The sequence below is a fragment of the Setaria viridis genome, chromosome 3, assembly GCF_005286985.2.
Source record: "Setaria viridis chromosome 3, Setaria_viridis_v4.0, whole genome shotgun sequence".
Classification (NCBI taxonomy): Eukaryota; Viridiplantae; Streptophyta; class Magnoliopsida; order Poales; family Poaceae; genus Setaria; species Setaria viridis.
The window spans coordinates 32,003,117-32,075,205 of record NC_048265.2 but is presented as its reverse complement, the minus strand read 5'-3'; the positions used below and the strand labels follow the sequence as shown (position 1 = coordinate 32,075,205).

Sequence of the window (72,089 nt, the reverse complement as noted above, 5' to 3'; positions counted from 1 at the left end):
AGGTGGGGCTGGGAGCGTACCCTTTTATCCCGGGTCCCGTCACCAACCGGGATAAAAGGCCCCCCCTTTTATCCCGGTTGGTGACGGGACCCGGGACAAAAGGGTGCCCCCGCCAAGTGGGCTGGGAGCGTACCCTTTTATCCCGGGTGCCACCACCAACCGGGATAAAGGGGGGGGGCCTTTTATCCCGGTTGCAGTTGGCAACCGGGATAAAAGGGTACGTTCGGGCGGGAGACGAAACGTACCCTTTTATCCCGGTTGCAGGCAACCGGGATAAAAGGGGGGCCTTTTGTCCCGGTTGCTGTTAACACCCGAGACAAAAGGTCTTTTTTCCTATTTTTCTTCTCCCGCATGTTTTTTGGAAATGGATTTTATTTTATCTTTTCACTGCATTTCAGGATGAAAAACAAAACCTTCACAGATTTTGTACATGCAAAAATATATTTAATTAACGAGTAAATTGACAATAAGTATGAATTAATCATTAATTCTATACCAGTTCATTTAGCGTGTAAAATATTTATTTTACTGCATTGCTGTGATCAAGAAATTATTCAATTAAATTATTTCAATGCGCAGAAAAATCCATGTTAGTATGTGGTTAACAATGTTCATGTTTATCTAAAAAATCTTCACCTAACAAATTTAATAACACGTGAAATCATACATAGGGTAAATTAAAAATTGTATCAATTAATACACAAAGGTCATGTACATTTAACGCATTACAATACAACGTTGTAAAATTTCTTCTTCACGAAAGTTCCTTGATCATGATCGCGGTGTAAGTACGGAGCCTCTTCTTTGGATAGCAGGATGCTTGGATCAACTTCAACGGCGAATGGAGGCATGCCATCAAACTGATCATAATCATCTGATTGGTCTGTTTTATCCTTGACTCCCACGATTTTTCTTTTACCTGGAAGAACTATGTGGCACTTTGGCTCCCATGTCTCTTCTGGATTCCTCTTGGGTTTGCTGCACATGTCCTTCACATAGAACACCTAATGCACATCATTGGCAAGTACGAATGGGTCATCACTGTATCCAGTCTTGCTCAGATCTACTATTGTCATTCCGTACTGATCTTTGGTGACGGCAGTTAGCTTCACCCAATTGCAAAGAAATAGAGGGATGTACAGCGGTCCGTATTCGAGTTCCCATATCTCCTGTATGAAACCATAATACGACTCCTTGCTATTATTTCTGTCCATGGCATCTATGCGGACACCACTATTCTGGTTCGTGCTTTTCTGGTCCTGGGCTCTCGTGTAAAATGTGTAACCATTTATCTCATAGCCTTGGAATTTGACGATTGTGGTAGCAGGTCCCCTGGCTAACCAGGCAAGCTGTGGGTGAATCTCAGAGTTACCCATAAGTTGTTGGCGCAACCAGGAGGGAAAAGTTTCCATGTGATGACGGGTAAGCCAAGCATCAGATTTGGTCGGGTTTTTGGAAGCTACCATCTGCCTGTACTGCTCGATATACGGAGACACAAAGGATGACTGTTGTAGAACAGTGTAGTGTGCCTTGTCGAACAAATCAGTATCATTGCTCAAACTTGATTTCCTTCCAAGGGTGCCCATTCCTCGGAGCCTCCCCTCGTGGCGTGAAGTTGGAACCCCAATCGAGTCAATTGAATCAATAAAATCAACACAAAACTCGATCACCTCCTCTGTTCCATATCCCTTAGCGATGCTTCCTTCTGGACGGGCACGATTAAGAACATAGTTTTTTAGGACTGCCATGAACCTCTCGAAAGGCCACATATTGTGCAGGTATAAAGGTCCGAGAATACCAATCTCTTTTACTAGGTGAACCAGTAAGTGCGTCATAATATTGAAGAAGGATGGTGGAAATAACAACTCAAAACTGGCAAGACATTGCACCACATCGTTCTGTAGCTTTGATAGCTTGGATGGATCGATTGCCTTCTGTGAAATCACATTGAGAAACGCGCATAGCTTTACGAGCGGCAACCGGACATTTTCTGGTAGAACACCCCTCAGTGCAACCGGAAGCAACTGGGTCATCAACATGTGGCAGTCATGAGCCTTGAGATTTGTAAACTTCTTTTGTTTCATATTTATTATTCCCTTTATATTCGAGGAGTACCCAGACGGGACCTTCAAACTATTCAAGCATTCAAACATGCTATCCTTCTCTTCCTTGTTGAGAGTGTAACTGGCAGGACGTAAGTAGTGTTGTCCATTATCTCTCTTTTCCGGATGTAGGTCATCTCGTTGCCCCATGGCTTTCAGGTCCTGTCGTGCTTCCAATGTATCTTTTGAGGTTCCATAAACACCCATGAAGCCTAGCACGTTCACGCAAAGATTCTTCGTCAGGTGCATCACGTCTATTGCGTTGCGAACCTCTAGGATTTCCCAATAAGGTAGCTCCCAAAATATTGACTTTTTCTTCCACATGGGTGCATGTCCGTTATCATCGTTCGGAACAGGTTGGCTACCAAGTCCCTTTCCGAAGACTACATTTACATCCTTCATCATCTCGAACACACGCTTTCCATTACGGTGTGCAGGTTTTTTACGATGGTATGGCGCCCCTTTGAAATGCATCCCGCTCTTTCTCAGCTGGTGGTGAGCAGGGAGAAATCGACGATGACCCATATAGATGACCTTCTTACAGTGCTTCAAGTACATGCTGTCTGTGTCGTCTAAACAGTGGGTGCATGCCCGATATCCCTTATTTGTCTGTCCTGAAAGGTTACTCAATGCAGGCCAATCGTTGATGGTTACGAACAACAGTGCTCGTAGATTAAAGATCTCTTGTCTATCCTCATCCCACACACGTACACCTTCTTCCTTCCAGAGATGTAAAAGGTCATCAACCAACGGCCTTAGGTACACGTCAATGTCGTTGCCGGGTTGTTTTGGGCCTTGGATAAGCGCCGGCATCATAATAAACTTCCGCTTCATGCCCAGCCAAGGAGGAAGGTTGAACATATAAAGGGTCACAGGCCAAGTACTATGGCCACTACTCAACTCACCGAATGGATTGAATCCATCAGTGCTTAAACCAAACCTTATGTTCCTTGCTTCACTTTCGAAGTCTGGGAATGTTCTATCAATTGATCTCCACTGTGCCCTATCTGAGGGGTGTCTCAGCATCTCATCTTCCTTACGGTCTTCTTTGTGCCATCGCATCAACTTAGCATCCGCCTTGTTCCTGAACAAGCGCTTCAAGCGTGGTATTATAGGGAAATACCACATCACCTTCGCGGGAACTCTCTTCTTGGGAGACTGCCCCTCGACATCACCAGGATCATCTCGCCTGATCTTATACCACAGGGCTTCGCAGACGGGACAAACATCCAATTTCTCGTATTCATCACCACGATAGAGGATACAGTCATTAGGGCATGCGTGTATCTTCTGAACATCCAATCCGAGAGGGCAAATAATCTGTTTAGCTTCATATGTTGTGGATGGTAATTCATTATTCTCGGGGAGAATCTTCTTGACAATGTTCAACATCCCCTGAAATGCCTTATCGGACACACCATTTTTTGCCTTCCATTACACAAATTCTAGTGTCGTACCTAGTTTTTTATGGCCCTGCTGGCAACCTGGGTACAACAATTTTTCGTGATCATCTATCATGCGCTGCAACTTTGCTGCTTCCTTCTCAGTTTCGCAATCTTTGTATGCATCTCGTATCACCTGACCAAGGTCATCAGTAGGGCCATTTTCTGCAAACTCATCTTCATCAGCCTCGCCCATTGTAGTACCTGCAAAAGTTTGGCCTGCAACCCAGTCCGGAATGGTGTCATCTTCCTCCTCCTCCTCGTCATCTTCCATTACAACCCCTAGTTCACCGTGCTTGGTCCAAACCAAATAGTTAGGCATGAAACCGTATTTAAACAAGTGGCTGTGAATAGTCCCCCAGGAATCCTTTGAATACTCCTTCCTGTTATTGCATTGGAAGCATGGACAACATACGAACCCATTCTCTGGCTTGTTCGCTTTTGCCACTTTGAGAAAATAATGCAAGCCATCAATAAACGCCTTGCTCCGCCTGTCTGCATTATACATCCATTGCCGGTCCATCTGCATCGTATTACGCATGAAAATGGATTACACTTGACAATGGATTACGCGTGAAAATCGATTAAAGATCCAAACAACATGGTACAATACAACAACATGAAGATCCAAATACACATATTTAAATTAAAGTCCCAAACAACATGATACAATACAACAAGCCATCCACTGGTTATTATCAAGGAGGACTTTAAGCATCCTTGGACGGTGAGGACGAAGGTTCCGCTGACCCAACCTCATCCTTAGGTTTATTTGTGCCGCCTGAAATGGTAGTACTAAGTGGACGTAAAACACCCAGGACTGAGGGTGGAGCATAACGACCACCAAAAGGAGGTTCCTGACCCGCAGCAACAGCTTCTTCATGACGTTGCTGCAAATAACGAAGCATTGCTTTTTCCAGCGCGCTCTTTTTCTTCAGCTTATGCTGAGGGCCAACTATGATTGGAACCTTGCCATAATAGGAACCACGATCGCCTCCACCATCGTCACTTCCTCCAGTAGCAGAAGCTATCTATGTACAAAAATTATTATCTTAACACTGCATAAGTTGTTCAACTTGAAGACCGTGATCATCTCGCGAGGATGTCCTCAACTGGGCGGCACCGCACTTCATCATGAAAGAGGTTAGATGCTACAGAAAAGGGGACACGGTCACGATGTCCGTATCCACTCTTTCTCGTAGAATCGAACCTCCTTCTTGACATACGTTGCTGCTCGGCGGAAAACATCCTCGGAGAGATGAACACGGTATGCAAGTTCAACAAGTAGCAGAAGTCATCTATGTACAAAAATTCTTTCCTTACCACTACAGAAGTTGTTGAACTTGAAGACCGTGTTCATTTCGCGAGGATGTCCTCAGCTGGGCGGCACCGCACTTCGTCATGAAAGAGGTTAGATGCTACGGAAAAGGGGACACGGTCACGATGTCCGTATCCACTCTTTCTCGTAGAATCGAACCTCCTTCTTGACATACGTTGCTACTCGGCAGAGAACATCGTAGCAGAAATGAATACAGTATGCAAGTTCAACAAGTATGGATTTAAAAAACCATATTGAACTTGATAAGATAAACCGTCTAGACAAGGTAGCATCATTTTTAAACCACTGCAATAATGCATACTATATATGACACATCAATCTCCCTCACATTCTAGCTCAAAATACCTCTCCATTTTTCTACTTCATCATCACATTGTAGCAAATAATCTTTCCATCTCCAAAGCATAAATCAAAGCATAACACGAGGATGAAGTAGCAAACCTTCGCAACACTTGTGTTGGCCGAGTGAAATTCCCACGAAAATGAGGGAAAAAACTTCGGGCAGCACCTTCCTTGCTTGCTTCGGCACCACTGGAGAGTAGGTGAAGCTCAGCTCTCTCTGTCAATGTGCTGGACTGGCTTGGGCTGGAGGAGGAAGAAAGTCCTCTGTCTTGGCCGTATATAATGGGGATGAGTTTTTATCCCGGTTAAAAACTCCAACCGAGACAAAAAGGAACACCTTTTGTCCCGGTTGGAAGTTTAGTCCCGGTTGGAGGATCCAACCGGGATAAAAGGTGAACTCTTTTATCCCGGTTGGAGGCACCAACCAGGACTAACCTTTTTATCCCGGTTGGTGCCTCCAACTGGGATAAAAGGGTTCACCTTTTATCCCGGTTGGATCCTCCAACCGGGATAAAAGGGTCCCACCACCGACGCCCCCCAGCTAGCCGTTGCAACCGGGACTAAAGGGGGGCCTTTAGTCCCGGTTGCAATTACCAACCGGGAGTAAATCTCCCCTCCAATTTTGCCTACCGTGGCGCACCCCCTTTTGTCCCGGGCCAACTTTAAACCGGGACAAAAGGGGGCGGATCGAAAGCCAATTCTCTACTAGTGATCCTAATTCAAGTATTCTGCATGAATTTCACATACCATATAAACATACGGATCCAAGAGGCCGCCAGTGCCTGCACGCCGCAAGCCACCTTCCTGCTTCAACAGCCTGCAAATTTGCATGCCATAAAGCAAGCAGATACGAAGATTTAGGAAGCAATCAGGTAACGATTTCAAAACCGCTTCAAATGGGAGTTGGAGGTAGAGTCCTGCTCACCAGCGTATCGCCTTGCTTGTCCCGAAATGTTGCCGACGGCGGCGCAGATGTCGTTCTCCCTGGCCGGCCCAGCTTGCGACCGTGAAAACCACTGCATGATTGCTTCCTCCCTCCTTGGCGCCTTCTCACCACCCCCACCTCCGCCGCCGCTCGCCTGTGGAGGCCAGCAGCATCTCCCCGATGTGGCCGTGGAGCCCGCGGACGCGGCGGCCATGACGATGCTCCCCTCGCTGGCCACCGCGCTGCTCCTCTCGCTCTGGTCCTCTTAGTTGTCGACCTCGATCCACACTCCCTTCCGCTTCTTCTCTGCCCCACTATGGAACAGCGCGCCTGTGGCCTCGGCGAACATCTAGAAGCAACGAGAAGAGCCATCAATGCGAAACTTCAGAAGAAACGGCCTGCAATCGCGTGCTGGTAAGTAATCGAGGAACCGGATTCCCCACCTTCGGATTGATGCGGTGGAGGGAGGCGACGACGGAAAGCACGTGGAGGGGGTCAACGGGGCGGCCGCGTGGCGCTGAGTCGGAGACGCACGACCTCGCCGACGCACCGGAGTAGGAAGAGGAGGAGGAGGAGCTCAAGTAACAGGAGAACTCATCGCTGCAATGGGAGAAGCGCGCCGCAATGGAGGGTCGATTAAATATCGGGGCGCCGCCTGAGAGGCCGCCTGATCCGCCGGCTCCAGCTGCTAGCGCCCGGGGGGGAGGAGGAGGGAGGACCGGGGCCACAGGGACAGTCCTGCGCCGGTGATGAAGCCCAGTCGAGGAGTCGGCGGCCACCAGTGTCGCCGCCGGAGCCTTCTGCTTGCGCCGGCGGCCACCCGAGAGGAGAATATGACGGGTTGGAGGAGGCGGACGGCGGCGCGTGCTTGGAGGCAATGGCGGGATCGATGGCGGAGGCGAGGCAGCAGCGAGGAGAAGACGACGGGTTGGAGGAGGCAGACGGCGGCATCATATGAGCTGGGGAGGCGTCTTGGGCTCGATCGGAGGGACATGGATGGTAGCGGATCTGCGTGGGAGATGAGGGACGGCTTGGAGGCATACAAAGAATCAACGGTGTAAGCGTTGAGCGTGGATGGGCGCAAGGTCAGCGGATGACAATAATTAGACGCGGCGCGGGATGAAGAAGCGGAGGATGGCCCTGTTTGTATACGCTTTTCTGGAACTTGCTTATCTGGCAAGCAAGCTTATCTGATAAGCCTGCTGTATGGAGAATCTGTTGTCTGAATAAGCAGGGTGTTTGGCAATCCTGATTATTTTGTGTCGATTGTCTGTCCTGGTTGGTAAATTAATCTGAATACCCCTAAGGCTGATAATAGCTCATTTTTATTGTGAATCTGAGGAGAAGACATTTCTAATACTTTTGGAGTTTGTTAAATAGAAATTACATTACAATAATACAAAATTCATATGATAGCAAATACTTTACAATATATCCTATAGTTTTTGAATACAGGGCTCAATTGACTGCTAGATTATTGAGCACCAACATGCCCAAGCTGCCAGGGGCCAAGCCAGGCGGTGGGGGCTAAGCTCGGCGGCGGGGGCCAAGCCGCAAGGGGCCAACCCGGCGGCGGCCAAGCTTGGCGACGGTCGTGGGAGGCGCGGGGGCGGCGGCGGTGGACGGGAACCGAGCGGCGGCGGTGGGAGCCGGCGATGGGATCAGGTGGCGGACGGGATCGGGCGGCGGACGGGAGCCAGCGGGAGGTGCGGGAGCGGCGGCGGCGGACGGAAACTGAGCGGCGGCAGCGGGATCTGCAGGCTGCGGGAGCCGGTGATGGGACCGGGCGGCGGACCGGACCGAGCGGCGGACGGGAGCCGCGGGAGCGGCGGCGGCGGACGGGACCGAGCAGCGGCGGCGGGAGCCGACGACGGGAGCTGGCGGCGGACCGGATCGGGCGGCGGACGGGAGCCGGCGGCGGTCACGGGAGGCGCGGGAGCGGCGACGGCGGACGGGACCGAGCGGCGGCGGCGGGATCTGTAGGCGGCGGGAGCCGGTGACGGGAGCTAGCGGCGGACCGGACCTGGCGGCGGACGGAGCCGGCGGTGGTCGCGGGAGGCGCGGGGGCGGACGGGTGGTGGCGTCGGTGGGTGAGGGTAGCGGGGGAAAAATCGGTCGCTTGCCCCAGAAGCGCCTCCCGGCCTGCATACAGAATAAGCCGGTCTTCAGTTGTTTCCCAGCTTGTGAAGTAAGCGGCTTACGTAGCAAGCGGGAAATAATCAAAGCGTTTGGGTAGGCTTATGGCTTATTTCTACCGATAAGCGGGAAATAAGCGGATACAAACAGGACCCATACTCGACGTACGAAGTTTTGTCTTGGTTTTAGTTTTTTAGGATCAGAGATCTTACGACCTACGCAGTTGTCAACGGCTACGTATAATTTTAATTTACTGGTTGGCTTAAACTTTTTAAAGCTTAGCTTTCTTTCATTCAAACTAAAAAAATAATTGCCTTCTATATATAGGTTCCTACATGTAGATCTCGTTTAGATCCACCGGCCAATATTTACCTAGTTAAATTTAGTTGGTATAGATCCATATAGGCGCTAATTAAGCAGCTAATGCACTCCTAGCTAATGGAAAACCAACTATCCAACTACTCAGAGAGAGAATCTATACGAAGCAGCTAATTAGCTGGTTGAATCTATCTAATACCAACTAATTAAGCTAAAAGACCAAATTGCCACTAGCTATCTAATGAAATGACCCGGTCCAATTAAAGAAGGTAATCATGATCAAATATTCTCAAGAACCAGCAATTAGCTGGTAGATCCAAACAACCCAAGCTAAAAATTAGTTAGATACTCTTTAGCTAGCCAATAAAAAATGAGCCTGTTCGCTTCAGCTTATAAGCCGGCTGAAAAGCTGAAACGGCTGATTTGTTATGAGAGGAAAACACTGTTTGGTGGCTGATAAGCCGACTGAATAAGCTGAAGCGAACAGGCTGAATGTTAGATATTAGCTAGCTAAACTTTAGTTTGGGTGGATCCAAATTGGGCCGTCGTGTCCTATAAGGATGGAAACAAATCGAATGCGCATGGAATCGGCTCCGGGTAGCATTTTTCTTACCATACTTTAATTCAAATTTCAATATGAATTAGAATATTCTCAAATAAAAATACAAAATGGATAGCTTGAATTTGAATTAGTATTAGAATATTTACTCAATTTGGAAGATAGAATGTATTCATTTGCTTTATCGATGATGCTCTTATAACAATAGAGTCATCATACACGTAGGAATTATAGTATGGGTATATAACACATGTAGAAAAAAGAAGATAACTCATCGAAATATATTTATCTATAAATTTTAATACATGAACAATCAATAAAACTATAAATGAATAAATATTTCAATAAATATATAATATACAAATATTTATCAAGTAATGAATAAAATAAAAGTATATAAAAAGAACTTTATGATTAAATAGATAACTAAAGTATTTAAAATTAATATGACTAGCTCTATTAAATAAAAGTTGTTAACTAAAATAAAATCAACTAAACTTAATTTTTATATATCCTTAGTAATATTAAGACTAATATCATTAGTCATGAGTCATAAATATATATCTTTCAAGTAGTTTCAATGGATAACATCATTAGTAATATTAAAATGAAGATCATTTATCATTAGTTATATAAATAAATTTTAGATAGTTTCATGACAAATACAGATACATATAGTGTTGGATATTTTTCCAAATACGAATCTAGATTCGGATAGAGAAAAGTAAAGAAACAAAGGGTTAGGCGAGATATTCAATTTTAGCACATACTAGAATCCCTTATTCATATTTACATTTTTTGTGTTCATGTTGCAATACAGTTGCAACCCTATTCCACCGTCTCTACTGAAAATCATCCCACCGCAGGTGGTTTTCTGTGGGCTGTGTGCATCCCTGCTGCGGGTTCAGTGTAAGGGGGTGTTTGGATACACACTTCTAAACTTTAGTACCTGTCACATCCGATGTTTGGATACTAATTAGGAGTATTAAATATAGTCTAATTATAAAACTAATTCCACAGATGGAGTCTAATTCGCGAGACGAATCTATTAAGCCTAATTAGTCCATGATTCGACAATATGGTGCTACAGTAACAATTTGCTAATGATGGATTAATTAGGCTTAATAGATTCATCTCGCGAATTAGTATAGGGGTTCTGCAGTTAGTTTTATAATTATCTCATGTTTAGTTCTTCTAATTAATATCCGAACATCCGATGTGACCCTTGGTACCATCCAAACACCCCCTAAACTACTGATATTACCTAAAGACTCTGACGCGGGCTGCTGCAAAACTATATGTTAGAGCGAGAATAGTAATCTATTTGAATACTTCTAAAACAAAAAGAACAATGGGCACGAAAACTGCATGGCAACACACATGGACATGTCCGTCAGTAATGCTCGCGAGAGCCTGCATGTCAACCCAATTGACGTCGCACGTGCATGCAACGTGCCGGAGCTGACCGGCCGTGCGGCGAGCCGCGGCGACCCTGATGAAGGCCTGCTGCACAGCTTCTAATAATGTAGTATATAATTAATATGTAGCTTCACACGTAGTAGAAAAACTAAGTGCTTCCATGCCTCGTACTCGCTATGCCTTGTACCCATTATTAAAAAATTAAGTATTGGTCCTAACCTTTAGTACCAATTGGGTTTCACTTGTACAAATGTGAGCATTAATACTAGGTATAATGGCTAGTTCCCCAGGAGCCCCCTGTGACCCCTTTAGTACCGGTTGGGAGCCCCAACCGGTACTAAAGGTCACCCATTAGTACCAGGTCAGTCCCACCCACCCCCGCACGCCTCCTTATCCACTTCCCCCTCCCCTCACGCACCGTCCCTCCTCCTTATCCTCTCCTGCCGCCGCACCCTCACCCTCCCTCTCCCGCCCCCACCCCCACCCCCTCCCCTCCCCTCCCTCTCCCACCCCTCCCCCTCTGCTACCCCTCCCCTTCCCGCTCTGCTCGTCCCTCGCTGGTAGTGAGGAGCGGCAGCGGGGCGAGGTGCAGGGCAGTGCTCGAGCGCGTGGGGAAGCGGTGGCCAGCCAGAGGCAGCGGACGGGGCACAGGTATTGTCTTTCCCTCCCTCCTCTCCCTCTCCCTCTCTCGCACCTCCCCTCCCTTCCCTCCTACCGCACCCAGGCTCCGGCGTTCCAGGCTCCGGCGGCGGCCGGATCTGGTGGGGCTGCAGGGTGCGGCCGGCCAGATATGCGGGGCCGCGGATGTCGGCAACTGGCAGGGCGAGGCAACCAGGCGCGGCCGACAGAATGCGGGGCCGGGCGGCCGGCTGGATTTTTTTTATTTTTTTAATACCCTTTAGTACTCCTTTAGGACTGAAGTAGCAATACCGGTATGCAAGGTATGCAATAAGGGGGAGGAATCGGTTATTTCCCAGCAGTGACTAACTGTAGCAGCAGCAGTGTGAACTGGCTGTCGCACGGCATCGCCAGCTGTTCGTCGCCATGCATGGCACGGCGCCCGCGCGGCTACCTACCAGCTGCTACCAACCTCCGATCCGGTCACGGTCGTGGCGCTGGCGCAGAACAACAGAACAGAAGAGAGTCCCGAGAAACGCCTGGTCAAGGCGAGCGCTGCACGGGATCCGCGGCGCGCGCTGACAACGGACATGTGTTTTTGGGCGGCGGCTGGTCAGCGTCGCCAGAGCTCTGCGCGCGTCGCGTCAGCCCTCCCGTTGGCAGATCATCAGCTGCCGGCCGCGAGCGGCGCGGCGCACGCATGCACGAACGAACCTCTCCGGCGCGATGGCGACGCGAGCGATCCCAGCGGGCGGCTGGTAAACCGGCGGCGCTCCCAACCCCTGCGAAGGGGACACGCCGCGGAGACGTCCCAAGCCATGCGCCCCAAACAGGGGAAACAACAATGCCTACTTTTGCAGCAAGCCAGCAACGTTGCGCCTTCACCAACTCAGAGAAGAACGGAAATTACATTCACCTCATCGCCTGTCTCCATCTCCATTTCGAGGATGCTCCTGCACCAGATTTTTTTCTCTTTTCAGTTGTGGGCTCAACGCAACAAAAATAAAATATTTGAAATGCAAAAATAAAGAAGAAAAACAAGTGCCTTATCTAACACAATCCCCACACAGCAAATGATAACATCACATTTCTTTTTATTAAGGAATAGACTGATTCGGATGTATATATCCAGGGGTTGATCTATGATAATAAAAATTCAAGTGAGGAATGCATCCTTGGTCAAATAAACGAATGAAGTTCTTTTGCGTATGTTTGTTCCAGCACCCTGCCTGCAGTGTTTGTTTCCGTTGAAAACTTTTCGGGGGAGCTGTCCCTCGGAGACACAGGATGGGGCTCCCTTTTTCCACTGCCTTTGAAGTATGGACCCATCGTGTTGCCAGGGACGTGACCATGCCTCCATTTCTTTTTCCTCTGCGGACTGCGGGTGTCCGCGTCTCCACACAAATCCATTCGTGTAGCTTCATCCCGCCACTGTAGTTCGTACAAACATCTCTTTCTCACACTGGACATTATTGAAAAACTATCTCTCTCTTCAACAATATATCTTCTCCAAAACGTCATGTATTGATGACTTGACCGGAGGTAGCAAGAAATTAAGGCACGGCGACGTCTGTAGCAGCGGACATAACGCTGAAATTAATGATCAAGGATTTCAAGCGGAGCGGAATGCCTGATTTGTTCAAACAGACAAAAGCTAGGAATCCATGCGTGACGTGAGGAGGACATGACTCCTATAGGTACACATAAGACAAAGAAAATATTCAGAGAAAGGGCTTGATCGTGAGGAGGAGACATGTATTGATATGAATATTCAAAGGAATTCTATTCCATCAGATTTTATCAATGCTTGAAGTACATCCATAAAGCATGAACTCTCCAAAAGAGTTGAAAAGTGTGAAAATGTGACTTCTTTCCAAACTGAATATGAATATTTAATTCGCAAGAATATGACACTACCTCATATTTGTTATTTTATATTGTTCATGTCAGATATTAAAGAATCTTGGACACACACATATCAATGGTGGGCTCCGCGGGAGGCGACAGAGGTACGAGTGCACATGCATAACACGTGCAGCAGTTCTGTCCATCAAGATGAACGTGAATTTTGCATCAACTCAGAAGGTTCTACGATGCAAGGCTGGCATATTTGCAAAGGAAATGATGTCTTCTTTCCAAGGGATCAAATGGTGCATAATTTGGATCATTCTACAAGGAGATATTGCAATTTTGGTGGGAGCTGTCCGTGACGACGCGCGACAATTTGTTATATGTGGAGTTCGTGGTTTATAAGGCAGGTCAAGTACATATCTATATGTTCTAGTACCTTCCTACGGCGTGGGAGACCTCCTTGGCATGTTCCACTCAAACTCACGGAGATCCAATCACGAAGACTAAAGATAAAAAAAGTTTACTTCGGTTCGGAGTCGGTTTGGACCCACCAGATAGACACGAAGCAAAATTTACATAACTCATGCGTATGGAGTCAGATTGGGGCGTTGAAGTACTTCATGAAAAGCTGATCAAGCCTACTTTCAAACAGATCTGGCCTCAAGTCCATATCTTCTCGTAGTCGCCCACAAACATCGATTTATTACGAAGACCTTTTCTGACCATGGTGCTGCATCACCCTATTTTGACCTGATGGGTCTTATACCAAGTTGGGTCCAATATGGACATGTCCTAGGGTTAGAGCACGACCCCAGGACCTCGTGGTCATTCTCCTAGGTATTAATAAGTGTTAGAGCTGCCACAAATAGATCGGGTTTTATTTAGATGTAAGTTTAGCCATTGCTACTTTCTTATAGACGTGTGTGTTGATTAGACCATCCATTCTACTTGATTCAGAACTCCAACTTTGTAATTTCAGATTAGTTTTTATCTCCATATTTGCAATTGAGTTGCTTGTTCTACTTGTTCTTGTTTGTTCCTCGATTGCTTGCAGGAATTACCCTAGTGGTTTGGTTGATCATGCTCCACAAGATCGAGGCGACCATTTGAGGTGGTGTATTGGTTGTTAAGGCGCAACATCCTTGGATGGTTGTAGTCGGGCTGTGAACATCATCTCCAACACCAATCAATTTGTCCCTCTTCTCTCATCGAAACATTGGGATTCAATCCCCACAGGTTCACATCATGACATATTGCCATAGGCATTGAGTTTATTACGTCAACAATTCTTTTCTTTGGGTATTAGAACACATTTTTTCTCGTAGAAAGATGTAATGTGAAGAATTTTCGTTCCTAAGTCCATTTGATAGGCTTTGTACTGTCGATCATCATCTGATATTTTATGTGGTCGTCCCTTACACTCCAAGGATAAGATTCTGTTCAAGGACATCGATTCGATTCAAAACGATATATACAGATCGCATACCAAATATGTTGATGCTATCTGGGCGAGCTCCAAAAGTTCATCTAGTATCGGTTGAGTAATAGTGTAGGGAAAACTCAATTTGAAGTTTAGATACCTTTCTGCCGATGCAATACAACAATGGCCATTTGGTGGGACTTCGAGGCCTTATAAGTGGAGTGGGTTGAATTGTTGAGACGTCAATTTCTAGGGGGCGTGTACGTTGTACGCCATCTATAAGAGCATCTCCAAGAGTACCCAAAACACAGAGCTAAAAACTAATTTTGGGAACAAATGAGAAAAACATTGTCTCCAACAGGTGCCAAACCAATACCAGTGATGATCCGAGCCAAATTTTCGCTACTCGGCTACGCTCCCAATCCTGGATGCCCTCCAATTGTTTCCCCCTCCCGTGCAATTTCCATGATCCCTACTATTTTTCCCTTCAACCCACTGGCCTCTTTCGCTTTTTGTAGGCTACGTCAGCGCCCCATCTCCCCATCTGTCCTTGTGCTGGAAGTCATGGTGTATGCCCTGCATCTCCTCGGCGGGCGTCGCTCCCATGAAGCCTACTGCAGACCCGGTTTGTGGCCCTGATTCTCGAATCGTCCCCAGCACCACCGATCCAATGGGACCCCGCAGTCCCGTCGCTCGAGGTCACCTGCCATGAGATCCAAAATTGCCTGCTGTTGCATCTCCCCTCCATGAGATCGAGGTCACCCAATAACATCCTATGATTTCTGACCTCAATAACATCCTATGATTTCTCTTGTCCTTCGTAAATATCCTGTGGATCATGTTATTTTAGGAAAGTTATACACGGTTTTCTATTTTGATTTCGCTAAAATTTGACTCCCGGTGAGATTAACGAAATTCATACCTTTGGTAAAAAAATTATAAAAAAATTGAAATTTTGAAATCATCAATGGGTTAAATAAAATCTATCTACTTTACATTCACACATGTTGTGCTACATCCTAGTGGGAAGAGTGCTATTTTGCATGCTAGGAGTCCTTGGTTTGATTCCCATTGGCACATGTTTTTTTGTTTATGCTATGGACCCTGCATGTCAATGAGAAGAAAAAAATGAAGAAATCGCATCCAGCGTAGAGATCAATGACCTTTACAACACCAGATTTATAAAAAAAATAAAGTTAGTGAAATATTTTTGAAGATTTCTCTTATTTAGTCCACGGGTGAAGAAAACTGAATTTCACAAATTTTTAACAAATTTTAAATCCTTGGGTTATAACCTCTACACACAATTTTTTAAATAATTCCCTAAGATAACTTCTCAGTACAACTTTCAAAAAATCATGATAAATTCTCAAAAGTTTATTTTTAACAAAAACTCCTTAAGCCAACCATTCCGAAAAAAGACTTTACATATAGGTTTCTCCAAACAAGTTTTATTAATCTCAAATAAGTTTCTTATAAAACTTCTTAACAACAGTTTTTTTGGACAAGTTTTCTACTTCCTTGGTCCCAAAATATAAAGGATTTCATAATTTGCCCCAAGTCAAATTATCCTAAATTTGATCAAGTTTACAGAAAAAGAATAAATAATATTTATGATGTTAAATGAGCACATCAAATCCATTGTGAAATATATTTATAGTTTACCTTTTTAATGTTGTAGATGTTAGTGCACTTCTCGATAAACTTTTGGTTAAGTTTGTGATAGTTTGAATAAATTTGGTGGTGAATTTTTATAATGATATTTAAGAAAATGGGTTGAAAAGTGTGGGGAACAAGTGGTGAAAGGAGATGAAAGGAAACAGAAAGAGAAACAAAACAATAGAAAAAATGATAAAGAATGGAGGGAGTGGGTAGGTGCACCTACCGGTTAGGCGCCGAGCAAGCACTCGTGCTCAGATCAGAATTGGTGCATCTTAACTGCTCAATTCCTTGTTCCTATTGTATTTGTTGATCTAGCTAGTTCTAAGATCACTTAAAATGTTCAAATATACTAGATGTAAGATTACTAAAATTTGGACGTGTACTACATCACGAAATACGTGACTGAAACACATGCTTGTCACGAGTTTAATAAAGAGAAATACATTATCTTAAATTCATATAATAGACTCAGATGCATGGGTAAACTGTGCTTGAATCGACGACCAATGGGGAGGTACATGCAGAGCAGCATCTCCCCACGTGCCTGAAATGGCGGCTGTGCACACCTGCATTCAATGATCTTAATTGGCCATGGCCTATTTGCTGACGACTCCTGTATTTTAAAATCTATAAGCCACTTTTTTTTGTCTATAAAATACTGCTAATTTTCAATAGAGGGAGTACTGCTAATTTTCTTTATCACTGAACCACTATCTTGAACAACATGTAGAAGTTACAAGCTCCAAACCCAAACCAGCAATAAGAGCATGAAGGCCGGAAGCGTCCATGCCCCATGGCCATGGAAGGATGGATCTTATGGGCTGCGGAAAAGAAAGAAAGATAATTGTGCATATTTTTTCGTCGGACAATAGACAACTATTCTTTGCTGTAAAATTGGTGCATATAATCTTCTTGTCCAAACATAGTTGAAGAGCAAACTCAGTATGACTTTTGAAGCCGTTTTTGCTTCCTGGTTAAACGAAGATGGAGACATCTGATGTGGGATGTGGCTAACCCTTACGCAAGAATTGGATCCCGCAGTGGTGATTAGTTGACTAAATGCTCTGTTCCCTGTGCTCAATATCTTTTCATGATCTTTTTATATGCCACCAGCAGTTACATTTGTATGGTGGAAACATTTTTAATGTATCATTAAAAATACGCCTTTCACAAGTTGATAGCTAGTAGACGCATATGGTTTTTACCGTGCCAGCTGTATGGCTGTATCAAAGTGGAAGAATCAAAAGGGTACGTAAATGGAAGAGACCCACACGTCGAGATCACCCAATCACCACGTCCAAGCACTACCGGTAGGAAGGATTATTACGTACACCTGCATTGAATAGTCCTAACCCATCATGGCCTTTAATCATCTCTTCCTCTCAACATGAAATACTTCTGCTAAATTGAACTTCATTATCACCCGCCTATTCGCTCGAAGCTTGACAGCAACGTATACAAAACTTACATACCAGATACCGCTCCCCAATCCAATCCACTTGGTTCTGTGTGATTTCCAACTTGATTGATCTCTCTGAACAATTGTACAGAACCCTATGGTGCCAGGCACCCGTTTCTTGGATCAAGTAAAAGAAACGCATCGCCACGCAACTCTTGCCCCCCACACGATCGATCTCACATTCTCAACTCCTCACCTACCACCACCACGTCAACTATGCACATTTACCTATATATAAACACCACACACTCACCATAGCTTATTCACGCAAGCCTCCAAACCAAAGCCAACCCAAGCTATAGTAGCACACAAACCAAGGAAAACTTTGCCAAGCTATTGACGCGCCGCGGCCATGGAGCTCAACCTCGTGTCGTCGGCGTCGCTCCTCCTCCTCGCACTCTCCGCCGCGTACGTCTACTACACGACGAGGAGCCGGTCGCCGCAGCGGCTGCCTCCGTCGCCGCCGGGTTGGCCGGTGATCGGGCACCTCCACCTGCTCTCCAGAGGGATGCCGCACCACGTCATGGCCGACCTGGCGCGCTCCATGAAGGCGCCGCTGCTTGGGCTCCGGATGGGCAGCGTCCGCGCCGTGGTGATCTCCAAGCCGGAGCTCGCCCGCGCCGCGCTCACCTCCAACGACGCCGCGCTGGCGTCGCGCCCCCACCTCCTGTCGGGCCAGTTCCTGTCGTTCGGGTGCTCCGACGTCACGTTCGCCCCCGCGGGCGCCTACCACCGCATGGCGCGCCGTGTGGTCGTCTCCGAGCTCCTCTCGGCGCGCCGCGTCGCGACGTACGGCGCCGTCCGCGTCAAGGAACTCCGCCGCCTCCTCGCGCACCTAACGAAGAACACCACCCCGGGGAGCCCCGTCGACCTGAGCGAGTGCTTCCTCAACCTGGCCAACGACGTGCTCTGCCGCGTCGCGTTCGGCAGGCGGCTCCCGCACGGCAAGGGAGACAAGCTCGGCGCCGTGCTCGCCGAGGCGCAAGACCTCTTCGCCGGGTTCACCGTCGGGGACTTCTTCCCGGAGCTCGAGCCAGTCGCCAGCACCGTCACCGGCCTCCGACGCCGCCTCAAGAGTTGCCTCGCCGACCTCCGCGAGGTCTGCGACGAGATCGTCGACGAGCACCTCAGCGGCAAGCGCCCGCGCATCCCCGGCGACCGCGACGAGGACTTCGTCGACGTCCTCCTCCGCGTCCAGAAGTCCCCCGACCTCGAGGTCCCCCTCACCGACGACAACCTCAAGGCCCTCGTCCTGGTCCGCCATATATTATTCCTCCTCTCTTCTACTACGTACTAGATTATTCATTCATTCAAAACATATTCATGTGCAATAGTTTCATTTTCATGGCACAGCTAACACCGACCTGTCATCCCTCTCTGGCCATTATATAAATCATTTGGTGCTATTAATTAATGCGCAGGACATGTTCGTCGCCGGCACGGACACGACGTTCGCGACGCTGGAGTGGGTGATGACGGAGCTGGTCCGGCACCCGCGGATCCTCAAGAAGGCACAGGACGAGGTGCGGCGCGTCGTTGGCGGCAAGGGCCGCGTTGAGGAGGCCGACCTCGGCGAGCTCCACTACATGCGCGCCATCATCAAGGAGACGTTCCGGCTGCACCCGGCGGTGCCGCTGCTGGTGCCGAGGGAGTCCGTGGCCCCCTGCACGCTCGGCGGCTACGACGTCCCGGCGAGGACCCGCGTCTTCATCAACACCTTCGCCATGGGGCGGGACCCGGAGATCTGGGAGAATCCCATGGAGTACTCGCCGGAGCGGTTCGAGAACGGCGGCGGCGAGATCGACCTCAAGGACCCAGACTTCAAGGTGCTGCCGTTCGGCGGCGGCCGGAGGGGGTGCCCCGGGTACACGTTCGCGCTGGCCACCGTGCAGGTGTCGCTGGCCAGCCTACTGTACCACTTCGAGTGGGCGCTGCCGGCCGGCGTGCGCGCCGAGGACATCAACCTCGAGGAGAGCTTCGGACTCGCCACAAGGAAGAAGGAGCCGCTGTTCGTGGTCGTCAGGAAGAGCGAGGGGTATGAGTTTAAGGGGGAGGAGCTTAACGAGGTTTAAATGGTATTATTTTAATGGTTCATGCATGTCTTTGTTGCCTTTGTTCTTATTAGTAGAGCAAATAAGTGTTAAGGCTTGAGATTAACTTTATTATAGATTAGGTGCTCTATCTTGTCGTCGCAGGGGAGAGGTAAAAGCAACCTTGTAATTTTTCTTGAATAATAATACGATGGTGGCAATAAAAAAAATGTATCATATTTGAGCAATATATTTCAAGTGTAGGTTCTCTTTCCTGGCCCTAGCCAAACGACGGCCACGGATAAGACTGAGGAGGGGTAAAAATGATATTTTCATGATTTATTAGTCAACAAATGCACGAAAGAAACATACATGTTACAATGTGGATGCCATAATTACGACTAGACCTTTTGCGCCGGTACTTTTCAGGATATATCCATGTTATAAGAGGATTTTTAGAACGGTTGAGATAGGAAGTAGCTAAAAGTAAACTAAATATGTGGGATAATAGTGATCCGTACCTAATTTAATTTATTTTTTTAATTATCTTTCTTAGATCAACTGCTAGCAAAAATTTAATAAAAAGGTACCTCGAAGTACCAACTGGTACTTTACAACCATTGTAACAAAGCTAAGGTCAATATATCCGCCTCAGATGGCATTACCGGTGGAGCCCTTTGCAGGTGGCTCTAACTATGGTCAATTTCACAATGGTAAAAGGTACATGACACAAAATAGGTGGATCCCATTTGGTACAAAATCAACTGCAAGAACCACCGGTTGAACTCTCATCATCCATGTTCACCCGATCCTGTCTGAGCTATCACTTTGTAAAAAGAATTGTTAGTTTATTGCTTGTTGCCGTACTTAAGCTTGAGGTGCATTTTGTTGCATGCATCTTATATCCAACTCCACAATGATTAAGGGGGTGTTTGGGAGAAGGGAGCTAAACTTTAATCCTATCACATCGGATGTTCGGATACTAATTAGGAGGACTAAACATAAGCTAATTATAAAACTAATTGCAAAACCCTAGGCTAAATCGCGAGATGAATCTATTAAGCCTAATTAATCCATCATTAGTGAATGGTTACTGTAGCACAACATTGTCAAATCATGGACTAATTAGGCTTAATAGATTCGTCTCGCGATTTAGCCTAGAGGTTGTGTAATTAGTTTTGTAATTAGTCTAGGTTTAATACTCCTAATTAGTGTCCAAACATTCGATGTGACGGGGGCTAAAATTTAGCCCCCTCCTCCCAAACACCCCCTAAGTGCATAACTTTAGGAGCATTAAATGCTTAATGCTACCTTTTTGCCCACATGCTGGGTGCCCTAATGCAAATATGAACAAGACCTCGAATCTCGTGCATACAACTCAAATGATTAATGGGTAATTTTTTTTCTACAATACCATGCTTAACAAATACTCCCACTATTCCTAACATAATTATTTTTAAATTTGCTCAAAGTTAAACCATCTCATATTCGATTAGGTTTATACTAAGGACATGGGTGGGCGCTTATTCATCACGAGCGCTTAGCAACGACCGAAGGGCTACCTTTACCATTCGTCTTCCTCCTGTCCTCTTTCTTCTTTCCCTACTACAACGGCGACACACCGCACTATACCAGGCCAATCCTGCTGCCTCCACCACCACCCGCACCCCGAGGCAACCTTGCTACCGTGCCATTCCGCTCGACTCCCACCACTACCCCTCCCCCGCCCTTCCTAATCACGCCTCTTCCTCACCCCCACACGACGCCTATCGGAAGTCCTCCACCACTCGGGCGGCAACACCATCACCGTGCCCACAACCCGCCATCACCACTGAGCCTACTGCCACCACCGACCTTCCCTTTAAACCCGCTGGCCATTGGAGCTCCAAACTTCCAAAAACCAAGCCCCTCCTCTGCACTTTCCTCACCACCATGATCCTCGACCTCCATCTATAGACGGTAGCGACCTCACCGTCGCCTTGTTCCATCCGTCTACCACCCCCGTGGCTCCACAGCTGCTGGCCACAATTCAAAGCCCGAAACTCTGACCCCTAACTTTGTTCTACGATTACGGTGCGGGTGTGACTTTGCTGGCGATTTATTTTTTAGTAGGGATGAGGGAAGGATTTGGAACTTGGAGGAGAAAGACAACTCCGTTGCCAGGATAAGCACGTTGGTCAAAAAAATGTGTGGATGAGGATGCCTGCCATCCCACCGTTCGCTACTGGCAGTCATTACGCTCATTCTAAAAAAGATAAATATTCACATCTTGACACCAAATAAGTACAACATCAATATATTCATGATTTGATTTGATGATATTATTTTGTGGTAGTAAAATTTGAAGTTTTACTACTATGTTGTATACGTGTGAGACGTAGAGTGGAAGGTGTGGTCGTGCACTTTTTCCTAATGAAAAATGTAGAGGAATTTTAGAGGATTCATTTTATCTTCATTAATATATATATATAGATGTTGGCGCTAGAAATCAGCCGATTGAATCTCTAGCGTCGGACACACGATCCGGGAGAATCTGCTTAACTCCTGTTTGGGTGATCGCCCTGGTGCGGTTCGCGCGGCGTGCCAGCCAATCTAACCTGTGGATTGGCAAGGAAAGAAACGTGTCAGATCACAGAGGTTGCGATCGGCTAAGGTTCCGATCTTGAGGGAGCTTATCAGCGAATCGGCCGATTCGCTGTAATAAAGAAATTGGCTATAATACAGCCGATTACAAGGCAACATTGGTGAAGAAAACTGCTAGAGTAAACTAAACAATGCTACAGTAGCAATACTAGGAACAGGTCTTAATCGGCTATGCAAAAAGTGGTAGATTAAGCGATAAAATATAAGTAAGCGGAAAGCTCTAATTCCAAGCTGGATAACTGGTGATAAAACTAGAACAACAGGTAAAATCTAGAATTGTAGTGAATATCGATAACTGATGAATAAATCTAAACGAAACGACAGCGATGTGCCCGAAGTTAAAGCTTAGATATTACTCGATAAACGGAACTTACAGAATCGGCCGGAGATCAAGTTGATGCAGCCCCGCCAACCCGTACGAACTCATGAAAAGAAGAAAAGTATTGCCGAAGTCGCCTGGTTGAAAGTAAAGTGTGAGGAAATAGTAGGTTGTTGTATTGATTTGATGATTTTTTATAGATCTACAAAGGCAGCTATTTATAGCCTGTTACAACCAATCTCTTAACCGACTAGGACTCTATCTCTAATTTTAAACGAAAACAAATATTTACAAGTATGACTCGTATCGGAGTTGACTGCTGTGTTCTGTGGGCCGACCACTTTTATCCTCGTAATCCACTCTGAGCCCATATTGGCCCAACTATTCCAGCCTCTTGATCAGCCGATTTCCATCAACTCCCTTTGCCGAAACATTGCAGCACCAATCTGCCGATCTCCAACTGTAGCACCAATCGGCCGATTCCCAATCATGACCTCCGTGCCTTGCCGCATCAGCTGATCCTTTCCCTTCTTGACGCCGATTCCATACGTGTCAAAATCTGGCGTCAACACATGCCCCCCAGTTTCGGAGTAAAACATAATCTTTACTTCAAAATTCCTTTCAACTTCCCTTCCGAAACAAACGCATTGAAAATACCCTTCTGTTTCGCGGTCTTGTGCCTGATGATTGCAATCTTTTCGAAACAGGCGCCCACGACAACCACTCCTCTCGAAAAAATCGAACTGCCGGCGTGGTAAAAATCCCGCTTTTACCCCTTCTCAGACCACCCTTAAATATCAGCATGTCCCGTACTTCTTTTTCACGAGCCCACGTCTTCCTTCTTTGGCGCACTGATCGCCTTCTTCCTCCGACGTCTCCTTAGCCTCCAACCTTTCCCTCCGGCGACCTTTTCCATCTACATTCCATCCTATCTCTCCGATGGCGACACCCTCAGGCACTTCACCAACATCCGAAGTCCCGGAGACGGCTCCACCAGTGGCGGCTCCAGCGGTAATGGCGGCGGCTCCATCGGCAGGAGCGGGAGCTCCATCGGCGGGAGCGGGAGCTTCGACGGAGACCCCACCAACGGCTTCAGCACCCGTAGCTCCGCCGGCGATCCTGTCAACCACGATGAGCTTCATACCGGAGGTTTTTACCGAAACTTCTCTTTCTTTAATACCAATGCATTTACCTTAGATCCGTTCTTACTTCCGCCCCCTTTTTTCCTTTTTTAGGCAGTTAGACACCAGATTACCATTTGCCTTACCGAAACCCTGGTCTTATCTGCCTTGGCCCCATGGGAAACCCAAATCGAACTGACTTGATCAACCTGGACCTAGACCACTGGTCAGGCACTTTCAGATCATGGCCGAATGAAACCCCCGGTTGGAGGGAATGGTACCAACGGATAGCCGCCTCCAAAAGAGTTCAATGGGATGAGCATAAAATCGGCCAGTGCATCGACTTGTCCTTGTCTCAAATGGAAAGGAATGAACCTCTAGTAATACCAGCCTCCTACTTTTGGTCCGACGCTCTCAACGCGTTCCTCTTCGGACATGGACCCATGACTCCCACCCTGGCCAATGTGGTCATGTTGACCAGCCTTGACATCTCCTCTCCCGATACTCCTTTTCGTTATCTGGTCAAAACGTCCCATCGGCTGGAGACAAAGGGAATCGGTGGGTGGAAAGGATTCATCAAGAGCAACAAGAGGACTGGGACAGTCGCAGAGAGAGAGCACGCGGCCTTCCTGATGATGTGGTTGGAGAAGCACTTATTTTGCGGGAGAGCAACTGGTCCATCCTCCAATACACAGGCTCTGGCCGAGGCAGTATCGATAGGGGCTTCTATCCCTCTCGGTAAGCATCTACTGGGATCGGCCTACCACATGCTCCACCAGATTGGCGTCAAATTATCTAAGGGAGAGCCGATCGGAAACCCAGGTGGACCCTGGTGGTTCATCAATTTGTGGCTCAATCTGTATATGAGCAAGATCTCTCAGCAGCGGGTGGAATACATGACGTTCCCCAACATCGAATCGGCAGAGAACCCCACTGTACGACGCCGGTGCACTTCCTTCGGCGAAACAACATCGGCCTTCCCTGGTTGCCCATATTCTGCCTCCAAGGTGGCCGAGTACTTCAGATGCTTCTACAATGGCTTCAGTGAAGATGCGACCAGCTGGTTCCCTTATCAAAGGGAGGAGCCACTCTTTGAACTCCCCTCTTGCTTTGACTCGACGACCGGTACATTTGATGAGGTGCTCACGGATGAATTGATCAAGCCAGGGATCCTGCCGGCGAACTTCTTTTCAGGAAAGGACGCCCCCACCTATGAGTTTTACAACCCTTCTATTGCAGCACGGCAATTCGGCCTAGGTCAACTGCCGATTTATGCATATTTCTCCGGCTAAGTAAAATTCAGAAACGAGCTCACCAAGGGTCTTGACTACAATCGGCTGTATGACCGGATTCCAGACTCCAGCACCATAGACCTAGCCGATTGGATAGTGGCTCCTTCCGCCGTCCAGCAATTCAAGCTATGGTGGGCAGAATGGAAACAACATCTATTCTGTGCTTCTGCGGCGATATATTGCAACATCTTGGACCCCGACCACATTGACCCGAACGCAGAGGTATCACTTCGTTTTAGCTGATTTTCAGTTCCCTCCTTTTATATGCTACTGACTCTTATTGTTTCTTTCAGTCTGAGAGTCGTGTTCCCCCAAAACGTAGCCGGAGTGGCCGGCTGATAGAGGACCGTAATCCATACATGGAATTTCCCCTCATCGGCTATCACGCCCCCTCCGTTGACGACATAGCTGGCCGGGTGAAACAAGCGCAGAAAAAGATCATCAAGAAAACCAGTCGCCGGGTATGAGCCCGCATAGAATAGGCCGATCCACCCGCGGTTGCATCGGCGGAAATTTCGGCTACACCGTCCCTTCCAGTTGCCGAAGAAGTTGACCTCCAAACTGCTACAGAGGCCGGAGCGGCTGCCGCATCATTATTGGTGGAAGCCGTTCAGGTAAACTCACCATTTGATTGTCCCCTGGTCATCACTTCAACGCTAACTTTCCTTATACCAGGCTGCACAAACCGCTCCGGTGGGCCCAAAGCAATTGGCGCTGTCTCAAACTGAAGTACCAGTACTACCGCCTGCTGAGGTATAGGGCCTCCCAACTTAACTCTTTTAATATTTAAGCGATAACCTTACGGATTTTGATGCAGGTCATCGGCACAGTAACTGTGCTCCCTGAACAGCCGCCTGTCAGAGAAGCCCTTCAAGAAGCCGGCCCGAGGAGAACGCCAATTATCGTTGAATCCTCCTCTTCCGATGAGCCGATCGCGCCAGTCCCTGAACCAAGGGTAGTGATTCCGCAGACGTAGATGGAAGAGATCCGTTTCAAAGAATTCGCTATCATCATCGGCTGACTTATTTCTTCCTTTTGTCTATTACCTTGCAGGAATAGGACACTCCCAATAACAGCCTCTTCTCATTTGCGGTTGCGCTCTCTGACGACGAAGAATTCGCCTCTCGTCAAATGACCTTGAGCTCAATACCCGACAACGTCCGTGCCAAGCTCGAAAGTATACGGACCCTCCTTCAAGTAGACATCAGCCGATTGGTAGAGGACGCCTCGCCGATTCGGCAGCTCTTCGGTGACGTCAGTGGTCGAGTCCCAGAAGAGGCCGAGGAAGCCTTGGCACCCGCCGCATATATTGAATCGATGCGGATCCCGGTTTTTAGGGCTCTGCGTCACATGGCCGATCGTGCCAAGCTGGCCAAGACTCGTGAGGAGGAGGACTCGTACAAGCATCAGGCCCAAGAGGTACACCACCGAATTCACTTCCTCGAGAACTCCCGTCCTGGGATTGTTGGCACGATAGATCGCCTCAAGCGCCGAAGGGCAGAACTCGCCAAAGAGATGGAGCAAGTAACCAAAGAGATAGCCATTGAAGAGAAGAAGCTTCAGGAGCTCCCTTCCGTTATCGCCGATTTGAAGTAGGAGAGGCAGCATCTGGCCCACGAGGCCCTCAGACTTCATCGTCACATGCCAGAAGTCCTGGGGTCGGCGGAGGATGACCAGCGCGTCTTAGACTCGGCCGATCAGATCAGGCGACGAGCGATCATGGCCATTTAATGCCCTTCTGGGATGATCTGTAAAAGTACTGACCGTTTTGTAAGAACATTAATACCTTTTGACTGTCCTTCGCAGTGCCTTCTTATTTATTACCCCTTTTACTCTGACGGGACATGTCTTACCAAACCTCCGCCCTTTCTCTTCTTATAAATACTATCCCTGGTTTCGCTCTCGAGAATACCTGCTCCACTTGATTCCTTTCTCCCCGATTACGTTTTCATTGGAACATTCGTAGTCATGTCTTCTTCGCCTTATTCTTTCTCCTCTTCTTCCGTCAATCAGGTACGAGATCCGTCTCCGCTTTTTTCAATTTGATTCCTTTAAATCGTCCTAACTTTTAGGCGGTTATATGTTAACCCTTTCAGCCAAAGCGCCTTAGCCCCGAACTCGAATGGACGATCGAACTCATGCACTTTGACGAGCCATTGTCGCAAGAGGATAGGGACTTGATCAAGGCACATCATGAAGAACTCAGAGATCACGTTCCTTCCGACGTCCAACGGATCTGGGACTTCATTGACAGCAATGGTTACAGACGACCGCAAGTTGACAGGAGGCACCCACTCCCTCGTCCGGTTGTTCTTGAAAACACCGCGGCGGGGACATCTCGCCCGGTGTTGGATCGGAGCCATCCTCTTCCTCGCCAGGTTGAGGTGGAGGCCGCAATGAAAGATGTGGAAGAACGAAGCACCTGCCTTCTGATAGAATTAGGTCGGATTGAGAGGGAACTCAAGAAGAAACGCAGTTCAGTATTTTTGTTCTAAGGGCAACTTGTACCGCGTCGGCCGTGTAACTCATCGTCCGTACCGAATGACAAATCGGCCAATTTGAACGATTATTTTTCTCCTTTAGGCGATTTCTTTTCTCGTATCGGCTGTATGATCATTCAGGGAGTGATCCTTCTGTCTTGTCATGCCCTGCGATCGATTCTTATGCTCCGACCCATATACTGGGGTAATACCTTTTCAAGTACCTCCCGTTTAAGGCCCTAGTAAATTCTTCTCCTTCGATCGTTTCCACAATGTAAGCGTTTCCCGGGGCACATCGGCCGATTCTATACGGCACTTCCCAAGTGGGAGACCATTTACTGAATTTAGGATCTTTAGATCCAATCGGCAACACTAACTTCCATACCAAATCCCCTTGGGAGAACTACTTGACTTTGACCTTCTTGTCATACCATCTGGCCACTTTCTTTTTGTTTTCCTCGATACTGATCAAGGCTCTCAAACGCTGACCCGCCAAATCGTCGAGTTCCCTTTTCAGGAGTGAGGAGTAATCATCGGCCGTCAGCTGATTTTGAAGCGACGTACGTCTCGATCCTGTTCTCAACTCCCATGGCAATACCGCCTCATGACCGTACACTAGTTGATAAGGAGACACCTTGGTAGCCCCGTGGCAGGCCATCCTGTATGCCCATAGAGCTTCGGTTAGACATAAGTGCCATTTTTTGGGTTGTTCCTCAATCTTCCTCTTGATCAACTTAATTATCCCCTTATTGGAAGATTCAGCCTGGCCGTTACCCTGAGCATAATATGGGGAGGAATTTAGCAGCTTGATCCCCATATCGGCCGTGAACTCCTCGAACTCTCCCGACGTGAACATCATCCCTTGATCGGTTGTGATAGTCTGAGGGATGCCAAAACGATAGACAATATGGTCCCTTACGAAATCGACTATAGCGGCCGACGTTACGGCCTTTAATGGAATCACCTCCACCCATTTGGTGAAATAATCTGTGGCTACCAGAATGAATTTATGTCCTTTACTTGACGGCGGATAAATTTGTCCGATGAGGTATATTCCCAACCTCTGAACAGCCACGGCTTGATAATTGGATTCATAGCCGATGCGGGCGCGCGTTGCACGTTCCCATGTTTTTGACAATCTTGGCATCCTTTATAATATTTGAAACAGTCCTCAAGGATTGTCAGCCAGTAATATCCATTATTCCTAATCATCCACTTCATCTTATGTGCCGATTGGTGGGCTCCACACACCCCTACGTGGATTTCTCCCATCAGGGTCTTTGCCTCCTCCGTCCCTAGGCATTTGAGTAGAACACCATCAATCGTCCGGTAGAACAAGTTATTTTCCAGTAACACATATTTTGTGGCCTAAAATCGTATTCGTCGATCCACTTTCTTAGACAAGTCTTTTAAATAATCGACGATCTCTTTTCGCTAGTCGTCGGCCGCGAGTTCTAGAACCATGGCGCCTTGAATCAGCCGATACCCGGACGCGTGCTGGGCAAGCCTATTGGCCTCTTCATTATAATCCCTGGGGATATGCTCAATAACCGCGGATTTGAATTCTTTCAGAAGCTGGAGGCAATCTTCATAATAAAGCCTTAATACGTCATCCTTGCACTCAGATCTTCCTATCAATTGGTCCACGATGAGCATGGAATCTCCAAAAATCTCGACGGCGTCAGCCTTAATCTCTCTTAGCAATTGTAACCCTTTTAGGACGGCCCGGTACTTCGCCTGGTTATTGGTGGCGGGTGCTTCTATCGGCAGAGAGAAATCATAACTTGCCCCCCGAGGTGATATGAGAACGATGCCGATTCCCGATCCGGCCCCACATGACGAGCCATCAAAATATAAGGTCCACGGTACTGGTTCCATGACGGCGATTTTTGGTCCGCAGTGCTGGGCGACGAAATCGGCCATAACCTGACCTTTGATGGCCTTTACCGATTCGTATCGTAGATCAAACTCCGATAAAGCCAAAATCCACTTTCCGATCCGCCCTTTCAAAATCGGCAATGACAGCATGTACTTCACTACGTCAACCTTGCATACGACTACGCATTCTGCCGATAATAAGTAGTGCCTGAGCTTGGTGCATGAGAAGTAAAGACATAAGCATAGCCGCTCTACCGGGGGATATCTTGTTTCGACGTCCAAAAGGCTTCTGGTAACATAATATATCACCAGTTCCTTTCCCTCAAACTCCTGGATTAACACCGACCCGATAGCTCGCTCATCGGCCGATAAATACAGCTTGAATGGCTTACTAGTTTGTGGTGGGACCAACACGGGAGGCGAGGTCAAGTACTGTTTGATGTCTTCTAGAGCCTTACATTGCTCTTCTCCCCATACGAATTCTTGTTCGGGTTTTAATTTTAATAATGGTGTGAAGGCCTGGATACGTCCGGACAGGTTCGATATGAATCTTCTGATGAAATTGACCTTGCAATCAAGGATTGCAACTCGGTTTTATTCTGTGGGGCCACGACTTTATTGATAGCCGCTATAGTCTTCCGGTTGATCTCTATCCCACGCTCATGAACCATGAAACCCAAGAATTGTCCGGCAGATACGCCGAAAGCACATTTGTTCGGATTCATTTTTAACCCATGCCTTCTCATGCATTCCAACACTTGCTGCAAATCGGCCAGATGTTCCTGGTGTCCTTTTGATTTGACCACGACGTCGTCGATGTAAATTTCTACCAGTATGCCGATAAGTTTGTAAAAATATGTAATTCATGGCTCGTTGATACGTAGCGTCGGTGTTCTTCAAACCGAAAGGCATTACCACCCATTCGAACAATCTGAGGTGACCTAGGCACCTGAAAGCTGTTTTCGATATGTCCTCTTCGGCCATTAGTATTTTATTGTATCCGGCGTTTCCATCCATGAAACTGATGACTTTGTGACTTGCGGCGGCGTCTATTAACACATCGGCCGTCGGCATTGGGTATTCGTCCATCGGTGTAGCCTGATTAAGGTTCCTGAAGTCAATGCACACGCGTAGCTTTCCATTCTTCTTGTATACGGGCACGATGTTGCAGATCCATTCGGCATAATGGCATTGCCGAATAAATTTCACTTCAGTCAGCCTTGTGATTTCGGCCTTTATATCAGATAAGATTTTAGGATTACATCGTCGTGCAGGCTGCTGATATGGCTGATATCCCGGCTTTATAGGCAGCCAGTGTTCGACAATGGACCGGTCTAATCCGAGCATTTCATGGTATTCCCAAGCAAAGCAATCTTTAAATTCTTTCAATAAATCTATCAATTTACATTTGTATTCCGGATCCAAATTAGCACTAATGTACGTCAGCCTTGGCTTGGTGCCATCGCCCAAATCTATCATTTCTAATGAATCGGCCGACGTAAATCCGTGCCCTAGCTTCCCGTCTTCCCAGACGAACTGATCCATTTAATCTGAATCTTCTGAGCCGACTGCTCGGATAGGCTGTAGACCAAAATCGGACACCTTCAGGAAATCTGTGTTCCAAATTCTCCCGGATATACATTTGACGTTCTTGCAGCTCCACTGCTGTGCATCGGCCACTGCGATACTGTATGCAGAATCGGCGGTGACCACTTCGATGTTATCGCCGACACATTGTACGAGGCATTGGTGCATTGTAGACGGGATGCAGCAATTTGCGTGTATCCAGTCTCGACCGAGTAGCATATTGTAGGACCCTTTGCCATTGATAATAAAGAAAGCGGTAGGAAGAGTCTTATTGTCGATGGTGAGGTCGACGCAGAGCGCGCCGCGTGCGGGAGACACGTTGCCTTCGAAGTCTTTGAGCATCATGTCCCTCTTGGTCAGATCATCGTCACTTTTTCCTAGCTTCCAGAACATGGCGTACGACATGATGTTGACTGCAGCTCCTCCATCTACTAGTAGTCTGGTGATGGGTCGGCCGTCAACGTGTCCTTTGAGGAACAACGCCTTGAGGTGCTACCTTTTTTCGTCCTCAGGTTTCTCGAAGGTGGCTGTCATTGGCTCCAAAGCCAATTGCGCCATCTGTTCTTCTATCGCCGACATGTTATGTCGGTCGGCAGGAGTCATGAATTCCATCAGCAGAATGAACACCATGCTGACATCGGCTGCCGATCCCTAGTTGTCATCGCCTTCCCTGTCGTTTCTTCTGGGGCACCACACCCGAGACCTGTCGTTTTTCTTGTTCACCACCTGTTGTTGCTCCTCTTCATGTTGTTCCCATTGGTGGAGACGCTGGATTCTTCGTTTTTGTGATTTGGTCAATCCGTCAGGGCACCACCTGGGGTTTACTGTTTTAGCCAATGGCCTGGCTTGTTCCCATTCTGGTTCCTGTCCCAAGGGATTCTCATCTGTTACCCAAGCGTTGGCCATCTCTTCCAACCGATCGTGTGCGCTGGCCCTGCCCTCTGGTTGGTCGCGCCGATCGAACCTGCCCCCCGGCCTATTGTTTCGTTCACGCCTGTCTTCCGACCAATCATATCAATCACTTCTGCCCCCCAGCCGACCACGCACTAAAAGGCGCCGATCTTCTTGCTTGCGACAGTTTCTGCTGATCGGCTCTAGCCTTCCATCTCTGGAGCGAGATCTTCTAAATGGCTGATTGTTACGATACGAGCCGTTTGTTGGGATACGAGGTAGGCTACACTAGCGCAAAACAAAATTTTCTATCGCGTAAACCAGGAAAACTGCCGTATAAGGATCACGAGATTACCACTCGACGCACTGCTGGTGCGGAAGATGTAGATTCACGTCGATGCAGCGAAGTGGATCAGTGTAGTCGTACGTAGTCGATCACGTCGACGTCCAGCAGCTCCTCAGCAGCTCATCCACGTGCAGCAAGATCTCCCTCATGCCGCGGCTCATCGTTGGCTCGTCGGCTTGTCGTGGCTCATCGGTGGCTCGTCGTGGCTCATCGATGGCTCGTCCAAGTGCTACAGGCGCAACACCTCCAAGGTATCCACACGTGCAGGGAGGAAGCGTCGCAAGCCGGACTGCTAGATCCGCGAGTTGCAACAGGCGAGGGCGTGGGAGGCGCGGCAGATGTGTTTCGCCAAAAGGTGTAAAGGGCACCCCCACCCCTCTAACATCACAGCATGCAAAAAGTAAAACATAAAAAGAATAGCATTCACACAGTTGTGACACAGTATGACCCGTTTTCATATGGTGATCTCCATCTCCATAGAACCTGTTCACCATGGTGATCTCCATCTCGATGTTCCATGTGCGCCATCCTCTTGGTGATGAGTCCTCCAAGAACTAGAACATGCTATTACGCCTAATAGGTAGTAAAGAAGCTAGTAATGAAGATTACATAGTTGCTTGGATCATCACAGATTGGTACACAGACCATTAAATACATTAAGGTGACAACACATATGGCTCCTGCCGTGTTGCCGTACGCGCGACACGCAGGTCACGAATGACTTACACACATGCATCACATACACAAAGGGGCCATACTGATCACAAGATACATAGATCCTGCAAAACAGAGTTAAGCGTCCTAACGTTCCAAACTTTGGAGGCCCGAAACTCCATCTTCCAAGCCAAACTTGGGAAATCTAATTTCACCAAAAACAGTGATGCGGTTGAATTTCATGTGTAACTTTTTCTATAGATCAATTTTCATATAAAATTCGCCCCGATCCGTGATCGTGCTGAAAAGTTACAGCTGATTTACCGAAGCATACGCACACGGCAAAATCCCGACCCCAGTAGTAGATCCCATCTACTATTGCACATCTCATGCGCCTGGCGTATGAACCTGGATTCCGATTCGACCAATCACATTGATCTTCGCTCACTGCAACTGGAATTACGTGTATCACTTAACTCCGATGGCGGAAACCGACCGGTAGGAGTATGTGGTTACACTACCATTGCAGCAAGAACACGAAACTAGGACATAGATCAAACTGAAAACTCGCATATCTCCATATGCACACATCCTGAATCCAAAACTAAATAGCTACAGCTCTGATACCACTATTTTCTACTGCGTAAACCAGGAAAACTGCCGTATAAGGATCACGGGATTACCACTCGACGCACTACTGGTGCGGAAGATGTGGATTCGTGTTGATGTAGTGAAGCTGATCAGCATAGTCGTACGTAGTCGATCACGTCGACGTCCAGCAGCTCCTCAGCAGCTCGTCCACGTGCAGCAAGATCTCCCTCGTGCCGCGGCTCGTCGTTGCCTCGTCGGCGGCTCGTCGTGGCTTGTCGGCGGCTCGTCCAAGTGCTGCAGGCGCAACACCTTCGAGGTATCCACACGTGCAGGGAGGAAGCGTCGCAAGCTGGACTGCTAGATCCGCGAGTTGCAACAGGCGAGGGCGTGGGAGGCGTGGCAGATGTGTTTCGCCAAAAGGTGTAAACCCTAGGGCACCCCCACCCCTCTATTTATAGAGGTTCCTAACGGGCCTCTAGGTCCGAGGCCCATTAGTCCTTCTAAACCTAATCCAACTCGGATCATATCCAAATTGGGCTTCCAGCCCCTTAAGTGTGTGACCCTATGGGTTCGGATATGTATAGACATGGCCCGAGTACTCCTACTCGGCCCAATAGTCGGTAGCGGCCTCTAGCAAGACGTGCCAACTCCTATACGCACACGAAGATCATATCAGACGAACCATCACAACATAATATACATGCTATTCCCTTTGCCTCACGATATTTGGTCTAGCTTCAAGCCGACCGCTCTTTCTCGATCCTGTGATTCGGAATCCCTTTGTAGGTTAACTCTTAACCGTACGTAGCATGGCCATGTATTTTCGGATCCGATCACTCGAGGGGCCCAGAGATATCACTCTCAATCAGAGAGGGGAAAATCCCATCTTAATTGACCATGTCTCATAGCATGCTTCTTGACAAACCCGAAAGTTACCTTTATAACTACCCTGTTACGGCATAGCGTTTGATAGCCCCTAAGTAGGTCAATCCACATCTTGAATACATGCGACAATCTCAGGTCTAAGGACAAAGCGTATATGTTGTTTAAATAGAGAACTACTTCTCGTGTTGGGTCAGTCCAAGCACATGTCTCCACATGTGCCCACATTATTAGTTCAACATCTCCATGTCCATGACTTGTGAAACATAGTCATCAACTAATACATGTGCTAGTCTAATATTCATGTGTGTCCTCACATGAACTCCGACTATGGACAACTTTAGAATAACCATACAAGTAAAGAGTTTCACACACAATTCACATAATTGCAAATCAATTCAAGTAGCCTTTAATGGATATTCAAGGAACACAATATAAATCATGGATACAAATGGAATATCATCATCTTATGATTGCCTCTAGGGCATACCTCCAATACCGTTCCACTCGGGGCAATTGTCGGCTGACGGCAACCTAAGGTTACTCTCCCAGCAGTGGATGAAGAACGGGCATTGCCAGTGATCTTCATGTCGTCGCATCATCTCTTCTCGGAATCTTGAACTTTCTTGTTGCTGTTGATACTTGTTGAGCAGAAATTGGGAGCTGATGGGCCGGTGTGGTTCTCCCGATCCTTCGCCTTCATCCTCCATCCATCGTTTCCCTTTGACGTCTTTGAGTGCCGCTTGATTCTTGGGTCTACGGCGCCGCTCTTTTTAGCTGATTCCGATGTTAGCACCTTGGTCTGGAGTGAGTTCCTTCCTGTATCAACCATGTTGGTGGGGAAGGGATGCTTCGCTGGCTTTGTCGGGACTTTGAACTTGAGCCTGCCTTGCTCAATGGCCGATTGTATTTGCTGTCGGAAGATTTTACATTCGTTCGTATCATGGGAGGTGGCATTATGCCACTTGCAATATTTCATCTTCTTTAGCTGTTCAGCCGACGGGATGGTATGGTATGGTGAGAGCTTGATTTGTCCTTCCTGGAGGAGGAGATCGAAGATTTTATCGGCTTTTGACGTGTCGAAACCGAATGCCTCCGGCTCCTTTTTCCCGAACGGACATGATATCGGCTTCTTCCCTTTAACCCACTCCGCCAGGCCGACTTCTGTTTCTTCATCGGACTCAGCCCCTTCTAACTACACCACCTTTTTCTGGAAATTTCTCCGTGGATCAAAGGGACGTACTTCCTGACCAGACAATCGGTGTACAATTTGGCTCAGGCTCTCGAACTCCTGTGAAGCGTATTTCTCTTTGATATGAGGCAGGAGACCCTGGAAGGCTATATCGGCCAACTGTGCATCGGTCAGGACTAGGTTGTGTAGCATTTGTTCCTGATTTCTCTGAACCTCTGCACGTATGTGGACACCGGCTCATCACTCCTCTGTCTGAGGCTGGTTAGGTCTGAGAGTTTCATCTCATGTACTCCCGCGTAGAAGTATTTGTGGAACTGCTTCTCCAAGTCGGCCCATGTAATTATGGAGTTGGGTGGCAGTGTAGTAAACCATTGGAAGGCCGACCCGAACAGAGATGACGAAAAGAGACGTACCCGTAGAGCATCTTGTGTAGCCGCCTCCCCACATTGGATGATGAATCTGTTTACGTGTTCCACAGTTGAGGTATCATCAAGCCCTGAGAACTTGGTGAAATCAGAAACTTTGTACCGATGGGGAAACGGCAGTAAGTCATAGGTAGGTGGATACGGCGTTCTGTATGTGTAGGTTTGCACCTTCGACTTCAAACCAAATTGCTCTTGAATCACCTTTGCTATCCGTGCCGTCCAGTCTGCTTGCTCTTGATGGACTATCGGCTGGGGGACCGGCACGTGTTCGTAGATCGGTGACGGGATGACCGGGTGGTGGACGAAAGTGTGCGGCGCCTGTTGCGACGCGGCCGGCTGTGTAGTCGGCATCGGTTGTCTCAGTGAACCGGCCATTTCGTCATATAGTACAATCGACGCAGCACCCCGAAGCGTTTCTGTTGTTTCTGCCCCCCTGCCTATCTCCGGTGCGACTGGCTGATACTGTGGGACCATCGGCCGCCTGACCAATTGGAAAGGTGTCTGGATCGGAGAGCTTCCATAGCCGGCCGATTGATCTTGGCCAACTGACGCTGATGGTGCCCCCCAAGGCGCTGAATTTAGTGAAGATGATTGCGCGGAAGAAATCTGAATGGGTTGAGGCGGCGCATGCGGCTGAAGATATGGTGTGTCGTTGTATCCCAGATGCATTGATGACGAAGGAGCGCTAGATCCTCCAGGCTGACCTTGAATCGGCTGAGGAACCGAGTAGGGTGTATTTGGAGAATTCCTGATCAGGGCTGTGATAGGTGGTGCGTATGCTGGCCCCTGGTATCCTTGAGACACACCATTGGCCAGGGAGCTGATGACGACATTGTATACCGTATTAGTTATCACCGGGGATTGATCGATGAAAGCATGGTAGACAGACTGTTGAACCATCTCGAACATCTTGCCCGAGTCCTCGGCAATTGTAATCTGGCAGGGAGTTGGAAAAGGAGCTTTTCTGACAGTTTTCCCGCTCCTGGTACGACTGAAGGATTGTAAGCATGTCTTTCGGTAGTGTGCTATTTGTTTCTCCAGTTCTTCCTTCTGGTCGTCCTTGAGGTCTGCTTCCGTCACCTCGATGACGTTATCTTCAGAGATTTCGGCAGCTTTCGACATGGTAGTGGTTATGTAGGTCCCACCGGGCGTGCCAAAAGTGTGTTGGCGCTAGAAATCAGCCGATTGAATCTCTAGCGTCGGACACACGACCCGGGAGAATCTGCTTAACTCCTGTTCGGGTGATCGCCCTGGTGCGGTTCACGCGGCGTGCCAGCCAATCTGACTTGTGGATTGGCAAGGAAATAAATGTGTCAAATCCTAGAGGTTGCGATCGGCTAAGGTTCCGATCTCGAGGGAGCTTATCAGCGAATCGGCCGATTTGCTATAATAAAGAAATCGGCTATAATACAGTCGATTACCAGGCAACGTTGGTGAAGAAAACTACTAGAGTAAACTAAACAACGCTACAGTAGCAATACTAGGAACAAGTCTTAATCGGCTATGCAAAAAGCGGTAGATTAAGCGATAAAATATAAGTAAGCTGAAAGCTCTAATTCCAAAATGGATAACTGGTGATAAAACTAGAACAACAGGTAAAACCTAGAATTCTAGTGAATATCGATAACTAATGAATAAATCTAAACGAAACGACAGCGATGCGCCCGAAGTTAAAGCTTAGATATTACTCGATAAACGGAACTTACAGAATCAGCTGGAGATCAAGTTGATGCAACCCTGCCAACCCGTACGAACTCGTGAAAAGAAGAAAAGTATTGGCGAAGTCGCCTGGTTGAAAGTAAAGTGTGAGGAAATAGTAGGTTGTTGTATTGATTTGATGATTTTTTACAGATCTACGAAGGCGGCTATTTATAGCCTGTTACAACCAATCTCTTAACCGACTAGGACTCTATCTCTAATTTTAAACGAAAATGAATATTTACAAGTATGATTCGTATCGGAGTTGATTGCTGTGTTCTGTGGGCCGACCACTTTTATCCTCGTAATCCACTCTGAGCCCATATTAGCCCATTTATTCCAGCCTCTCGATCGGCCGATTTCCATCAACTCCCTTCGCCGAAACATTGCAGCACCAATCGGCCGATCTCCAACTGTAGCACCAATCGGCCGATTCCCAATCGTGACCTCCGTGCCTCGCCGCATCAGCTGATCCTTTCCCTTCTTGACGCCGATTTCATACGTGTCAAAATCTGGCGTCAACAATAGAATTTATTTTCTACAAAAAAAAAATTTCTATTGGAAGTCTTCATCACAATGGACTGTATCCAACCTTTTCTTACAACTTTCTATGGGTCATATTATATTCCATATAAATGTTGGAGAAAAACAAAATATGGTCCAACCTTGTGTTTTTCTTCCTTTTCGTTGTCTATAATTCCCGTGTTTTGGGTGTATTACGTTCAAGAACCTATTCCAAAACTTGTTGTGTGTTCTGAATTTGTTCACGATAGTGTTGTTTGAGATTTACCGTAGGTAAAATTGATTCGTGGTATGGTACTCTCACTTCATGCCTGTAGCTGTCGGACGCTATTTGCCCCTGTTTACTGCCAGCAGGAAGTCTGGCCAAAAGTTGTATATTAATAATAGAGAAGGAGATGTTTGCCCACGTATTTTTTCCCAAATTGCCGGCAGGAAGTCTGCAGTTTGTATTAATATAGAAGGAAATGTCTGCCCATATTTTGGCCGTAGCAAGATTTTCTGGCTGCCAGTTTCGGATTGGCTCAATAACGTCACAATCCAAGTAGGCCCTGAGAGTCCTGGAGTAGCATGACGATTCCTCTACTGCATCACATCATGTGTAATGGAGTTTTTCTGGTGAGAACATCATCAAGGACCCCTTCTCATATGATTAAACAGATGTGAACCCGTCACCACTATCTTCTGCATTGTACTTTTCAGTGTTCCGGCGTTTTCCTTTTCCCAGTGCTGTGCTGTCTTGTTCTTTTGTGGTTGGATTTAACTTGACTGTGTTACCTCCATGGAAAACTTGCTTCCGGCGTTTCCTTTTCAAATGGTATACTTAGGCTTAGATCAGGCTTAACTTCCTACATCGGAGATCTTCATCGGAGAATAAGGTTTTGAATTAACGGAATCTTTGTGGTCTCCCATACCATGGTCAAAGAACGGGGCGCGCCGCCTCTGTAAATCGATGAGGAAATGTTAGATTGAAGATGAATAATTCGCTACGTTGCTTGGGTTAGACTAAGACCATCAGGCTAGAAAAGTGATGGAACCTGTTCTTGAAAAGGTCATCAAACATGTTCAGATAAAGGTCCTGTTACGTTGTTCCGAGTTGATTTCTTCTTGATCTGGTATGATCACATATCTGGATGCAATGCCGATGCACGATAGCAAAGTTTTGGACCGGAGAGGAAATTTTCTTACTTTGAGGATTGGTGCTGGTCAAGAAACTACACGGTTATCCTCTGCCTTTCATTTACTTATGCCACTATCCTGCTGCAACATCAAATGTAAAGCCTACTGACAAGTCGTAGCTATTATCGATGTTCCCGGAGAATCCAGTGACGACAGGTGCATCAACTCGTGTGCATAAATCCATGAATTTGAGGCCTCTGGATTTGTATAGCTCTTACACTTTACCCTTCGCTTCAGAGCCCATCAGTCAGGCAAGGTGAATAAGATCAATACTACCCTGTTACATGACGTTGTTGCCCAAAATGCAGAATACTGCTGCCGCAATATCGTCAGCATTTATTATTTTGAATACAAACATAACAGCTTTCCTGGTCTCGGAAAATGAAAACCATTGCTTGCAATTTCACATGGCAAAAATGAATACATGACTGCATTGTGAATGGAAGCTACAGCACTGTGAAAATCATCAGAATGATGACTGGTAAAACTGTTAAGTAAATGGTGCCAACAGAATCAGCCACAACGAACTATGGCCACCGACAATACAAATATACAATGGAGATATGCTGGACAGATATACAGCACAAGAAATGCCTATCTGTTGAACAGGCCACCTGGTATAAGTCAGAACAGTATTGTACACAGCAGCCAATATTTCGAGTGCCAATGAATTATGGCCACTCACAAGTCACAATACAGTGGACAATCATTATTAAGTGGCAATTTGATCAGGCCACTTAATATTACAATACAATAACAAACAAGAGATTCCTGCAAAGTTGACCAGAAGATAAGAGTTATCAACAAACCAAAGACGAGCGAGCAAAAGAACTCACTAGATAGGCCAGCCTCGAGCGCGGAGGCGAATGGCCCGGGAGGCCATGGCTCTCAAATTGTCTCGGGCTGTGGACACTGTGTTCCGTGGTTGCCTCTCCTGCTCAGGCTCCTCAAAGGCATTCATGAATTCCTCCTGCTGCAGCCTGTAAGCTAATGCGGCATCTTCTGATTGATCTGATCTTACAGCACTCCTTGTGTTGACCAATTGCGAAGCTGGGACGAAGGTTCTCCTGCTGCTGCTGTTACTGCTTCTTGTGCTCCCATGTGTGCTGATGAAGTTCCCACTGGTGTTGCTGCTTGGTGTGCTAGCAGGTGTGATGAAGGTCCTGTAGCTGCTTCGTGTTCTGCCTTCTGCAATGAAGCTTCCATTGCTATTCCTTGTTCTCATGCCATGGCCACCTTGTGAAAAATTATTACTTCTTGGGGGGCTATGGTTCATATCCTCATTGCATGATGAAGGTGATTCGATCGAAGTCCTTCTTGCCTCAACTTCGCTGGGAAACAAGAGCTGAATGGTGTTCCAGAGTACAGTATTGATGGTGCACGATCTTGAATTGCTGCAGATTCAAAATCATTTAGTTGGGGCTGTAGAGTTTATTTATCATAGACCTTTTTGGAGAATAGCAGATCCCTACCTGATCAATTGCCTGCACTTAGGGCACCGTTTTCCACACTTGGTTGCAGCATGTTTTAAGCATTCCATGCAGAAGCTGTTAAGTAGAGGGAGTAACAACAGTAAGCATGAATTTCAGAAAGTACACAGAATAACCACGAAAATCATTTAAAATTTCAATCTGCATGTCCCTCTAAGTTGTCACAATATGATTGCATGGAAGGTATGTTCAAGTCAATATATTTTCAGGTAAAACTGGAATAATGTGCAAAATTTAAACTGGGGAACAATGTACAGATAGATGACCGTAGCAGTCAGTAAATTGAGATGAATAAGGTTGATTTGAAATGATAAACTCAAGATTCCAGAAAAAATGCATAAAAATAATTTCTTTTACAGTTCTGCCAAACAATGAAAACATTAGTATTACAGACTTCTATAAATATGGAATCAGACAAAGAAAGATTTGTGAATACTAAAGCTGACCATTTACATTATAAATAAACTTTTTGTGGTTCATCTTTGCTATGTAATTAACAGACTAATCCTATATAGATCAGCAAGAATGTGCATAGCTACATGTAAATTCATTAAACTAAACTTCAAACAGTGGAAACAATGACCTATTGTTATTTCCTTAGAAGGCAGCAAACTAAGCATCTTAAGAAAGCAATTGCATTCCTTAGAAGGTGGCAAACTAAGCATCTTAAGAAAGCAATTGCATCGTATGATAAGCATCTTTCTACATTCCCTTTTTGCACACATATTTTCTTGATTTAGGTAACCCTTTTCTCTCGAGCACAGTCAAATGAGGGATGAAAATAACAGTAATCAAACCTTGTATTGTATACACACAAAATCAGAAAAACAAGGAATTGGAAATGCAGTAAAAATGCACATTTACATAGCAAATAAGCTTTGTGGTCCTACATTAATCTACAAAGTTCCCGATAATTCGTGGAACCGCACTTCCCATAACAGAAGAACCCATCTATTGTAGATTCCTTCTCAAAAGCAAGCAGCAAATAAAATGAACTAAGAGGCTCCAGGAAACAAGTGACATCTACAGTTGCTGTAACAAATGAACTATGTAAAAGTTTTTGCTTTGGTTTCCTTTTGTATACATAATTTCAAAATTCAAGCATGCATTTTTCCTAAAGCACAGTTTCAAATTACCTGTGCATTTCAAAATTCAAGCATGCATTTTTCCTAAAGCACAGTTTCAAATTACCTGTGCCCACAAGGCGTGGTGCTAGGCTCGAAGCAGATTTCCAGGCAAATCTGCACAAAACGCATCTCCCAAATCATTCCCACAATAAAGCTTGCAATCAAGGATCGAAACTGAAACAAAAGAATCACCCTTACCGCGCAAGAAAGCTCATCCCGGAGCTGATCCATACATGGCAGATTGCCCGTCGCCGCTGCCTTCTCACCAGATCCGGACGCCTCCTTCTCGCCCACAAGGACATCCTTCTCTACCTCTTCCTTGGTGTCCTTCAATTCCGACTTGCCATCTACAGATTTTAAGAAATCAACGCCAGATCGAGAATGTACAAAAAGATATACCAAGAATTTGCCCAAGAAACTAGATTAAATCAATCGAAGGAACAAACCCGACGCAGCGTCCGGCTTGTCGTCGTCGTCGAGCGCGAGAACCACCGGCGGAATCTTGCCGGGCGACTGCCTACGGGACCTCCTCTTCCTGCAAGAACGCATCGGTCGGACGGGTTGAAGAAGCCATCCAAGAAAAGGAGTCGGGGATTACGTCGGCGCCGCCGAACGGATCGGCACGTACCTGGTGCTCGATCCGGCGCTGCCACCGGCTGAGGAGGAGGTGGAGGCCCGCCTCTTGCGGCGGGACTCGCGGACGGGGGTGTCCTCGACAACGAGCGCCGCGAGGAGGACGGACTCCTCGTCCCACCCGGCCAGCGCGGCGGCCGACCGGAACCGCGGGCTGAGCAGGCCGGCGCCGTCCTTGGGCGCGGCGGCCGCCGCCCCAGGGCGGCGCGGCGCGTATCTAGGGCTGTCCGCCGCATCTCTCGAAGCCATCCCTTTCCCTCTCCGGCGCGGCGATGGGGTAGCCGTTGGGAGCAGCGCGGGGGTGGGTGAGGCGGTGACCGTGAGGGGGGAGAGGTAACGGTCGGGAGTTTCGAAATGGAGCGGCGGCGTGCTGCGGGGAGGTACCGCGTTATACGGTGCCTGGAAGGTGGGGCCGGCTGAATGTACGGGGACGAGGGCTCGTGCAGTTTTTAAGAAACTTGTATCGGAAGAAAAATGATAGTTTTTTTTGGTTAAAGTTCGTCGAAAAAAATAATAGTGTTATTAATAGGTAATTTTAAGATGTTATCCGGATAATTCTACATGTGCTTTACTATTTACACGTGGATCGATTAGATCTATGTCATTACATAATTTTTAGTTTTGAAGAATACCACCGTAAAAGTTGAAATAGCAAGTGCATTACAATTTGCTTTTGATTTCTATACCTATTATTAAAGCGAGTAACGTCTCTGCTAGGAGTTTTCGTCCATCGCGCTCGTTTTGCAAAAAATCCCTCATACAAAATCGTGAAATCAACCTGCAGTCCAATTCTGAGCAAGAAGGGTTTTCGTCCGTCATGGTAATTTTACAAAAACGTCCCTCTACATTTTAGTAATCAACCAGCAGTCCAAATGCTGAAAAGAGGAGAAAAAACTTCGTATGTCGCGTATCTTCCACTCGGTTCACCCGTCCGCTAGCACCCTACGTCCTCCGCACTTCACGCGTCGCCCGCCGATGGAACGCGCGTCGGGAGCCACCGCGCGTCGTCCGCTGCGCCTCCTCCAGCCTCGCGCTTCACGCTCCGCACTCAGATCTTCCGCTCGCTCGCTCGCCTACTCCTCCTCGCTCGCCCTGCATCGCCGCCGCCGCCCGCAATCCTCCTCTCCTCGGCTCGCTCGCCCTACTTCGCCGCTGCCGCCGCCACCGCCCACCATCCTCCTCTCCTCGGCTCGGTCTCCCTGCGCTCCCGCCGACGACCACCCTCCTCCTCCTCTCCTCGGTCGCCCTATGCAGCCGGCGCCGCCCGTTCGCCCTCCTCCTCGGCACGGTCTCCCTGCGCAGCCGGCGTAGCCAGCCCTCCTCCTCCTCTCCTCACGGCAGTTGCCCGCCACTCTTTTCCCTCCCTTCCCCAGAAGACCATGCGGTTCCGAGGCCGGCAGCGGCGGGGTCGCACAAGGGCAGTGGGGAGGAACGCATCCTGGCGGCAAAACACCGTCAATGGCATCAGTGTAAGTGTCGTTCCTTCTCAATTTCCATTTTCCAGATCTCTTTATATCTCCCCCCTCAGCAGTTCCTTTAATCTTGTGATGGATGAGTTGTTTGATTGATTTAATCAACGGAATTATCAATCTCAACTTTGATCTACTCTACTGCATTTAGTTTTCATTATGCCTAACACCTGTTTGATACAATTCTTGCTTGCGCTAGAAAGGATGTTCAGTACTGATGTGGGTCAATTCTTGAATATCAATGCTTGCGTGCTTGCCGAGATGTTCAGTAGTGATGCAAGTCAATTCTAAATACCCCTTTGTATCTAAAAAATAATCAGGAGAAGAGAAAGAATTGAGTCAGCTCTAGATGTTTTGGAGTAAAGAAAAGCCTGATCTGCGAGGAACACGGAGGTCCGTAATTTCTTCTTCTTCTGTATCCTTATCTCTTAGTATTGCATCTTATTTAATTATTAATTATTGTCCTCAATCATTTTTTTGAACACAGCTTGGAAGGAGAGAGAAAGATAAACAAAGAAGCATCTTTTGTGCCTGCTAGAAAGATGAGGTAACATACGCCAGCTACATGTTTGTTGAAATCCTTCTTTCTCCCAATTATTCGTGGTGATATGAAAGTAATGTTGGATTAGCAGTTGCTACTAACTGGTGTGACACTGGGAAAGCTAACTATTCTTAGAATACTTGATAGTGTATTGTACTAAGCAAGCTATGGCATCACATTGGAAGTTTGCTGCTTCTTTGTCAAACACCAAGGAGGCAAGGAGTGCCCTGCTCTTTGTTTCGTGCCTGACAAGATATTCTAATCTTGTTTGTTATGCATTTAATTCATTTCTTTACCTTTGAAGAGATGTAAGTTTAACTTGATGCACTGCACTTGACTTCGGAGGTTTGCTTGATGAAGTCATAGAAACATTGTGAAAGGATATTTCTTTTTTTTTCTAACTGAAATATTTAATGCCCTGCTACTATTCATATAATTTTATGAGGTGATCTGGTGGCATCTTGCAGGTTTGGAGAAGCCTAGCCCATGACCTGAACAGATCGCTCGCTTTCCGCAGAAGCAAGGGTATGGAGGTCCGTTCGAACATGTTGTACCTTCTTCTTTTCCTTTCCTTTTGTTGGCGCTATGATTTTTCAGTTGTGGACTTAGGCAGTACGGCTCCCAGTCTAAACTACTCTTCTAGACTGAAAATAGCATCACGACAAATGAACTTCAAGGAGGAATAGAGGGGGAAAAAAATTCTTAGCCCACTGTTAGAACTTCAAATAACTGTGAAGTTGTCCTCGATTTACCTGTCCATGAGTAGCAGTACTTGTTATAGTGGGAATACAATTCATATGTTGGTTAAGTAAGAATTAGAATGTAACTTTGGTGCTCAAGTCCCTAGAACAATCTGCGTGACCCATCAGAATGATATTGTGCCACATTTGCCACCATACTATTATTACCTAGGTCAATGGACATATCACCACTGTGCTAGAGAGGTATGCATAAAAGGAATTGACAAAAATGCATCAGGCTGCTGAAGCTTTTTTTTTTCCAGACTACTCTTACATTATCTATTTCTTCTGCATTTGTTTCCCATCAGGTTTGGCTTCATGAGATCATAGAAGGAAATGTGGTTACCAGAAATGAGACAATCAGTGATGATTCCTGTGAGGTCCCAACCTGCAGTAGGTATCTATCTGCCTCACATGGCCTCACAGTTTTGGACATTTACGTTCTTCCCTTATATTTCCTCCTTGGTTGGTGAAGTTAATCATCAACTATATTTAAATTTACTTAGCTGCAAAATATCTGGATAAGGCTGTTCAATTGTTTTGCTGTTGCACAAGAGCTAGGATGATATTAAAATCTTGATAAGGCTGTTGAATTGTTTTGTAACAGGAGCTAGGCTTGCCGACCGATCAAAAATGCCCTGGTAAGTTTGCTTACCAATGCTTTTGTTTCAGTGAAACATTCCTTTCCATTTCAAGTCTGATTTCTATTCGCCATTTTGTTGCACTTTTTTTATGGAACCATTTTGTTGCACATACATAGGTTTTAGTGAGATAATGGACACCCTGTCAAAACTTGTGTTCTTTGATACTGCAAATCATCCATACCGAAAGATACTAATCGTCCAACATATAAGGGTTTTCTTGATGGACCAGGAAATTTAATTTTCACATTAAGAATTCTGATCTCTCACAATGCTCTAGCTAGCTCCGTGAAGACAGATGCCATTAATTTCTTTGTTTCATGACTGTAGAGCTAATGGCTCATGTGTATGGATCAAGGAAATTTAATTGGAATTGACTTCTCGAATTGAAATTCTTTTATATATATGTGTGTTGCACTTTGCTAAATCTAATATGAATATAGAATTCTTATTTATTAAGTTCCTTAAAAACACGTGCCTGGCATAAAGGTTAACATTTGATTGAGTTTTGGCTTTTTGACTCAAACCATGTAGGTGCATCCATCTTTATCACTTATAAATAATATAATAATAATGTACGAAAAGAGGGTGCTTTCATGTGTTGCGCTGAAAAAAGGGCAAAGGAGAAGACACTCGAGAGCCGAATTAGAGGGGAAGATTAGCAAAGCAGAAAAAGACATGAAGGCACCAGAACTGCATCTTATTTTATTCATGAGAACTTCAAGGGATGAAAGTAATTGTGCCTCCATCTAAATTTAATATGAATATAAAATTCTTGTCTACTATATTTTTTGAAAACATGTGCGTATCTCACGAGCACTAAGAATATTATGTTGCTATAAGATCAGTAGATTGCGATGCATATTGGTCAAAACATCATGTTTTCACGTTATTTATTACATTGAACTCTTTTTTTTTCTATTGCAGCAACACACTGTCATCAACATAGATGTACTGTATATTTGTGTACATTGCCAGTAAGATTAGAATACTATTTATCTATAATTTGTATTGACTTTTGAAAATTTAATATCTACTAAATAATATGAAATAATTTATCGCCTTTGGTTACTAATGATTTTTTTCTTAGAAGGAAGATTACTAATGAATGGATGTTTGGGCATTTTTCTGTGAATATGCCCAGGATGTTGAGTAAATGACTGGTGGCTTGGGAGAATTGCAAGAGCCCTGGTGCAGAGTTTGTGGACTAATCTTCCCATATGCAGTGGGTGGGTCTTGTTTCTGATGTTCAAAACTTCAATTAGTTTTTCCCCTGTGGGTCTGGTGGTCTCTTTCCTGGATGAGGTGTAGTAGGTGAATTTTCACGTTTGGCTCCTGATCACCTAGAATTTGTAAAAGACATGACATATCCTACTGTTTGATGGAAAACAACTCCCACCAAGAGATCTGCAGTTTTTTTTTCTATTTGCGTGTGAACTTTTGATAATATTTTATTTTTTCAGCATTTGCAGACTCGTACCAATTAGCAAAATTGCCATGCATTTCATATGAACTTTTCTTCTCTCTGCGATGTGTTGGTTGATCAGCATATGGAAAAGACATTGGTTGAAGTGTTAAATAGTAAGGTTAAAGATTAGCATGGTACCGTATCCTTTCAAACAACTACTTTCAATAATTCAGACAGCGCAACGTCGAAATGAAATGATTATATTCGATTTAATATTTCATTAAGCTGAGCATAAGCATATTTGATTTCGTACTAATATTTTGCAGCTCCACTATATTATGGAAATGATGTATAACAGTGTATGGGATAGGTGAACTACTCTATAGTACCAAGCCTACCACACAAGAGAAGGCAGCAAATGTTTGCGACTGCTTGTGTTGTTTTTTTAGTCCATCGGATATTACGATAGTAACTACAAACATTATATCATGATTATTCTTTTGCAAGTGGAGATAAAGAGCATCCAAGCGTACTTGTGCTTATGTTATATATTATTACTCATTGCAAAGTTATTTTTTGTTTCACATTGGGAGCATTTCACATGTGTTTGAGTTTGTAGAAGTAAATATTTTACACGATAATAGATGAAATTTGTTTTTCCTGTAGCAACGTATAGACACGATCCTAGTACAAGCAAAAAGAGGTATGGGATGAGGAGTTTAGCGGATAGTCCAATAGAGTAAGAGAACTTGGTTGGGTAGAAGACTTCAGAAGATAAGGCCCAGCCCAAGTCCGCGCGAGCTAAGCTTGAGCGGGCATAGTGTTAATTTTAGCGGCCTGAAAAAATAGGACCGAACCGAAATAATAAAATAATTATTTTTGTATTGGAGATGGTGATTGCCTTGGAGAGACATGAAATTTGTTTTTCCCGTAGCAACGTATGGACACGATCCTAGTACAAGCAAAAAGAGGTATGGGATGAGGAGTTTAGCGGACAGTCCAATAGAGTAAGAGAACTTGGTTGGGTAGAAGACTTCAGAAGATAAGGCCCAGCCCAAGTCCGCGCGAGCTAAGCTTGAGCGGGCATAGTGTTAATTTTAGCGGCCTGAAAAAATAGGACCAAACCGAAATAATAAAATAATTATTTTTGTATTGGAGATGGTGATTGCCTTGGAGAGACTCGATGGCCCTTGTCTAAAGCTCATGGACGTGTCGATGGCGTATCTATAATCATTAGTGGAGATACCCGTGCAACACGCATGGTTTAAAGAAATATAATAAAAATAAACCTGATGAAGCGCAGAGCGAGTACATCATCCTACTTTGTTGCCACCTCTAAAAAAAATATTATGGTCGCTATTATATCAAAGATGTCCCTAACAAATTACCAATATTTTTGGATCACACGAATCTCCCAGCAACAAAGAATTCAAAAGAAAAGAATTCTTTTGAATCTCTTTGTGGCGGAACCGCCATAATTAACTTAACTAAAACACAATTCAGTCGCCTGACACGCGATCATATGCTTTAATCAAGTTAATTCGACAGTCCGTCGGATTTCATCCGATAAACCACTACACAGGACCGAGAAAGCAGAGCTCACACGAAGGTGAGTGGTTCCAGAGAATACAATAGATCATCCAAAATTAAACAAATACATTAATTTATTACGACCTCAGGTTCGAAATTTAAACATAGCGTGCAGAGTTCTTGAGCAGCGGAAATAAACAAACGGAACCTAGCGTCAAAGTCGGACGTTACGACGAGGCCGATCATGACATCAATGAGTCCTGTCCTCGCTTTCCGAGGAGGGATCCCACTCGACTGTCCACCCAGAAGGAAGCTGGGGAGGCCAAGGGGCACTAGCAGCAAACTCAGGGGCTTCAACATCACCTGAAAGATGTGCCACAAGCAAGGCTGAGCAACTATGCTCAACAAGACTTAACCGACAGGTGGTTCTAATCCACCAACTTCTAGACATGTAAGGCTTTTTGGCTGAGGGGTTTGTTTTGCCAAAAGCGACTACAGTAGATCCTTACTTTCAATATTTTAGCCACAAGTTCTACATTCATTTACCAATCTAAGTTAGCAGCTATACTAAACAAGCAATGGTTTCCAAGCAATTAGATCACCATCATCTTCCATTCTTACTCAGTGTAGCATAGCGATCAAGCAATCCCAAACTGTGAGAGGCAGACGAATCGATTCGAATTTCTTAACCATGCATGGTGAACCTAATCTCACGACATTCGCGCACCACGAAGGGTCGCTTCACTTGTCAGCCGTCCCCATCAATTCCCAGGCGCGTGTCAGGTCCAAACCGCCTTTGGCATGCAATGCTCCACAGTTTCGGTCTCTACCGTACTGTGACTGCACTTGCACCCATATGATGCACCATAGGAATTACGTTCCAAGGACAGTAGGGGTATAAGCCACTTGCCGGTTCAATCAGGTACTAGGCTTCCCTATCCCATACTAGGTATGAGATTAGTACTTTCAAACACTTGATCACGAACACCATCACTTTCCGACCTTAATCCAATTTCATGTAGACAGGCGGGGCAACCCACCAACCACCAAAATAGTTCACAGATCCCTGCCCTATCCATCATCCTTATAGTTGTAACAAAGAGGAGAACAAGCAACTCCTATAACTCACGAGTGACAGGAAATCACTCGACTTTTACCAAGTCCAATTTAAGCAAAGCAGCTACTCGGCCTATCATACTAGTGTTCAGATCAAAGGGAAACTAAGTCATGCATCTACGGTTTCAATCAACTCCTGGAACGTAAATGCACACACATAACAATAGAAGGTATGCACAAGTTTAGAAAAACTGGGTTATGCTCTGGGGCATGCCTTCAAACGGGGCGGTAGCAAATTGGTCCTCGGTGTGCACGGGCTCAACTCCTGCAGGCGGCGGCTCAGCTATGGCTTCGTCTTCCGGCGTCGGGTGAAGCTCGTAGGTGCCGTTAGTGAGGTTCAGCTCTACACGAAATGCAATGCAAGGGTAAGACACTTAGACGGTGATTTCAACAATATTTGTAAGGATTTAAACCAAAAACTGTAGCAAAACTATAGGAAATGGTGTGAAACCCACTTTATTGGATTCTACTCAGAACGAGGATTCCAACCAAAGTGATTTCACATTTTTCCGATTTTTCCTCGATTTAAGATGAAATTTCCAAGAGTCGGATCGGGACAAACTTACGATCTGACCCTTAGACTTAAGGAATAATTGCACCGGGATCCTCAGATTTATATAGAGAAGTCCTCAGAATTTTACACAGATACCCTCGGTCAAAACAAAAAGACACACCCGAGCCCTCAGGCGAGGCGGACAAACTCGGGCGAGGCGGATAGCACTAGGGCGAGTTGGGCGAGGCGGACAGCACTCGAGTGAGTCGAACAGCACTTGGGCGAGGCGGACAGGGTCGGGCGAGCTGGAAGGGGGTCGGAAGCTCACCTCCAGTCCTATTGACGAGGTCTCAAGGTCGGGAAGAAACAAGCCGAGGCGGAACGAGGAATGACGGTGTTTCGGCGGCGGTGGTACTTCTTGTGGACAATAAGCAAGCTCTAGCGCTGCGCGAAAGGATGGCGAAGCGGCTGGTGGGGTTGGCAAGGCACGTGTTGGGCGGAAGGGGGAGCTCCACAGAGAGCTCAGGCGGCAGCGCTTGAGCGGGAAGCAGAGGAGTGTGCGGCAGCGAGTGCGATGGATAAGAATAGAGCAGGTAGTGCGGCAAGGTGGTGGCGGCGAAGGGAACTCCGGTAAGAGGCTTTGGTACCCTTTTATAGATGCGCGGAAGTGCTCGGAGGAAGGAAACGAGCTCGAGCGGGTGAGAGGGTAAGATTGAGGAAGAAAGAAATGCTCTGTCGCGGCGGCGATTGGTCGGCACCTCCATTGGCGAGCTCGAATGCAATCTCGCCCTAGCTGGGCAGCAAGGATTTAGGACTGGGGGCAAAGCAGGTTTGCTGGGCATGTGGATCTGCTAGGTCTGCACGAGCGTGGGGTCGCGTCACGCTGGTTACTGGGCGAAGGCATGCGCCGGTGAGCTGGAGAAGGACGGGCGACTGCTGTCGCGGCTATCGATGGCGACGGCGGCATTGGCGGACAGGAGGGAGGGAAGGTCACTGCAGGCGAGGGTGCTGCAGGTGAGGTGACAGGTTGAGCGGTGTGACGCGAGCATGCGCGGGACTAGCGGCTCTGCTGGGGCACTCTACTCGTGAGGCGGGGGAAGGAGCTATCACTGCCTGCACGGTGATTAGCGAAGACGGCAGCGTCGCGGGGCGCGCGCGCGGGGCAGCGTGACTGAGGTGTGACGGGAGGGTCGAAAGGCATTGGGGCACGCGGCCGGGGATCTAGGTGAGACGGATGCGCGCGGGAGGCGAGGCGGTACCGGTACGGCAGCGGCCGGTCTTTGGACGTAGAGTGGCCGAGGCGACGGCGGAGCTGCGGGCAGTGCGCCTGGCGCAGCCGGCGAGGCCTCGGGCGAGATGAGACAGAATAGAATGGAGGACAGCGGGTCATCATCGCGCGTGATTGGGGAGCGAGGCACATCGACCCATCTTGTCGCGGCCGGAGACGGGCAAGGCGGCGCTCGCCAACGAGGGCACGCCACGCGGCGGCGGCTCTCTGGGGCGCGGCGCATGCGTGCTCTGGCGCTGTCTGGCTGACGGATCCGCGAGATCCTTTGCTGGGCCCATCTTCCAGCTTGTTGATCTCCTGATTTTTAAACTGCGCCACGTTGACTCCCTTTATAAGAGTTGTAGTACACAGACCAAGGTCCAACTCTTGTAATTTGACAGAGTTCAAAAACACGGTGGATTTGGAGATTCAAATTTCCAAAGTTTGGAGGAACGCCGGTTTCCGGGACTTAGGGAAAAGTGGCGGTTTGGCTAGTTTTCAAGGTTGTGAGCTGATTTGAGCTGCAGATTTAGGAAGCTTCGGAGGTGAATTGGACAAGGTCCAATTAGCAAGGTTGTTGTAGGAGCTTCGTTCTCCAACTTCTACAAAAGGATTTCCTAATGTTTTGCTCAACTTTCAAAAGATAAACCCTTCCCAAAGTGTCAGGTCGGGCTGATCTCCAGACTTAGCCGGAATGGCTAAAGGAGGCTGAGTTGACCAAACTAGGGAACTTTGACCTAGATTTGAAGGCTTTCGGGGTGGATTTCAAACTTGCTTTTTAAAGCAAAGTTGTTAAGGTCCCGAAGCTCAAAAACTTTGGTATAGGGCTCAGCTCAAGATGACATTGGAAACCTCTAAATAGAGAGCCCCAAAGCTTAGACTTTGCCTAAAAGTTGCCAAAGCTCTTCTTTAAGAACAAAGGACTTGCTCTTATGATTAAAATACCATTTAAGCACCCAGGTTGTTACACTCTTCCAACATTTCTAGTCCCCTGCTCCAATATTTGGAAGCATTATTGATTAAGAATGAGTTGTTTAAATTCTTGGAACCAATGGAGGACACATCTGCACAAATTGTACAATAATTTTGAGGTGTCCTTAAAATCTATAACAAACATGTGTACTAATATATTTTTCATACAACCACCAATGTGGGAGCCAAAGGTCGATCATTTAGCAATTAGCCAATTATTGAGTCTCTTTGGTAATCTCAGTATTAGAAGAGGTATGCATCGATATTATTATCAACTATGCACATGTGACAACATAGAGTAAAAGCTTGAAAAATCATAGAATCCAAATTAGTGTCCTCACAAGTCAAGATATGGGCATGAATGGTCTAGAGATGGACTAAAAGAGTGATTCATTTCTCACTTGATGGGTTTTAACTTAAATGTTTGTCGGGCAATTCACCTTCATCAGCTCCCTTATTTGCTATAGAGTGCTAAGTGCCAACTTAAATAATGTCAACAAAATATTGACTGGCCTGAAAACTGAGACCCCAACTACTATATTGAAACCAATGATGTTAAGCTATAGAATGATATGATCAACTAAGACATTCTCCAAGTGAGAAAAGGAATTGCTCATATCCAAACTGGTGCCCAAAGGATATGATATCCGGAATCCTCAAGTGATATCCATCTAATTTGTGTACAACATCTGCATTCACATGTTCAAGGTAAACTAAATTCAAGATGCCGAGTTCTAAAGAAATAATCTATACATTGATCAGCTCATGGTACTATTAAACATGATGTGCAAAGCTGCTTGAAACTAATCAATAGATCCATCTATTATGGTTATAATCATCTGCTATGCTTTACGTAACAAGAATTAAAAGAAATACAATTGTCTCTCCTACGTAATGAACCAGAGAAATTCTATCACTAAAAAAACCAGTTCATGAACTGAACATTCTTTACCCTAGCACATGAATGCTTGAGCAAAAATGTGAGATCTCAAGAAAATCATTTAAGTACACTTGCTCCCTGCAATCCGTGCAATGTGTTAGAAATCAACTGGCGAAACAAGTATGATCACAACCATGAGAGACACAGATTTATGTGGAAACTCTGTTGAAAGCAAGACACGGCTACACAAAGATAATCTTCACTATTCAATATATCTGGAGGTCTACAAATGTTAGGGATTTACAACAAGTGGTTAACTCAACCTAAGCAGACTACAAGCGGAATATGAGGAATGCAGAATGACTCTGCTAATGTGTTACTCTCTATCGTACGACATTCAACTGGTTTATATAGGCCAGAGCGTGTAGGCAATTCAAACAATGAATGGCTGAATAAAAACTCATGCATGCAACCTGCAAACATGGAGTATAGACGGTAACACCAATTAAGTTTGAGCTTTGCTCAAACTTAGTAGTAGGAACTAACTTTGTTATCATGCCTGCGGAATTGTCAAGAGTACTAATCTGGCATACTTTTGGTACACCTTGAGCAATAACTCCTCAAATATAGTGATATCTAGCATCAATATGCTTTGTTCTATCATGGAACATTTGATCCTTTGTAAGGCATATAGCACTCTAACTATCACAAAATATAGTGATACACAAACTATCACAACATAGTTCATTGTACAAACCTCTCAACCAAACAGCTTCTACAACCACATAGTGCATGCTTTACAAATAACCATATACTCTGCTTCAGTGGTAGATAAAGCAATAGTAGCTTGCAAACTTGCTTTCCAACTAATAGCACATTCACCAATGGTAAATACATAACCTGTGAGTGATCTCCTCTTATCTAAATTTGGCTATAACCTTTAGCAACCAACCTTGCCTTGTATCTTGCTTTGTCACTTGGGGAAATGCTTTCCTTTCTTTTGAAAATCTACTTGCAGCAGAAAGGCTTATTTTCATTTGGTAATTTTACCAAGTCCCAAGTGCCATTCTTTTCAAGTGACTCCATTTCATCATGCATGACAGTCACCCAGTTGTTGCAATTGGTTGAATTAATAGCCTCAGAGTAAGTAGAAGGTTTCATGTTACCTTCAATTTCTTCTGCCACACTCAACGCATAAGCGGCAATATTGATTTCATTAATCAGTCTCTTTGGTTCTATAATTTGCCTCCTAGGCCTATCAACGACAATCGAATGTTGTCGCGGTGGTGGCGACTGCGAAACAATGGGAACATCCTCGGCAGTAGAGGAATCCTCGACAATAGGTTCAATTGCAACACTATCAATTACTTTTCATGGTGCATCAACAAATTGCTCCACCTACACACTTGACTTCTATTGATTCTCAACAGGAACATCAGTAGGACTATCATGTAGCATAGCAGATTCATTAAAGAAAACATTTCTACTGATCAAAACCTTTCTAATTTCTAGATTCCACAATTTATATCCTTTGACTCCAGATTTATATCCCAGAAAGATACATTTAATAGCTCTAGGCTCCAGTTTTCATTATCAACATGAGCATAGGTAGTACAACCAAAAACTCTTAATTTCAACTAGTTTGCTGGAGATCCAGACCAAACCTCAATTGGAGTTTTCTTATTAATCGGAATGGAGGGTGACCGATTAATAAGATAACAAGCAGTGGAAGCAACTTCTACCCAAAAACGTCTATGCAATTCAGCATTAGACAACATGCAATGTGCCTTCGAGATGATTGTTTTGTTCATACGCTCAACTACACCATTTTGTTGGGGTGTATAAGGAACAGTGCAGTGTCTAACAATGCCTTCTAACTTGCAATACGAATGAATTCGTTATAACAGAATTCCATCCAATTATCAGTGTGAAGCTTCTTTACCTTCTTTTCGGTTTGCCTTTCAACCATTACCTTCCACTCTTTAAAGGCTAAAAATGTTCTGATTTATGCTTCACGAAATAAGGCCAAACTTTTCTAGAATAATCATCAATAATTGTCAACATATAACAAGCACCACCTAGTGATATCTTATGAGACGTCCCCCATAAATCAGAATGCACATAGTCTAGAATATCTTCAGTTGTATTTGTTGAGGTATTGAACTTCACGCTCCTGTGTTTTCCAAATACACAGTGCTCACAAAACTGTAGCTTATTGTTGTTATGTCCATCAAGAAGCCCTCTCTTGCTTAACTCTACCAAACTAAGTTCACTCATATGCCCGAGATGCATATGCCAAAGCTTTGTAGCATTAGAATTAGATAATGCCTTTTGAATTACAATGGCATTACCTATAATTGTAGTACCTCGCAAGAGATACAAATTGGCAAATTTCAAATCACCTTTCATAATAACAAGAGAACCTTTGGATATCTTCATAACTCCATCTTCAGTAGAGTATTTATATCCTTTCAAATCTAGAGTACTCAACGAGATGAAATTTCTCATCATGGTTGGAATGTGCCTCACATCAGTCATATAATACCATCAGACATCTTAATTTGAATGGATCCAATGCCTACAACTTACGTGGTGTGTTATCACCCATTAACACAAAACCACCATCTTGCACTAACTGATAAGTGCTAAACCATTCTTTATGAATGCATATATGAAAAGTGTAAGCAGAATCAAGAATCCATTCATCATCAATCTTTGCACATCTAGCAAAAGCAACAAGCACATCACCTTCACTGCCACTTTCAGCAGCAACTGAAGCATTACCTTCATCTTCAATTTTACCTTTAGGCTTAAATGTGTCATTTTGTATTTCCTTATTTTTTAACTTATAACACTTAGATGTATAATGAGTCATTTTCTTGCAATAATTGCAGAACTTTTTGCCTTTGCCTCTAGACTGTGAACGGTCTCTATAGCCATTTGAAATCTTACCTCTAGATCCACTAGAGGATCCTCTCTCCATAATCCTGCCACGAACAAACAAGCCTTCTGCTTGTGATTTTGAACTTTCAACAAATACCATTTGTTTCATCTTTTCTTTGGCTTGCAAGGCTTCATAAACTTCATTAAGAGTGAGAGTATCACAACTATATAATATTGTATCTTTGAAGTTCGAATATGAACTAGTCAGACAACATAAAAGGATTAGACCTAAATCCTCTTCATCATACTTTACCTCCATTGACTCAAGATCAGCAATGATCTCTTTAAACTCAGAAAGATGATCCAACATCTTTCCTCCATCTTGCAACTTATGCAAAAACAACTTTTGCTTGAGGTGCATCTTACTAGTGAGGTCCTTAGTCATGCATAGTTGCTCCAACTTTAACTAAAGTGCAGCAGCCGTTGTCTCCTTTAACACTTCCTACAAAATACTATTTGACAAATGCAGGTGAATTTGAGACAAGGACTTACGATCTTTTATCTTTTCATCTTCAGACCAATCGGTGTCATTCTTCCCACCAAAATGCTACAGCGCATCATCTAGATCACTATGCGCTAGAACCGCTCGCATCTTGACTTGCCATAGAGAAAACCTGGTGTCTCGATCCAACAATGGAAGATCATACTTCAAGGATGCCATGTTGAAGAAATCTAAATTGAACTGGCAATGAACTTGACTTTGACACCACTTGTTAGAAATCAATTGGTGAAACAAGTATGATCACAACCACGATAGACACAGATTTATGTGGAAACTCCTTTGGAAGCAAGACATGGCTACACAAAGATAATCTTCACTTTCAATACATCTAGAGGTCTACAAATGCTAGGGATTTACAACAAGTGGTTAACTCAACCCAAGTAGACTACAAGAGGAATATGAGAAATGCAGAATGACTCTGCTAATGTGTTACTCTCTATCGTACGATATTCAAATAGTTTATATAGGCCAAAGCATGCAGGTAATCCAAACAAAGAATTGCTGAACAAAAACTCATGCATGCAACCTGTAAACATGCATGCAAGCATGCTACCACAAAATACCTCCCCAATTTAGGACATGTTAAGTTCTACGTCCAACGGTTGGTGCATATAGAAGCCTTTAGGAATTCGGAGCATATTCCAACACAATGTTAAAGTGAACACTGAACTAAAATTATTATAGGCGTTGCTGCCATACCTCTGGTTCATTGGTGGTATAGGGTAAATCTTGAGCTAGTGGGTTGTCCAGCCTTTCCTGCTCCATTTGCATCTTCCTCAATCTCTAAACAAAATTCTCTTCCTTCACCTTTCCAGTTTGCTGAGTACAACGAGTACAAGAACAGAAGCAAAGTTTCTTCAGTCAGTCACAATAATTGTCATGCGAAACATGACCAGCTGAGCAAGAAATAGTGCTTCCCAAAAAATGTAGAGCAAGCACTGTAGATGAGCAAAACATGATGAGCGTTACATACCTCGTACCTCAGTCCCAAGGTTGAATGGATGATGGCTCGTCACCCATGTCACCTTCCTGCTCCAGCCCATCTCTAGTGAGTCGGTGCTCTGCAATGTGTGATGAACAATATCTATACAAATTTCACTAAAAATTCATCTTGATCTTGACAAAAAAAGTGAGATTGTGAGCATGCAGCATACGTGCATTGTATGTCCTCTGCTGGTGTTAGCCTCATGCGCGAAGAGCTAGGAACAACAAGCAAGCAATGCAATGATAACACAAATGCAGTGACGGATCAGAACCTGGTGCGGTCGGTGACCTCGACGATGCAGGCGATGCCGACGATGGCGGGGAAGGAGACCTCGGACGAAGAAGCAATAGAGCGGTATGACACGTCGATCTCCATGGTGCCCAGCAACGTTGCTGGCAGCAATGCCGTCGTTGCGGTTGCCTTGTTCTTCCTCCTGGCTCCCCTTCCCCATGCCTCGCGCCCGTCGTCATAGGCCAACGAGAGGAGCCGCTCGAATGTGTCCACCAGGTGCTTGACGTGGCTGTCACTGGGCTTCGATAGGCCCACCATTGCCTCCTCGATCGCAACACTCCTCATTGCCCTGCTTCCTCGAGGCGAAGGCCTCAATGCCTCGCCACTCTTGGGCGGCCTCACTGCTGCAGAGGGTGTGACAAGATCATGGTCCTCACCTTGTTACCCATCGCATCCGCCTTGATCCTCCTCCTTTCTCACGACCTCTGGCGTCGTCGCCGTTGCAACTTCCGCAGCATGGGGCATGCTCTCGAGCGCCATGATGCGCTGTCTCTTTGACTCTGTCCTGCTCCTCCTCGTCGTGGTCCATCGGTGGGGTGCACTTCTCGAGCACCGTGGGAGCCCCCGCTTCCTCGATCTGCGGTGGTGGGGTGAGGGCCCGTCCGCTGCCTCTGCCACCATTCGTGCACACCCCCGTTCGGCTTCAGATCGAGGGTGATTTCTAGGACTTGGATGGGGGCCCCGATCTACGTGCCTCGGTGTTGCTGGCTGGCTCGCTTCACTTTAGTGGGATCTTTGGATTGGTCGGGGAGGGGAGGGGAGAGGGCAGCGCTTATGGATGGGGAGGGAAGGGGAGAGTGCAGCGTAGAGAAGGAAAGAGAAGCGTGATTGGTGGGCGGGTAAGCCGGAGCATGTGATTGGAAGAGCACCTAATGGAAAGGCTTGCCCGTGATTGGTGATGATTGATGATTGAAGTGCAGGAATATTGCATAGTAAAGCTGCGCGCAATGAGTAGGTGGGTTAGGTGGGTACAAGAAATAGGCACGGTGTGAAAATTTGTGAGGTTTTGGTGCTTTCCTTCAGCGGAGAACGATGAAACTACTCTGCCCCCTCCCCTTCGTCATCCTTTGTAGTACAGTTGGATCCTGTCCGATGGGCCCTCTGTGAGGGGTATGTGGGTATAACTCTGGGTGGAAATTGATATCAATTCTCTTGCTCTTTATAGTATAGATAATCTTTGTGCGCATGGCATGCATACGCACACATAGACTTGGAACTCTTCTTCCAAAAATTTCCTTAAATTGAAGAAAATAATTTTAGGTTTCTGGAGGAAGCGAGGATGCTTTGAAGAGGATTTTGAGAAGATGATGCTGGTGATTAGCCTATATAACACACTGATTTTGGAAGCTGTTAATAACCAAAGTTGGCATGTCTTGGGGGCGGTCTGATTTTGGATATGGGGTCTGCAGTGATTCTCCTACGTGCCGGCGCAAAAATCTCATTCGTGCCGATGCTGAGCCTCCTAGCAAAGGGTCAATACGAACGAGGGTACGTTATTTATGATGGTATCAAAACCGACATGAATAACTTGATAAACATGCCGGTGTACTTTTCCCCCGATTAGCATATGTTATTATTCTAATTGACTTATGCTGAGCACCGGTACGATTGAGTACCTAAATCTACTAATGCTTATTAAGCACCGATGCGTATGGGGGCACTAGTCCTAGCAGTGTTTAATTAGGCTGCCACATTTGTTATCCTATAATAACTACCAGTGTAATGTAGCACCGGTTAGAATAATGTCATTGGTCATAAATTTTTTCTGTCCATCTTATTGTTTGATGAGTACCAGATACAGATTGTTATGAACGAATTGCACACAGAACATATGCACATTCAACCGAATATGAACATGTACGTGCTAGAAGTTCAAAACAACACATGTACTGTGTCTCATAGCTACGTCATCATTTGGTTATCCATTTTCAATTCACATTTTCATGTGGAGATATAAAGATAAAAAGACTTAAAGCAGTTTTTGCAACTCATCATCATCAGCATAGATAACTTCATCAACATAGGCAAGCAATTCATCAACATAGGTTCATCATCAACTAGATCTAAATTAAGCAGTTCATCAGTAACATGGAGAAGAATAAAACCTCAAAAGAGTAAAATTGACAATTCATTCATAGTAAAATCCTAACGCTTACATTGCTAGATTACGCTGCAGGCACGGCACCGGCCGCCCCACTATTGTCACCACCACTACGACGGAGGTCATGGCCAGAAGGCAATGATGCCGCATGGTGAGCTCGTGCTCCAAGGCCGTGTAAGCACGGGCCCTCGCCACAGCCAATGAGGCCACTGTGACCCCGAGTCTTTTAATGCGACTTGCCTCCCCATGACCATGGCAGCCGCATTTGCGGCTGCACAGGTGGAGGACGCAAGGGCCTTCCATGCCTCCACCACGGATTTTGTAAGGATTGCTGTGGATCCGGTGGCGGCTGTCGCAAGGGAACAAATGAAATGACCCTTGCGGCTGCGACAACCGCCGCAGACTCAGCGAGCGGTGGTGGTGGAGGAGCGGTGGTGATGGAGGAGAGGTGGAAGAGTGGCGGTGGAGGAGAGGTGACGGCGAGTGTGTGGTCAAGGGTTAGGGCGTTGCACCCTCTCCTATATATAAGCGCAGGCACTCATTCTAAGCGGCTCTGTTCTAATCCGGTTAGAATATGTACTCATTCTAACCTGCTAGAATGTGGACATGTTAGAATGTTGTTTAAATAATTTTTTTAAAAATTTAATAAACCTAAGCAAATAATTCATAACACTAAATATTAGTACCTCTTCCACATCCATATCATGAAATTTGAACTAACATCAAATTAAGTAAAACAACATACGCGGTCGGCCCCAAGAAGCTGAGAATAGGCTTCAATGAGGACAAGCTTCTTGACGTAGTGGAACATCATGTCCTCTTCACACCGCACCCAGGAGTGGCCATGGAACCTAACTACATCCTTAGGAGAAGGAAGCTTGACACAGAAGATATGGTCATGATCATCGTTGGGCCAAAAAAAATATTCTAAATTCTCTGGAAGGTCCCGGCTGGTCACACGCGATTTTTCACACAAACTATGCACGTGTGCAGTATGTAGGATTCAAACCCGCAACCTCTTGCATTGCACGTAACTTCCTTACCCTCTCACCTACATAGCACATGTGGTTTAGTCCCAATTATAAAACAACAACCGGGACTAAAGGTGATCCTTTAGTGCCGGTTTATAATACAAACCAAGACTTAGTCCGGGATTGTATTACAAACTGCTACAAACCGGGACTAAAGGGTCCCCCACGGACTACGAAATTTAGATTTGGGACTTATGCTACCACAGCCTACGAAATTTAGACCCGAGACTGATGTAGGATTAGTCTCGGGTCCAATTCATTTCGAAATTTTGTAGAGGATCGAAGATTAGTTTCCTAGTAGTGATAATTGGATATTTTCATTTTCATTATTATACATTTTAGATTTATTTTTTGGATAGCAGCTTTGCATACCGTTGTAGAGAAGTGTTACTTATACAAAGTTCTCATTATTTGCTACCAATTAGCTTGACACCATTTATGTAATTCGGTGCTGTAAACCATGTGAAAATTCACTCTTGAATCTTGATCTTTGCCAAGGAAATTGAATTTTGGTCGAGCATGACGCGTGGTAGTACAAATATGTCTATCGCTGAACAATGAATGGTGTACATTGAAGGGTTTTTGTTCCTTGGGTTGCACAAACCCATGTCAGTCAACTCTTGTTCGAAAAAAAACCCTCCGGTATATATACATGGTGCGGATATTGAAAGCATGTACAATATTGACATTTAGTATTTTCCCTTCACAAACTGCACAGTAATAATCTCCACCTTCTCAGTGGAAAAAAATGGAGGGAAAAGATGTAGAAGCAGTTTCAGAGTTTACATGTCTCGGAACAATAGAAAATATCTACTGGACGTCAATCTCTACCGCTGCTATCCACATGCTTGACAAGCCCTGGAATGGGAAAAAGAAGGATGAATATTACGAAGTGTATAATAGTATAATATTCTCAAAATATTTTTTGACTTTGATTTATGAAAACAATATCTAGACGTATCACTGACACTAATCTTGCTAATTTCTAAAAACATACTATCAACCAACTATCGTGTCGCAACAGGCATCAAATTTAATAGAAACATATATTACACTTAACATTGAAACCGAAGATACGGACGGCAAGCCCATGTAATCTCTATGTACGGTGCGCCACATGTTTGTACAAGTGGCCAAAGCTTCAACTTTATAATAGCGCTGAGGCTGTCCGGCCGTCCAACTTGTTGCGTGTGCATTACAACTTGCGACTGGTCAACAACTCCTGAGATGCTAACAAAGTTGATGTCCGTGTTGCCCAAAAAGGTAAAGTGCCAAACTACAAATTTTGTCATTCAAATTTGAGTTGCGATCATGACTCATGATCGTGTTCTATCACTTTTTGTACAAAAAGAATATAATGGGCGCCTCAACAAATTCGGCCCAATCATTCAACTAAAACCATGCACAGTAGAAGTTCCATTTTCAACAAAAAAACTGGATAACTTTAAAACTGAAGACCAAACACACTGTTCCAAAGAACGGCAAAAGGACAACCATGGCCTGGAAGAAGCTGTACAGGAAGAATCAACAGAAAGACAACATCTAGAACTCCAAACTTACCATGATATACAGTTGAACGATCAGTGAGTTGCCGATCGGAGGAGACGCGCGGCCTCGTCGGCGGCGAGGACGCACGTCCAGACCCAGCCATCGAGCAGCAGGAACACGTTGTGCGCGATGGACGCCGCCGTCTCCCATGGCATCGCCATTCTTCGCAAGGCACGTACTTCTGCAGCTTTTCTCTAGCAACTACTTGATCGACTACTACCTCAATCAGGAAACATGCAAGCACATCGCAGTGTGCAGTGTATAGTCCAGCTTATATGGTGAGTTGGTGACGGAGGAAGGAGAGAGGAGAAGGTAGCAACAGGGGAAGAGGTGGCATCGGCCGGACGGAGAATCTGCCATGATGCATACAAAAAGGAAGCGATCCTACCAGCTCTCAACACGGCCGGCGACGCGTCGATGTCACTTCACATGGCTGGACGCATGATTGCCACTTCGGTATGGAGAGAAGACCATCAGTTCTATCTATAATTTCAGATCATCAATAATCGGGCAGGTCGAGTCGATTTGTTTGTGGTGGATCAATCCGACTATGTAGATTTACGAAAGAGTGAAATGCACGAGCAAACTTTGTCATAGTGTAATCTAGATTCATAAACTTTGAAAAATGCATACTTGGGTCCTTCAACTTGCCAAATGTGTCACGTAGATCCAATGATCCCCAAGTCCTAATTGCTGATGTGACAAGTGAGTATGGAGATCTCATATTGAAAAGTTAAAATTATAGGGTATTTCGGCACTTTGGACCTAAATGACATATTTCAACAAGTTTATAGGCTCGGATCTGCATTTTTAAAGTTCATGAACCTAGATAAACTCCATAGCAAGTTTAAGGACCATACATAAATGCATTTCACTCTTTGGCAAACAAACCAGCTCAATCCAAAGTTTAACACTACACTACGAGAAGTAAAGCTATGGCTTTGGTGATTTGAACGAAATGGAAATTGTAAAAAAAAAAAGAAGGTAAGTGACACCACGCTAGTTAGCAAGCTTAAAAGCGAGGCGTCATCGTTTGCTGAACGAATGATTGCCATTTCGGCGTGGAGGAGAGCAGGGTCTTTCTTTTTCTTTTTCTGGGTCATCAACGGCGGCTCGTCGCGTGGGATTGGGTGATATCCTGAGGATCGCAACAACATGGAGTACCAATCCGGATGAGTCTTTTAGTTTGGCTTCACACATTCTACGCTGAATCCGCTTGACAGGATTTGTCATATTTGGAACGTGCCTAAGCTGGTAGTTGACCGTCCACGTACCCAGCCATAATCCAGTGTCTTTCTTTTTTTTATCCTCATCATCTCTCTTTGTTTTTGGATGTTATGGGGGTGTTTGGTTCTTTAGCACGTGTCACATCGAATGTTTAGATACTAATTAGGAGTATTAAACGTAGATCATTTACAAAACCCATTACATAAGTGGAGGCTAAACGGCGAGACGAATCTATTAAGCCTAATTAATCCATCATTAGCAAATGTTTACTGTAGTAACACATTGCCGAATCATGGACTAATTAGGCTTAATAGATTCGTCTCGTCGTTTAACCTCCACTTATGTAATGGATTTTGTAAATAGTCTACGTTTAATACTCCTAATTAGTATCTAAACATTCGATGTGATGGGTGTTAAAAATAAGTCAGAAGAACCAAACCAAGACCTATATATATTCGGTTTGGTTGTTCACTTCTACCGTGTGTTTATTAGCGTCATCTCTGGAGTCAACTTTGTCAGATGCGAGCAGAACCACATGCCCACATCCATGATCCTCCTGCAACGATTATCTGTGTTAGTTACTTCTTCTAATTATAAATAAATACCGTTTCTGACAACAGTTACTGAGACACTAATTTAACCATTGGTAACGAGTAGCACTCCATCCGTCCCAATTATATATTCTTTTGATCTTAGGTAAATAGATTTTGATATACACCTTATGTACGCTATATCTAAATACATTCTAAAAGCAATATATTTAGAAAATCAAAATAACATATAATTTAAAACTGATGAAGTACATTGCAATCAAAATATAGCAGAATTTTAATATTTTGAAATTACTTTAACAGACAGATCTGGCCATGCAAGAAAAATCCAGTCCGGTAACAAGCCACACACACATTTATATATATATATATATATATATATATATATATATATATATATATATCACCCACATGGTTACAACAGAACTTTATTGAAAACAAAAAGAAAAGAAAGAAAGGAAAAAATATATGAGCTATCTCAGAATTTACATCTTTTTGTATACCGGAAAAAGGAGAAAGCATCTACTGACATATCAATATCTACCATCGTATGCACACGATGCACCTACTATACTCCCGCGGTTCCAGTGCTCCAGTACTCCCGTTCAATAAAACAACGGTAGATGCACATGGAGAGTTGCAAAAAAATATGTATAGATAGAATAAGCAAGCATCTATCTTCAATGGAGGGTGAAAATATTTGTACGAGGAGAAATAGAAAGGTGATATCAGCCTATAAACAGTGGTGGGTTGCGGGTATAAGAAAAACCGTACAACCCACACTATTTATAGGATGATTTCTCCATTTGTTTCTCCTTACGTTAAAATTTTCTAACACCAAATTTTACATGAACATAATTCCTTGCATCATTTATACATATATATTTTTTGGTTGAATATTTTATATATTTTTTGGCGGTTTTTGTTTGTGGGAGTACAGGAGCACCCAAAGGTGCTAGAGCACCTGAAGTGCTCTCCAACCCTGAAATGGAGAAAAGAATCAGTACATAATTCGAAATGGACTATATTCGTCAGTATATATTTTTTACTTTACTATACCAAAATAATAGCTTGACATAACAGATAACTCATGCCAGTAACTTGCTTATTTTTTGAACACCTATTAACCATACTGGAGAAAAAATACTAATCATCTGTTCTCAACCACTGTGTCGCATTATAAAATTAAATAGAAACATATAACATATATATTCACACTAAACATTGTAAGCGGAGCTACTACCCAACTGACGACAAGCCCATGTGATGTGATGTATATGTACGTTGCGCCACCTGTATGTACAAGTGGCCACAAGTTCAGGCTTATAATAGCAACAACTACAAATTAATCATTTCCTTTTTTTTTTCTTGCGAAAGCAGATGCAAATCATTGATGGATGGCGCTGTCTGGCTGTCCAACATGTAAAATGAACTTGTATTCATTCATTCTTCAGATGACAACAAAATTAACACCCATGTTGTTCATAAAGGAAAAGTGCAAAAAGTACAGTTTCAGACTTTACCTTCTGCGTTTGTTTTTTTTCATTATAGCTTAGCTTCTGATAAGAAAGAGCAGAATGTGGTGGTGCCTTGTACTGTTGTACATGACCAGTAAATTTGGTAAATTTATTCAAAAAACAATGCAACAGGGACATGAAATGTAATCAGACAAATGTATAGCTGAACTAAACTTAAGAACTACCCCCAGAAATATGTATGCAAAAGAACAACATGGCTTTGAAGAAAGCTAGGGAGAATAATCGACAGAAAGAAAACAATTGTTAATAAAGCCTCACCTTGAGTTAGCTGGCCGATCTCTGTGTTGCCGAACGGAGGAGGCGCGCGGTCTCATCGGCGGCGAGGACGCACGTCCAGACCCAGCCATCGAGCAGCAGGAACACATTGTGCGCGATGCACACCGCCGTCTCCACCGGCATCGCCATTTAATTTGCAAGGCAAGTCTGCACAGCTTCTTATATATTTTTCTCCCTAAACTCGAACACCTTTCAACCTAGCAAAATGCAACGCACATTGCAGTGAGCTCGCTCCGGTTTAAATGGAGATGGACGGAGGAAGGAGAAGACAAGGTAGCAACAGAAATGGACAGTGGAGACAGAGACCAGGCCAGAGGCAGGTGGACAGGTGGCTTCTGGAGGTTCACAAGAAGAATCTGTCATGATCCACCCAATGGAGCGATCCTACCGGCCAGGTCGACACAGCGACGCCTCACCACATGGCCGAATGAATGATTGCCACTATATGGTATGGATGAGACTACCGACTATGTAATATTTCTTTGAATCGGGCATCAACGAACGGCAGGTACGGTCGAGGGTGGTCGTGGAGGATCAACCTGATTGCGACAATGCAAGGAGATGGAACAAACCCAATGGCCTTTCGGGCCTTCACATGCTTCGCTGATGCTCTGATTTTAGAAATGACCGGCGGGCGAACGGGGCTTGGTGGCAGCGCCTTGCGAGGTGGACGGCCAATCGTGTAACATTCCGCTTTTGAGAACGTTTAAAAGTACATACCTTTTAAAATTTTTCTTTGAATTAAATCCATTTTCCTCTTCCCGAATATTCATAACTAATTTCACAAATAAACTATGCATTTAGACCTTGTGTGATGCCCTTGACTGTTTTAGAAAACCTATCTCAAACCCAAGTTTCAAATCCTAGAAATCGAATTTCCAAATAATCTCTTCCTTAAATCCTGGAATTAAGATACCTAAAACCATTCAAACCCCTATAAGGAATCTACTCAATCTTAGTCATATCATCAAACTCCAAACCCTTCCAAAAGCCTCCAAATCTCCATTCAAATTTGATATCCATTTCAAATTTGGATTTGAATATATCCCAACCTAATTAAACCCCTATTGGGCCACTAGCCCACTTCCCTTCCTCCCTTTCTTCCTCTTTTGGCCCGGTTCCCCCCTCGTCTCCTTTCCCCCACACGCGGCCCGCATTCGCCTCGGCCCAGCCTCCTCCCTCCAGCCCAGCTTGCCCGCGCGTACGGCCTAGCACACCATGGCCTTTTAGCCTAGCTCGCCTAGCCATGTGCCCCACTCCATTGCCGACCCAAGCCTGCCTCCACTCGACCGCTAACGCCACCGCCGGTGGGGAAAGATTCCCCCACTGCCGCTATGGCTCTCTACCGCGCCGGATTTTACTGCGCCACATAAAAATAGTGCTGCCCCTCGCCACGTCACCGCACCATCGCCCTACGCCGACACCATCCTTCCCCCTAGCTACCTTTGCACCCAAGGAAGCTTGCCCACCCCCTCCTCATCTCCACTGCCTAACATCATCGCTTACCACCACCGCCGGCCAACCCTATCTTGCCGGCCGCCCTTATCTCCCCGGCATACACCATCTCTATGGCCGCCAAAGCAAACCTGATGACGTGGCCGGCGCTCCACGCTCTCTCCTGGTCTATAAATAGCCGCCCCCGCTCCCTCCAAGCTCTTCTTTTTCTTTCTCACGTCTGAGCTCCTTCTCTTCCCTCCTTCACCCCCTCGTCACCACCAGCGAGGTCACCTTTATCTCTACTACCTCCCTGTGCTGCTCCTATCCCCAGCGGCGACCGGAGTCACCTTCCTGGCGCAACTCCGGCGCCCCACGTGGCGGCAACCATGGCAGCCACGGCGGCGCTGCTGGCTCTGGCCCAAACTGAAGCACCCCATTAGGCCCGCCGTCTCCCCCTAGTTTCTCCCTCTCTCCCTTGGCCCTAATGTGCGGGCCCCTAGCCGACGCCGTCAGCCCCCCTGGTCCACCCTGCTCCCTTCCCTTCCGTGCACACGGTGCATGAAGACCTCCCCCTCAGCCGCGTCCTGATCTACGGCCCACAGACCATGGGTCCACGCCACAGTAACCGGGTGTCCCCACCCTCGCATCAGCCATCCTCAAACTGCTATGGCCACCCGAGCAAGTGTACCCCAAATGTCACTCTAAGCCCTTCACAATTCCCAAAAATCCTCCAAAAATCACCCAAAATCCCAAATAGTATTCTATACCCAACCATATAATTCTTAGCCATTGTTCATCCCAAAAATGCCCTATCCATATTATCCTAAATTTTATTTAATAGAAAACCCCTTCCTCGTGTACGCAAGAATTCGCGTACCGCCCGATCTTCTTCTGAAAAGTCCTAGAAAATTCCTAGAAATACTGTAGAGCCATCCAAACCTATTCCATTGGTCATCTTGCTTGAACTCCACCACAACGGCCAAAGTGAGTTCGTCGAGCATGCTCTGTCCCCAATTTTCAATCCTCTTGATCTTGCCCGACTCTGCTGATGCCGTGTGTCTATCTCCTAGCACCGGGTCAGGATGTTTGTTGTGCAAGATCTCTATCATCCATTCTCTTCCAACTAGATCTTGCCTGGCTCCACCCTAGTGGTCAAAGAGAGTCCGTCGAGCAAGCTCTCTAGAGTCCATTCCACTTGATCTTGCCAACAACGTATGTCGTCGCACTAAGACAGGTTGTTCGTTATTCAAGCTCTCGAGCTCCACCCCTACCATAGGAAACTTGCCGAGCTCCACCTGCCGTAGGGCTGAGTCCCGGGATCAAGCCAAGATCATCGTGCAAGTTCTCTTAACCCTGAAATCACCTCCCACCACCCAGCATCCAAAACACATCTAAGGTTAACCCTAGGATCCAGTCCGGATGTTGCCCGACTAAAACCTCATAGCATTCTCCATACAACCGTTATACTACCCAAACCAAACCCCAAATATCATCCAGACATAGCCGTTGTGCCACTCGCTCAAAACCTCAAGTCTTAGGATCTCTGATGAAGGCAAGTCCCAACTCTTAGTTCATGTTTTATCCTACCAAGTGCAAGAGTTAATAATATTGCCAATGTACTACAAACTGCATTATTTTCTTTTTAAGAACTATTTCTTTAAGAAATATGTGCTTGCTAGATTAACCCATTTACTATTGAAATGCCACAAGCCAAACCCCCTAGGCAACCCACTCCTCATCAAGCCCACCCTTTTTAGTAGATAAGCTAGGCAAAGTTGAGTCATGCCCCGTAATTAGGGATAAAACTTGGTTGAATCCTCTACGGGAGGATCTAACACCCCACCATAAAATTTATATTTCCATAAAAGACTTAGGAAGGGTTTTCCTTTTGGGGAAATGGTGAGTTAATTGTAAAATGTTAGTAATTGAACCCCTAGAGTGTATTTTGGACCTGCGGGTAAAAGGACAGCCTCTTTGGAGGACATACTTCGCTAACGCTTACCCTGGTCATGTAAGGACTAGTTCATTGGGAGAGTCTTTCTTGTGACACGTACCGCCATACATGCCAAAAAGGTATAGCCTTTAGGAGTGCCTGTTCATGTGAGGCCTTGATTCGAACCCCGCTAGCTGAACCTTCACATAGTCCCAGGTCCGGTCGGCACGGGTTGACTGTTTAGAGGGTTGGGGACCCTGAGGGCCAGAGACCCTATTTTATATATTTGTGCACATTTCTTTGGAAAGGATCCACACGGCGGATGTTAGTGGCCCCTATTTAGACCCCAGAATATCCGTGGATGACCTAGGGAATGTTGTTTAGAGATAGACGTGGGTGGGCATGGGTCTTGTAGGTTAGTACCGCCTAGGAACAAGGTATGGGCTGATATAACGTATGGATGTGTACACCTCTGCATAGAGTTCTGATCTATCGATAGCCAAGGCCCGCGGTTATGATCCCACTTTGTTAAAGCCTCCATGATTAGTCTTTGGGTGGGAATTAGTGTGATGAAACTGCCGGATGAAGGTTGTGGACCAGATTTCAGAATTAAAACCTGGGGACTGGTAGGGGAGGTAGCTTCCCCCTCTAGGACTACAACTTTCATCTTATAATATAATAGAACCTTCTTACATAACTCACCTTTAAATCTGTAACACCCAAAATTTTAGAGAATTCAAATTCATTAAAATTTTCTCAAATTAGGGTGTTATTTAAATTCTAGGCATTTAATTTCATTTTATTTAAATTAATTAATTCATCATAGGAGTTATTTGTGCATTCATGCTGGAGCATAATTTTTGATTGTTGGAGTTTGAACCAAAATTTGAATTCCAAATTTAACTTCAATTTCCAAAACCTTTTTCCTTTTCTTTTTTCTTTTTCCTTTTCTTCTTTTTCTCCTGGGCCGCAATCTTCTTTTCCTTCATTTTCCCTTCTTCTTTCGGCCCAGCCGAGCTGCAGCTCCTCCGGTCGCCCTCTTCTCCGCGGCCCAGCCACAGCAGCCCCGCCGGCCCCTCCTCTTTCTCCTTTGCCGGCCCAGCTCCCGTCACCCCCCGCGGCCTACCGCTCGCCCTCTTCTCCGCGGCCCGCGAACCACGCGCCGGCCTAGCATCCGCTCCGGCCCGTCTACCGCCCGCGGCCACCGACGGGTGGGGTCCACCCGTCATCTCCTTCCTCCAGCCGTATCCGGCCGGGACTCCCCCGCAATGGCCGCCGCCGACTCCGCAACCGCCCGCCTCCGCTCCGACTCCTTCGGGCATTTAAACCCGGTGCCGCTCTATCTCCAAGCACCGCCCCTATATAAGCCGTCGCCCCCTCCCGGCCTCGAGCACCCACGTCGAAGCACCCGAAACCCTAGCGCCCCCAAAGCTCCAGCGCTGCCGCCTCTTCCCCGCCGTCAAGCGCCGCCTCCGGTGAGCTCCGGTCGCCGAGGACCCCCAAAACAAGTTTGCCGCAATGTCCTCTTTCTTCTGGTGTCATCCCCACGTCAAACTGAGCCTCGGAGCGCCGTTTCGGCTTACTTCGGCGACCTGCCGCCGCTCGCCGCCGCTCGCCGCCGCCGGCCGTTTCTTTTTCCGACAGCTCGCAACGGGTGAATCCGGCCGCGTAACGGTTAACAGCGCCACGCCGCGCTGCACCGCATTTGCTCTTAAGCCCTCGCCTTTTCCGCAAATCAACCCGCGGTCCAGATCGCATTGAAAAATATTCACAGATCTGCCCTCGCACTTTTCAGTTTAACCCTTGATCTTTCTAAAAATCAACCCACCATCCGGATTTGGAGTTTTTGCGCGTTAGACCTTCGGTTTATATGCATAATTACGTATAAGCCCTCGGTTTTCGCGGTTTGGCCCTAAAAGTTTTGATTTTCTCACAGAAAAGCCCCTGGATCTTGTTTTAATCATATCTTTTGCATCTTAACTCCGTTTTTCGCGTTCTTTGTATCCACGTGTTCGTTTTAAAGCGTAGATCAACTTTTCAAGCTTGTTTTCTCTGTTTAACTATGATTGGTGTACTGTTTTCTTACTTTTTGCCCATGTT

The 72,089-nt window shown here is 45.8% G+C and overlaps 2 protein-coding genes and 3 long non-coding RNA genes across 9 annotated transcripts; 2 read left to right on the top strand and 3 right to left on the bottom strand.

The window, feature by feature from the left end:
- Window positions 1-17,801: 17,801 nt before the first annotated feature.
- LOC117847232 (tryptamine 5-hydroxylase) lies at window positions 17,802-19,872 on the top strand. Its single transcript, XM_034728401.2, has 2 exons — window positions 17,802-18,847; window positions 19,014-19,872. The coding sequence occupies exons 1-2, from the start codon at window positions 17,945-17,947 to the stop codon at window positions 19,662-19,664; spliced, it is 1,554 nt and encodes a 517-aa protein (XP_034584292.1). The 5' UTR covers window positions 17,802-17,944; the 3' UTR covers window positions 19,665-19,872.
- Window positions 19,873-39,896: 20,024 nt separating this feature from the next.
- Window positions 39,897-42,935, bottom strand: LOC117847243 (uncharacterized). Its single transcript, XM_034728413.2, has 6 exons — window positions 42,565-42,935; window positions 42,383-42,471; window positions 42,135-42,283; window positions 42,001-42,050; window positions 40,792-40,866; window positions 39,897-40,713 (listed from the first exon to the last, which is right to left on the bottom strand). Exons 1-6 carry the CDS (start codon window positions 42,816-42,818, stop codon window positions 40,155-40,157), a joined length of 1,176 nt encoding a protein of 391 aa, XP_034584304.1. The 5' UTR covers window positions 42,819-42,935; the 3' UTR covers window positions 39,897-40,154.
- Window positions 42,936-43,502: 567 nt separating this feature from the next.
- On the top strand, window positions 43,503-47,425 carry LOC117850469 (uncharacterized). Of its 5 annotated transcripts, none has more exons than XR_004639281.2 (7): window positions 43,503-44,038; window positions 44,359-44,431; window positions 44,526-44,585; window positions 45,047-45,112; window positions 45,628-45,716; window positions 45,927-45,960; window positions 46,495-47,425. It is a non-coding gene; the product is annotated as an uncharacterized lncRNA (long non-coding RNA). The 5 variants fall into 5 exon arrangements; XR_004639282.2 differs by having other exon boundaries at window positions 45,927-46,937; window positions 47,105-47,425; XR_004639280.2 differs by having other exon boundaries at window positions 45,927-46,937; window positions 47,051-47,425.
- A 14,584-nt stretch (window positions 47,426-62,009) lies between these two features.
- Window positions 62,010-64,425, bottom strand: LOC117850449 (uncharacterized). The gene is made up of 2 exons (XR_004639267.2): window positions 63,040-64,425; window positions 62,010-62,337 (listed from the first exon to the last, which is right to left on the bottom strand). It is a non-coding gene; the product is annotated as an uncharacterized lncRNA (long non-coding RNA).
- Window positions 64,426-64,683: 258 nt separating this feature from the next.
- On the bottom strand, window positions 64,684-66,923 carry LOC117847750 (uncharacterized). Its single transcript, XR_004638698.2, has 2 exons — window positions 66,602-66,923; window positions 64,684-65,787 (listed from the first exon to the last, which is right to left on the bottom strand). It is a non-coding gene; the product is annotated as an uncharacterized lncRNA (long non-coding RNA).
- Between the last annotated feature and the right edge of the window lie 5,166 nt (window positions 66,924-72,089).

Coding starts and splice junctions, on each gene's coding strand:
- LOC117847243 (XM_034728413.2), bottom strand. CDS start 42,818: ATGGCTTCGAGAGATGCGGCGGACAGCCCTAGATACGCGCCGCGCCGC. Junction 42,472..42,564: donor AGCGCCGGATCGAGCACCAG/GTACGTGCCGAT, acceptor GCGTTCTTGCAG/GAAGAGGAGGTCCCGTAGGC. Junction 42,284..42,382: donor CAAGCCGGACGCTGCGTCGG/GTTTGTTCCTTC, acceptor TAAAATCTGTAG/ATGGCAAGTCGGAATTGAAG.
- LOC117847232 (XM_034728401.2), top strand. CDS start 17,945: ATGGAGCTCAACCTCGTGTCGTCGGCGTCGCTCCTCCTCCTCGCACTC. Junction 18,848..19,013: donor ACCTCAAGGCCCTCGTCCTG/GTCCGCCATATA, acceptor ATTAATGCGCAG/GACATGTTCGTCGCCGGCAC.